Below are 72089 nucleotides of genomic sequence, written 5' to 3'. Positions count from 1 at the left end.
GACAATACATGAATATGAAATCAAAACCAATATTGGCCCATTTTTACACTGTTTTACAGTGTTTTATCTAATTTGCTTTTCAAATCTGGTAACTCATTGTTCACATAGTTGCGGTTGACCAATCGAACTTAAAATTTGCACACTTTTTAGATTTGGATGACAATACATGAATATGAAATCAAAACCAATATTGGTCCATTCTTACAGTGTTTTTACGGTGTCTAACTTAACCCCCTTTTCAAATCTGGTAACTGATTTTTAAAACGGTTGCAATTGACCAATCGAAGTAAAACTTTGCACACATTTCAGATTTAGATGACAAAACGTGAATATGAAACCAAAATCAATATGGGTCCATTTTTTCCTATAGCCCCCATATAACGGTACCACCCGATTTCCGGTATTTTGCTTTTCAAATCTGGTAACTGATTTTTCACACAGTTGCAGTTGACTAATCGAACTAAAACTTTGCAAACTTTTCAGATTTGGATGACAATACATGAGTATAAAATCAAAACCAATATTGGTCCATTTTAACAGTTTTTTTATCTAATTTTATCTAATTTGTTCGGCGGTGGTTTTTCGGAGGTTCGGTGGAAGTGGTGTATCTATGTTCCAAGCTTTTCGAAGAAGGGCAAGCATATGTGGCATTGAATCGTGTAAGATCGCTGGATGGATTAAGAATAGAAGAACTGGGTTGCTCAAAACTATCAGGAAAGAAGCCATACTATAACGAAGCGTTAACTGAAATCAATAGGATGAGAAACTACCAACCTAAATAAATTTTTACTAACATTAAACATTTAATTAATAAATGTAAGCCCATCATTAAATATCATTTATCGTCATCTCAAGTATATACAAATAAAATTGAAAATCTTAAAAATGCATTTACAAAAAAATTAAAAATAATTATAAAATTAATAAGTTTCAGTGTTCTATGTTTAAATGCACTAAAAACTAGAAAATAAGTATATAATTAAAACAAGTGAGCCAAGGCTATAGTCGGGTCGGGGCCGACTATGTGATACCCTACACCACTACCCCTGTTCATAACCTTTTGACTAATAAAATTCAAAATATTAAAATTGGGATAGCTTAGCGCCTTTGCTCTGAATGTCTTCATTAACACAGGTCAATTTTTTTGAAACGCATAAAAAATGGAAAAGTGGGATGTATGCGAACCATCAATAGGCTTCTTTTTCTGTTAGACCCCCATCAACCCCCAAAATTTCATGAGGATCCGATCAAAACTTCGTAGTGTGATTGCACAAAAATGGAAAAAGGGATGTATTGCCGACTATTGCGATATCTCTGTTGTTTGACCACTTATGACAACCTACTTCACATCGTTGTAAAAGTGATATTTTCTACTTTCCTTGCCAGGTTTTGCTTTCGATATACTTCTTATAGAAGAGAGATATTCACTTAGAAATAAAACGTTGGCCTTTTCTCCAAATAAGTTTTTTTTGTCACATTCCGACCCCTGAATAATATCCGACCATTATCAAAAATCAAAAGGTTTTTTTCATCTGTGGGACCCCCAATAACACCCAAAATTTCGTGACGATCTTAAAAATGGGATGTATTACCGACTATTGTGATATCTCCGTTATTTGGATACCTACGCCAACCTGCTTTACATCATTGTAATGATGGGATTTTTTACTTTCATTATCAGACTTTGCTTTTGGAAGGTCCCGAATCAAAGCTTTGATATTCGTCATTATTATTAAAATCGCAAAAATGAAAAGTTGTGTTCTATGTGGCTTTTGCGATATCTTCGTTGTTTGACCACCTACGACAACCTAAAAGGTGATATTTTCTACTTTCATTAGCAGGTTTTGCTTTTGATATACCCCTTTTAGAAGCGGAGATATTAGCTTTGAAATAAAACGTTGACTTTTTCTCCAAATAAGTTTTTTGCCCATTCCGACCCCTGAATATTATCCGACCATCACCAAAATCAATAGGCTTCTTTCTCTGTAGGATCCCCATTAGCCCCCACAATTTCGTGACGATCCGATCAAAATTGCGACCTGTAGCGTGATTAAAAAAATGAAAAAATGGGATATATTGCCGACTATTGTGATATCTCCGTTATGTGGCCACCTACGCCAACCTACTTTGCATCACTGTAAAGATGGGATTTTCTACTTTCATAGTCAGACGTTGTTTTTGGAAGATCCCCAACCGAAGCTGTGATATTCGTCATTATTATTAAAATCGCAATAATTAAAAGTTGGGTTCTATTAGTGGCTATTGCGATATATTCGTTGTTTGATCACCTACGAGAACCCACTTTACATCATTAGAAAGGCGATATTTTCTACTTTCATGGCCAGGTTCTGCTTTTGGTATACCCCATACTGAAGCTGAGATATTCGCTTTGGAAAAAAACGTTGACTTTTTCTCCAAATAAATTTTTTGCCCATTCCGACCACTAAATATTATCCGACCATCACCAAAATCAATAGGCTTCTTCATCTGTGTGACCCCCATTAACCCTCAAAATTTCGTGACGATCCGATCAAAACTGAGACCTGTAGCGTAATTTCCAAAAAAGTGGGAAAATGGGATGTATTACCGACTATTGCGATATCTCCGTTATTTGGTCACCTACGCCGACCTAGTTTACATCATTGTAAAGATGGGATCTTCTACTTTCATAGCCAGGGATCTTCTACTTTCATTGCTTTTGGAAAGTCCCTAACCAAAGCTGTGATATTCGTCATTATAATTAAAATCGCAAAAATGAAAATTTGGGTTTTATTTGCGACTATTGTGATATCTTCGTTGTTTGATCACCTACGAGAACCTACTTTACATCATTAGAAAGGTGATATTTTCTACTTTTATTGTCAGGTTTTGCTTTTGGTATACCCCGTATAGAAGCTGAGACATTCGCTTTGGAAAAATACGTTGTCTTTTTATCCACATAAGTTTTTTGCCCATTCCGACCCCTAAATATTATCCGACCATCACCAAAATTAATAGGCTTCTTCCCCTCCGGGACCCCCATCAACATCCAAAATTTCGTGACGATCCGATCAAAATTGCGACCTGTAGCGTGATTACAAGGTTTAGATGGACAGACGGACAGACGGACGGACGGACGGACTGACGGACGGACACACATAGCCAGATCGACTCAGCTCGTCGAGACATTCATTTTGGTATATATAAGTATGGGTCTACGACCATTATTTCGATGCGTTACAAAATTTTTGGCCAAAACCAACTTATAATACCCTCCCCACTTAGTGGTGTAGGGTATAAAAATTAAGTAACAGTGTTTTATTTATAAATGCACTTAAAAGTAGAAAATAATTTTTCATGATGGAATCTCTCAAATAAAACGCTTGCATTTGAATTAACAATTGTGACAATATTGAACGGCAAGCGTTTTATTTGAGAGATTCCATCATGAAAAATTATTTTCTACTTTTAAGTGCATTTATAAATAAAACACTGGTACTAAATTTTTTTTAATTATATACTTATTTATATAAAAAAAACTTATTTCATTAACGGAGAAAAACTATACCAAATCATTAACATATACCAAACATTTTTATTTATTTATTTACAATTATACTTATAGTTAATATAAGGATAATTACAAGGAGTACAGGAGCATTAGCTACAAAGGCCATCAGCTCACTAAAAAACATTTTTAGTAACCAAACTTCTTCATAAAGGACTCGAAATATTAAATTACGTTAAACTACGTTTGAAAGAAATTTTTTAAATAGTTTTAGAGTTATCTTGCACAATAGCCATTTAGTATGTGCCGGGAGGGTTTTGGAGCTTGGACCATTATCTCAGGAAATATTGACTTACTCCGGAAAAAGATTGTACCGTTGAAAATGAGGCCGCTAGAACAACCTACTGAAAAAAGAATCAAAACGATGCAAGAGGAACTCCTTAACTTCACTTTTTTCGAATTTTGTGTGGGAGGTACCCGAAGGAGTGGACCGATATAGCCCATATTCCAACCTGAAACATGACTGGATAAAACAATATGATGTGCAAAGCCTGCACCAATCAGAAACTGCTGCGAGAAGTATCTTGCGGATTTGCCATTTTGGTTGGTGCCGTCAGGGTTTCTTGGAACATTAAGGCCAATAACTAAGGAAGTATGGACTTGCACAAGAAAAAAATTGTACCGTCATAAAGGGAGTCGCAAGGATAACCTGCTGAAAAAATTCAAGACGATCCGAGAGGAGCTCTTAAACTTCACTTTATCGGAATTTTGTGTGGGAGGTACCCGAAAAAGGCTATACCGTTGAAAATGAGGCCGCTAGAACAACATACTGAAAAAGGAATCAAAACGATGCGAGAGGAGCTCTTAAACTTCACTTTATCCGAATTTTGTGTGGGAAGTACCCGAAGAACTGGACCGATATAGTCCATATTCCAACCTGATACGTCTGAACCAATCAGAAACTCCCTGCGAGAATTACTTGCGGATTTGCCATTTTGGTTGGTGCCGTCAGGGTTTCTTGGAACTTTTAAGGCAATATTTCAGGAAGTATGGACTTCCACAAGAAGATAATTGTACCGTCGTAAAGGGAACCGCGAGGACAACTTACTGAAACAAATTTCAAAACGACCCGAGAGCTTTTAAACTTCACTTTAACCGAATTTTGTGTGAGAGGTACCCGAAGGAGTGGACCAATATATTCCGTATTCGAACCCGATCTATGTCTAGACGGAATAATACGATGTGCAAAGCAAATCGACTGCTCCCTTCGAGAGTTATCGTTCACACCATTTTACAGACAAATTTTGAACTTTTGTTGTTGTTGTTGTAGCAGCATTTAAACCTACGTAGAAATATAGGTTTAAGGTTGGCAGCCGCTGGCCGAAACACTATGGTTCCGGGTCAATCCAGTACGAAAGAACCCGCGGCCGTGGGACTGTGTGGAAAGTACCTAAAGGAGTGGACCGATATGGCCCATCTTCGAACTTAAACTAAGTTTGGACAAAATATTACGATACCCAAAATTTTATTCAAATCAGTTGATCCGTTCGAGAGTTATCGTGGGCACCAGCCAACCAGACGGACGGACATGGCTAAATCGACTTCAAATTGTCTGAAACGAATTTCTTCCAAACATACTTGGGGTCTATAACCGTTATTTCGATGAGGCGCATTTTTGGTCGTATCAAAGTGTATATGGTAAAAACCAAAAACGATTTACAATCGATGAATCCGAGTTTCACCCTTACAGAATTCGCGAACTATTAACATATTCTATATATGTTATATATTGTATGACTGTAATTCTTTAAAATTAAGTGTTTTAGGAGGGATCCCATAATGTCGACCTTTAAAATTCATTTTCGTGGAAGCTGTGTTGGTATCAGTGTAGAAAAATGGGTAAAAATGGGTTGAAGCCAATAAGTTTTTTTTTATTTTCACTTCCGATTTATGGCTTAACCTTACATTTCATAGATATATGTCCAAATAAAGACGCAAAGAATACTCCATGGGCAACATGATACTAGTGTATGATTTTTCGATATATCCACTGCATCCACCTAAAATTGATGCTGACATTTTGAAGCCGGAATTTCGGTTTTTTTTTTAATTTTTTTTTAATAATCCGGACGCGCAACAAGATAATATTCAAAACTCATAATAGGATTATAGAACTCGTGATTTTACATAATTTAATGTATAAATCATGAGTGTGCTCCATACAGCATCCTAGTAACTGGAGTCTAAAGACCAACATTTGATGCGTGAATTTTCTTAAAAAACCTATTTTTTGCGTGTAATTTACAAGTGTCATTAAATTTCCTTTGAACGCCGCGTGAATTTAGTTTTTTTTACGCGACGGATCTAATGAGCCCTTCCGCGATCGGATCCCTCCACTAAAACCACGGATATAGATACCTTGAAAATAGGAAAATCAGCAAAAATATATTTTGACAATTCCGTGTACTAAACCGCGATTTTCTTTAAAAATTTTTATGTAAATGGAATCCCTTATACGCCATTATACTATTTGCGAAAACGCGTGTCATAAACTACAGGGATATGCGAAATACGCAAAATAGAATGTCGAGGCACATCCGTGGTTCTTGAAGAATCTATTTGAAATATGTGTACATTGACGTATTTTTTGTGGGCGCTAATGAAACCAGATGCGCATCAAAATCGTATGCACATTGCCCGATTTTTATCCACTTTAAGGTTTTTTGCATTGTGTGATGCAACTGGCGGCACACTTTGGCCGCTGAGTGAAACATCGAAATATGCATAAATATTGAAAGAGATTGATTCGCTGTATCCAAAAACGGATGCGCATCAACTGATTTTAACTAATTAGCGAATTATAGGCTTTTTAATTTCCACATTTGTTTGAATGATTGTAATTTCAATATTACTCTTAATTTCCTATCCTTATAAGTTATCACAGTAAGCAAATAAGCTTTCACGATGGTAAACCATATTTCGTGATGAAGTTTTAGCACTACACATTGGTGGTTATCATGAATGAAATTTCCCCGTGAGTTTTGTTTTTCCGCCGTTGCAACTTAAGGGAGAAAGTGAAAAAATTCACGGGGAATTGCCGTTCATGATAACCCCCATTAATTATTGTATGGGATTTTAGCGAAATAGTTGGAGAACTCACAAATATTTTTTCTAATTTTTTTAATCAAACCAAAAAATATATTTGCAACAATATTTTCCAACAATCAGTTTTCTCTTTTGTTGTTGCTATAATATGCAACTTATGTACCCAATCTCTATAAATTTGGTATCATATTTTTCTACGCATTGTCTAGATTCCTCATATATTTTTTAATTTATTTTTTGAGGGTTTGTACGGACTCTGGGACAGGATAATTTGGATTTACTTCAATTTTTTTATTATTTGTTGATTTTCTGCGAAAATAATAATAATTTAATAATTATTTAAACATCTACGAATAGGTATGGAATTCTGTTAACAATTTATGCATAAATTTTCTCATAACAACAAATAAGATATTTTTAAATATTTTTTCTTTATATGAGAATCAAAACCGCTATAACTTTTGCGTGCATCGTCCAATTTTGTGAACGCGAACAGATTTGAAACCAATTTTTTTTTCCTTAACCTCTATGGCAAAAATTGTAGATGTACTTGCAAATTTTTTTTTTAATTTTTTCAAATGGAATTGCAAAGGAATTTTGGTTTTTACCATATACCCTTTCTAGCCTAAAGGTCTGGGTACATAAGCTGCCTCGGCTGCTTGCCTTGCTTCCTGCTTCATTTCTGACATAATAAAAATAAAAGAATAAAGAAGGCCGAGCAAATTTCGAACTGGGTTGCACTTTTCTCTTTTATCAGAAGCAAGCAAGGCAAGCATGCGAGGCAGCTTATGTAATTTGGCCTTAAAGGCTGAGGGTATAATAATTTATGACACTAAAAATATTTTATACTTCAATGTACAACTTCTTCGGCATTGAAGCACTTTGTTAACATTATTTTATTGACTTTTGATTTACTTCTTATTTTAATTGTAATATATTAAATAAATATATAATTAAAAAAATTAAGTAACAGTGTTTTATTTATAAATGCACTTAAAAGTAGAAAATAATTTTTCATGATGGAATCTCTCAAATAAAACGCTTGCTTTTGAATTAAAAATTGTAACAATATTGAACGGCAAGCGTTTTATTTTAGAGATTACATCATGAAAAATTATTTTCTACTTTTAAGTGCATTTATAAATAAAACACTGTTACTTAATTTTTTTAATTATATACTTATTTTCTAGTTTTTAGTGCATTTAAAAATAGAACACTGAAACTTATTAATTTTATAATTATTTTTTTTTTTTTTTGTAAATACATTTTTAAGACTTTAAATTTTATTTGTATATACTTGAGATTATAAATGATATTTAATGATGGGCTTACATTTATTAATTAAATGTATAATGATAGTAAAAATTTATTTAGGTTGGTAGTTTCCCATCCTGTTGATTTTAGTTAACCCTTCGTTATGGCATGGCCTCTTCCCTGTTAGTTTCGAACAATCCAGTTTTTCTATTCTTAATCCATCCAGCAATCTTACACGACTCAATGCCACATATGCTTGCTCTTCATCGAAAAGCTTGGATCCAAGATACACCACTGCGTAGTCCATAGTTGACCCTTGTAATTTATGAGCAGTTGGGGCCCATGATAGTATCAGTCGAACCATTCTTCTTTCAGCAGTTCCGTAACTGAACTTAGCAGAAAATTGTATTGTTTTTGGCTGAATCACTACTGAATCAATACTGACGGTATATCTGTTTCGTACATTTGTTCTCTGCGGTAGTTAGGCCAAATTACACTGTGATACAAAAGTGGACACAAATTTTTTGCAGGGGTGGACACAAATTTTTTAAAAATCCAATAAACCCAGTTTTTCACTACATTTACCGATATAAAATCAAAAAACGAAGTGACCCAAAGAAACCATAGGTATTTTCGTCTTCCATGGACTCCCACAATACCGAATTTATGCATCAGAACCCCTGCAAATTTTCACTGTAGCACAGTGTTATATTCGTTATAAATCCTATTGCTCCATTAACTAATCCCTTTGTTTGATCAATGTTAGATCGTAACATCACTTTAGCTCCAACAAAAATTTCCAAAGTTTTTGGTAATCCGGCGGTCTTATTGATGTCACTAGAGATAACTTCATCCAAATCTCTGTTTCCCAATTGGCGTGTTGCGTCCACTAACTGATCTTGTGCTTTGATAGTATATATTTTAACATTTCGATTTTGGAACCATTGCAGCACAGCTGTGTTGTGATCTTCTACTTGCTTATTCGTTGGATATACTCTTAACGCCTTTTCAATCGAAAATTCTAATTATAACCAATTTAGGCAGAAAATGTAGATACCAATTTTAAAATGCCTGAAATTGGGTGGTACCATCTATAGGGGCTATATCAAAACCTGGACCTACATATGTTCACAATTTTTGGTGGAGAAGTTGGGAACTCGTAATCAAAGTTACAGCTTTTTCGGCCCAAAAATTAAGACAAAAAACACTTGAAATCGAGTGGAGCCGTAATATGGGGGCTATACCAACACCTAGACCTATGTCACAATTTTTGGTGGATAAATTTCTGTACCACTGGGATCTCCAAATGCCAAGTTACACGCAATTCGGTATCAAAATGAAGATAAAATCCTTAAAATACTTGAAATCGGGCGGTACCGCTATATGGGGCCTATACCTAAACCAGGACCTACATATGTCCATAATTTTTAATGGGTACGTTTCTGTACCATTGGAAACCCTAGTTGTCAAAAAACAGCCAATACGGGCTTAAAATGACGATAAAATACCTTAAATCGAGTGGTACCGATGGATGGGAGCTACAGGAAAAAATGGACCCATATTCGTTTTGGTTTCATATTCATGTATTGTCATCCAAATCTGAAAAGTGTACAAAGTTTTAGTTCGATTGGTCAACTACAACTGTGTGAAAAATGAGTTACCAGATTTGAAAAGCAAATTAGATAAAAGACTGTAAAACAGTGTAAAAATGGACCAATATTGATTTTGATTTCATATTCATGTATTGTCGTCCATATCTGAAAAGTGTGCAAAGTTTTAGTTCGCTTGGTCAATTACAACTGTGTTAAAAATGAGTTACCAGATTTGAAAAGCATGTAAAATTGAACACTGTACAACACCGTAAAAATTGACCAATTTTGGTTTTGATTTCATATTCATGTATTGTCATCCAAATCTGAAAAGTTTGCAAGGTTTTAGTTCGATTGGTCAACTGCAACTGTGTGAAAAATGAGTTACCAGATTTGAAAAGCAAAATACCGGAAATCGTTTGGTACCCTTATATGGGGACTATAGGAACAAATTGACCCATATTGATTTTGGTTTCATATTCACGTATTTTTATCTAAATCTGAAAAGTGTGCAAAGTTTTACTTCGATTGGTCAAATGCAACCGTTTTAAAAATCAGTTACCAGATTTGAAAAGGGGGTTAAGTTAGACACCGTAAAACACTGTAAGAATGGACCAATATTGGTTTTGATTTCATATTCATGTATTGTCATCCAAATCTGAAATGTGTGCAAATTTTAAGTTCGATTGGTCAAATGCAACTGTATGAAAAATTAGTTACCAGATTTGAAAAGCAAATTAGATAAAACACTGTAAAACAGTGTAAAAATGGACCAATATTGGTTTTGATTTCATATTCGTGTATTGTCATCCAAATCTGAAAAGTGTGCAAAGTTTTAATTCGATTGGTCAACTGCAAACGTGTTAAAAATGAGTTACCAGATTTGAACTAAACACACACCAAAGCAAGTTAAATAAAACACTGTAAAAACGAACAATCTTTCGTCCGCTTCGAACAAAGGATCGAAAGCTACTAACACGTGTTTTTTAAGTTTTGTTGTTCTTTTGTTTGAATATTACACATTTTTTGTTGTGTAAAAATGATTTTGCTACTGTTTGTGTTCAATTGCAATTATTACGCACCACCTAAAGAGTGAATATCTTCACAATTTTCGTCAGCTTCCAACAAAGAACCGCGATCAACTAACACCTGTTTTTTATTTTTGTTGTTCTTCTCCTTGAGTATAACACATTTTTGTTGTGCGAAAATGAATTTACTACTGTTTGTGTTTAGTTTCAAGCATTTTCTGTTGCAAGTGTAGTTTTTGCAACACTCTATGTTTGAAATTTAGCAGTTTGGGTTTAATTTCAAATATATTCTGTTGAAACTACTGTTTTTGCAGTAATTTGTGCTTGAAATTACGCATATCCAGAAATCGCACTATAATGTGTTAATTATTAAGCACCTAAAAAACAACTAAAAATCACAGTGATTTTCATTGTAATTTTCAAAAAAATAATTAAGAGTGTAGACCAGACAGTTTTCGTGCAGCCGTCGCACAGTGTTGCCGCTTCCATACAAAAGTGGACAAAAATAGAAGGAGTTGACCTAGGTTGATGAATTTTTGCACAAATACTTGTAAGGGCATAGGAATGAAAAATTTCAACTTTGGTCCATATCGGTTCAGATTTGGATATAGCCCCCATATATATCTTTCTCCGATTTTGCTATAACTCGGTCAATTTTGATCGAGTAGCCTTCAAATTTAATATGTAATATTTTCTTAGGCCCCTGAGTAGCTCTCCCGATTTTCACAAAAATCGGTTCAGATTTGGATATACCACCCGTATATATCTTTCCCCGATTTTGCTATAACTCGGTAAATTTTGATAGAATAGCCAATTCTGAACCGATTTTTACGAAAATCGGTGAACCTATTCAGGGACCTAAGAAAATATCACATATCAAGTTTGAAGGCTATTCGATTAAAACTGACGGAGTTATAGCAAAATCGGGGAAAGATATATATGGGGGCTATATCCAAATCTGAACCGATTTCTTTGAAAATCGATAGAGCTACTCAGGGGCTTAAGAAAATATTACATATTAAATTTGAAGGCTATTCGATCAAAATTGACCGAGTTATAGTAAAATCGGGGAAAGATATATATGGGGGCTATATCCAAATCTGAACCGATTTTTGTGAAAATCGGTAGAGCTACTCAGTGGCCTAAGAAAATATTACATGTTAAATTTGAAGGCTATTCATCAAAAATTGAGCGAATTATAGCAAAATCGGGGAAAGATATATATAGGGGCTATATCCAAATCTGAACCGATTTTTGCTAAAATCGGTGAAACCACTCAGGAGCCTAAGAAAATAACACATACTAAATTTGAAGGCTATTCGATCAAAATTGAACGAGTTGTAGCAAAATTGGGAAAAGGTATATATGGGGGCTATATAAAATCTGAACCGATATATCTCAGAAGGTTTCAAGGATGGGCAGAATGTTTTTACACATTTTGATTTGGAAGATATGTCCAATTAACGGAAAACAGGAGCCAATGTGGCAAAAGGTGGCAATCAAAAGATCTGCTCTACTAAATATTAAGAATTTTGAATTTTTTTATCAAATTTAAATTTTTTTTTTATCAAATTTAAATTTTGATTTCTTGATAACGGTACATTGCCCATGTGCAGTTAATGTCAACTTTTTGTACTAAAACGTTATATTTATAGCCCACTCATCAAATCCCCTTCCAAAACTTTTAGTATTATCAACAAATTTGTCAGAAAATGTTATTTTAAATGTCGCCTTATTTTCATATGATTATCGCCTTAGATTACCTGGGAAATATTTTTCATATTTAAAGAGCTATAACTTCATTATGGAAGCACATATCGACAAAATTCTTTAAGATACCTTGTATCGGATGTTTTTACTGTAAGAAAAAAAAAACATAAACATATGTAAAAGTTAACGTCACATTTTTTGATTTTTGTCCACGCGGCAACGCTGTGCGTCGTAGCATTCGTAAGCTTTGGCCGACTTCCGTATTGTCAGTTGCTTTGTATTCGTGCATGAAACTAGGGGTTCTTAATTCGAGTTCCATACTAGAGTAATTTTATGAAATTGTAGTATTGGGAAAATCGATTTAAGAACCCCTAGTTTCATGCACGAATGCAAAGCAACTGACAATACGGAAGTCTGCCTTTATAACCAAATATATTCTCTTAACAAAATCTACATTTGTCTTAAAAGGCATATAATTATTGTCCGCATTCATAAAACGGGACATTAACAGTTTTGGGTACTTCTTTGACCTCTCAGCTAAATGAAAATTAATGGATCAATAAATTCAAGCTTAATTTGTGATTAGGTAAGCGAATGTTTAAAAAGGGAGGCAAAAGCAAAACGTCATAAGTATTTTGACACGTTATAATTGTGTTACTTTTGGTACTTAATCGTACCTTTTGGTACCAAAATTAATTGCTTTAGCTAAATTATTAACATTTAAGTAAAAATGTACTTGACAGTCATAGATTTTAAATTAAAATAGGGAATGTTGCTGTAAAAATTTTAACCATTTGATAAAAAAAATTCAAAAATCTGATTAACTTTTGTTTTTTTCCGATAAAGGTAATGTTCATATTGACAATCGTCGATAAACAAATTCGTTGTTTTCATTAGAAATTATTTTGATAAAGCAATTCTCATATTAACTAAGAATTTTGTTGATTTTTTTTCAAGCGCTAAAATATTTTTCATATTAACAAAAGGGTTTATCGATTTTTTTAATTTTTCTTTTGATAAAAAATTGTCACATATACAATAAGGTTTGTTAAATATCAAAGAAAATATCGATAAAAAATATGTTCATATTTACAATTATTTTGTAGATTTTTTTGTTAAATGCAAACCCATAAGCCACAAAATGATAGATACATACACACATTTATAAATGGTGGTGGTTGCTTTTTTATTGAAATGTATGGAATGTCAACTGCAAAACAACAACAGACGCCAGGTACATACACAATTATAAATCATACAAGAAATAAATGAAATAAAAACTAAATGAAACAATTTACAACAAAAACAATAATTTAGCGTCACACTTGAATTTAAATGGAAGAAAACAAATAAAACACTTTTAAATATAAAATACAGGAATCTCGTTGAATGCTTCTCGTTAGTTGTGAAATAAAACAAATTCTCCTGTTAAATTAAAAATCATCAGCGGCAAATCGACATCTGGAATAAAATGTAATAAATAGGTGCATCATATTTCAAATATGTACATCGGTATATAAAATAGTATTACCGTGCGATTGCTTCTTCGTCCAATAAAATATTTCGATTGTCATTTTTTCGATTTTTACGTTACATTACAAAATTTGGTTCCAATCAGAAAATTTATAAGCACCATTATTCACACATAAACACTGATTTATTTCCACACTTTTCGATCTGATCACAGTGAACGACTAAAACAAACTGTCACCAAACCGTTGCACTTTTTTGAACTTTTTAAATTATTTATATTTATGTGTAAAAGTTAGACAAAACAAAAATTTTTACAGATAAATTCGGATATAACGAACAACGGTTATAAGCAACTACGTATGTAACGAACAAAGCTATTTTTCATTAGTACATTAGTTTTCTTATACACAGCAAAGTGTTGAAAACGACCACGGTAGTAAGTAACAAGAATTTTGTCCCCGCGAGTAGATTTTCCAACGAATTGTTACTACAGTTTTGTATATTTTTTGAATATACGTTAATAAAGACGAGTTTAGTACTCCTTTAAACCGTATCAATGATTAATATGTAAAAGAGAGATAAAATAAAGCTTACTACTGCCGCACCGTTTATAGAAAACCATGGATATACCGAACATTTTGTCGCCATTACATATTTTACTTGCAATGAAATTGTAAACAACAATATTTTTTACATTTATTATTTATTTCCTCAAACCAAACTCCACAATTTTAAGACTTTTCGTAGGGAAGTAATCTAATAAAATCTCATAAATATCAAAAAACGGGCAAAATCGGGTTTTGAAAACTAGTAATACCAATGCAGAAGACTTTCAGTAATGCGTTCTAGGTGGCAAAATCACGGCCAACCACGGCCAATTTAGTAAAAGTCTATATGAAGTGTATTTCAGAAAAATAAAATATTTATTTCCGACTTTTTGTTTTTTTCTTTTTGTAGCTACCCAAAATGTTTAAGCTATATTATGTATTAAATAAATTCCTCTCGCAATTGCCAATCTATTCCATTTTACAAATATTTTTATTTGGTTTATTTTTCCGCGGTTTTAAATACATTGAAATATGACTTATAATATATATTTTTTAAGTTTTTGTTCGAAATTCTCACTTTGGCGGCAATTTAAACCGCGATAATGGCGCTGTTTTGAAAAATGCCATTCATATTAATAAATTTTGACATGTTCTTTTTTCAATGCCAACTAAAAAATTATTATTATTGCAAAATCGACTTTTTGCCTCAAAAACTGGGCAAATTACCTATAGTTGGTTGGTTGGTTGGTTAAAAAATAAACAATAAATGCTTCTTGCGAACAAAATATTTTTTCTTTCTCTCTTCTTTTGTTAGGTTCATAAAAACAACAAACCAAAGTTTTAGTATACATACAAGCATTCACGGTGGCAACAAGTAGATAAATAAATATCTCCATACCCAGCAAGCATTTTTTATCGCCCATTAACCGAAGCAGTCACTCCCAGGCGATAGAAATACACATCCGCGATCTCGCATTCTAATTGAAGTAGACACACCGTTCGGGAAGAAATGAACCACGTCCACGACACTACTTGTGAATGCCGCTTTGGAGACTTCCTAGAAGTACTTTTAGCGATAAAATTGGTTGTGACGAAAAAAAAACATTTTCGTTTTTTCATTTTTCTTTTTATCTGTTGTTATTTTTTAATTTTTATTTTTTTACTATTCTAATTAATGTTCCAAATTACATACGTTTTTAAAGAACTATCCTTAGATGAAATTGTCATCTTCATTGATTTTTGTACTTTTAAAAATGTTATGTTGCCTGGCCTGGGAATCAAACCCATGACCTTAAGAATGCAAAGCGAACATACTTACCACTGCACCACCGTACCTTATAAACACCAGATAGTCTTATATTAGTTTAGGGTTGTACATTAGGGTTATGACTTTTTTACAACCTCATATCCCTGTATCATAGCGTGATGAGTTTTGCCATAAGATTACATAAAATCTTAATTATAAGGTGATTCGGTGAAAAAACCTCACGCACAAAATGATTTTAAAATTTGAATTTATCAAAATTATGGACAATTTTTTGAAGTCACTGAAAACAGATATATAATTGAAAATAAACTTTAGAGCCACATGAGATAATTAAAATTACATAAAATTTATTTCTCACTATTTTTCTTCAATTCTAAGAATCGTAAAAATGTCGTAAACGCTTTTATTCAAAAATATAATTTTTTAACAAAAAACAAAAAATTTAAAATTTTTTCAAAGTGACTTTTTTCGCGACTTTTTTAATACTTGAATGAAATAAACGTTATTATAGTTGTAAGTAGGCTTATAATTATTCATTCGTGCAACAAAAAATATTTTTTTGAACAAATTTTTTTTTTTTCATTTCATATATTTTTTTCACAAAATTATTTTTTTTAAATCGATTTGTGCGTGAACTTTTTTATATGTCAATGGAATAAACGATAGCATAGTGATTAGTAGGCAAAAGTTCATTCATCCCTGCTACAGGAAATCATTTTTGAGGAAAAATGTCAAAAAGTCATAACCCTATTGTACACGCCTCAAATGAACGTAAACAATCGATGTGTCTTCATTGACCAGAGAAAATGTCTGCCCATGCGATAGTCGTGTAAACAATCAATAATAGAATTTCGTTCTCCTTTTCTGACACTAGGTAGTTATTCAAAAAGTTCAAAAAGCGACAGCAATGCATTTTTTATTGTAAAATGATAAAGGATCGCTATTTTATAGAAAGAAGTTCAGAATGCGATTACTTCTGATAGAGGAAGTGAAAAACTCACTCCCAAATGCTGGCTGGGTACCGCAAAAATGTCATACCCATGACATAACATCGACACACACAAACACAGCACATTGTTGTAGCGGAAAATCGCTCTATGCCATAACAAGTTATTTTCTCTCGCTCTCGAGAGCGAGAACATGTGACAAACGTTAAAAACCATTATAACAACAAATATTGGTTAAAAAACTTAAACAAATTTCAATTAATTATTTGTTTGAAATCGTTTATCGGCCGCTTTTTAGTAACATTTTCATGTTTGATAAATATTTTCCCAATATGTTTGAAGTATTTTATCGACATTCAACAAAAATATGGTGATGAAGCTTTTAATCAAAATTTTCGGGGTGTCTTTTTTCTGTGCAGTTTCGGTGATAAATGTAGCTAATGATTAGAAATTGGTGCAGTTATCTATATATTTTGTAACGAATAAATATCAAAATATGGAAAGCGCTGTAAATATGCACGATCTAGGCAAAAAATGTGAAATTACAGAAGTTGCTCTTAGGTAAATAGTGCAGAATTACAAATCCAATCTTACTAATGCACACAAATTCTCATCTTCTGAGCAATTTCGATGTCAAAACAAGTTCTCTATTAGGACTAGAATCTCTAGACATTAGAAAAAAAAAATAGCTTGAAGTCATATTTTGCTATTCCACTTGGTTGATAAGGCATAGCTACAAAAATTGTCAATTAGATTTTCAATAAAAATCATATACCAACCATAATCATTGTGGCAGAGCATATTGTGGACTGATAAAAATATATTTGAACATAATTTATCTTAAAATACACTTTTCAGTAAGCTTGAGTCAAAAAACCGCCAAAAAGTTGGGTATCTTTGTGAAATGAATGTCCTTCTGTAGTAAACTGGTCGAAGTGTTATCGTCGAAGTGTGGAGCACGTTTGGAGCGTATTTCGGGTTTAAACTTAAAGTTATTTCCTTCAAATATCACATTTGTAAGAGAAAATATTTTTATTCTCATAAAAAAATCGAAATCCGCAAAATATTCCGAGATATTGGGCGAAACCCATAGAAAATATTGTTTAATGATAAATCTCTTGAATACCCTATATCCTTGAAATATCGATCCGTAAATTGATCCATAATGATACAGATGTGTGTGAAATATATTATTTTTACCGTAACTGATAATAATTAAAAATATAAAAAAAGACATTTTTAAATGGTTTTATTTAGCTCACCCCGTTTGTTTTATTATTTATTCTTGGGTCAAATTTAGTAATTCAAATTTCACCCTCTTCCTGTCAACCGATTAATCTGAAATTTTGTATACACTTTGGATTTTGGTGACAATACAGTTATGTTTATTCATTATCATTATAAATTCAAGATGGCCGCCGCTACAAAATGGCGGATAATTTATGTTGTATTAATCCCATAAATATGGGTATCAAATGAAAGGGCTCAACAAGCAGAATACAATATACTATAAAAAAATTGAAATCCAAGATGGCGGCCGCTACAAAATTGGGGGGTAACGTAGGTTTTATCAATCCCATCAATATGGGTATCAAATGAAAGGGCTCAACAAGTAGAATACAATTTACTATGCAAAATTGAAATCTAAGATGACCGCCGCTACCAAATGGCTGATAACAATTTTTTTATCAATCCCACCAATATGGGTATCAAATACAGTGCACTATACAGTACATCTTATACACCCGAAAGCCATACAGTTTCCAGCTAAGTACAATTACACGACGGCTAAAAGAAGAATGTTGCCTTTAATACTATCATGGGCTTCAACAATACATAAAATGCAGGGCAGCACTGTGGATCACGCAGTCGTATACTTAGCTGCGAAACTGTTTGAAGAAGGTCAAGCCTACGTGACTCTTAGTAGAGTAAGATCTTTGCAGGGACTACGTATAGAGGAGTTGGACTGCAATAAACTAACGGGCAAGAAACCTTGGAATAATGAAGCACTAAATGAATTAAACAGAATGCGAAATAAAAACTAAAAACTAGAAAATAAAAATAGGTAAAAAAAAAATTGTAAGTTAAACGGTTTTATGTTAAACATACATTGCAATGTTAAAGATAAATGTACTAAAAACCAAAAAATAATAAAATAGATACAGTCGTGGGAATTATAAACATATGCATAGACTAGACTAACATAAAACCGTGGGGCACGTCAATTGTCTACAAATTATCGACTTAATGTGCGATAGAAGAATCGTTTAATTCGTCGTTAGGCAGTTGGCCCGCAGACGGTGAGGAAATTACTTACTATTTTCTTGCTCATGGAAATTCCAATAGTTATACACTCCATGTAAATAAAAGAGATGTTTCAACTAGTTTATCGTTGGACATTCACACTGCTGGCTGGCGAGGAATCGTTTTACTGCTCGTAGTTTGTCTTTAATCGACAAAGTACTACCTACCCTAAAACTCGCTTATAATCGAGCTTGCTAGCTTGTTTGCACATTCTATCCCTACTTATCACACGTCCATCGCTGTCGGTTGAACAACTGCCTTATTATAGTGTAACATTACAAAACGAACATTTTAATCAACGATTGTAGACAATTGACGTGCCCCACGGTTTTATTTTAGTCTAGTCTATGCATATGTTTATAATTCCCACGACTGTATCTATTTTATTATTTTTTGGTTTTTAGTACATTTATCTTTAACATTGCAATGTATGTTTAACATAAAACCGTTTAACTTAAAAAGTTTTTTTACCTATTTTTATTAATTATTGAGGTCTCAAAATCAATAGAACAATTTTGTCAAAATACTTATGCCACGCAGTGACAATTTATTTCCATTACAAAAATGCAAGCGTATATTTGAATTGATAAAATTTATTACTAATTTTAAGTACTCTAGTAAAGGATTAGCTAGAATATTTTTTCATGTTTTTGTAGAAGACTAATCCGGTAAAAAAACCAAACAAATCATTTTTTCAAACTTGTCAAAATAATTATAAAAAAAAAAATTATGCCAGGCACTGTATACGAATGTATGTAACATTACATGGGATCATCAAGCACACATACAAGTTAAATATTCAAGTTTTCGTTGTAGAGGATTATTCTAAGTAGGAGGTTGTCTGCGAATTGCGGCAGGAGTTGCTTCCGGCAATACTGATTGGAGATTCGTAGTTTTTTTCAGGGAATCCTCAATCATTTGAGAGCTTTTGGGTAGTCATTTAGAGACACAGATTGTTTTCGAATCTTTAGCACGGAAAAATTGACTACTGAACCAATGATCAGCGCATGAATATGAAATTATTTTCTGCAACCTCTTTCGGTTCGCAGGCTTGATAAAAACTCGAGACGATCTAGAATGTCACGAAAGTTCCAGCATGTGTTACATGTATTTGGTATCTGCTTAAACTTTTCCAAAAGGGAAGAGAAACGTTATATTATTTCTGCAGCTATCTTAATCTCACCTTAATCTCAGTTTTACGATTGGTGAACACGGCTACCAGATTTGACGATTTATAGTCATTTTGACGATTTTTTGGTCAAAAAATGATAAATGACGATTTAATTTTTACCAAAAAAATTAAGATTTTTGGATATTTCGCTAATGCAGTCATAATGATTTTAAAAATTAATTGTTAAACAATAATCACAATAATAATATTTTTGAACGTATAAGCTTGAAACTTTGCCAGAACATGTATTTTAGCTTTATGTATCAGATTTCAACAATGGTGACGATATGTTTGGGTGCATATGCAAAGGAATTTTTAACTAGAACCAAACTGAATTCAATGGAAACAAGCAAAATATATAATTGCACTGCCCCAGAACCTGCAACAATCTCCTATTTTTTCGTAAATTTATAAAGGAACAAAAAGTCAAAATTTTAACGATAGTAGATTCTGTTCTGGGCAATTAACTGCGTTATATTGAGCTTTGTGCAGAAATTTTAAAAGTTTAATAGATTTGATCTTGAAAATAGTTTAATTGATTTTTCGACATCCTTAACGAATTTTCACATTTTGTCAACAGGAAGGAAAAGCAAAAATTGGATTCAGAATTTAGTGAACTAAAGCTTTTGGATTTTGAGGAAATGTTTGAAAATAATGATATAATAACAATATATTTATTACACTGTGTGTAATTTTTTGAGTCATGTTTTATTAACCATATTCTGACTCCACAGCGTGATAGAGCACCAAAAATGAGAAGACACGTGTTTCGCCGTTTTTCCCTATCTCATCAACTTTCGCGATTATAGGCCTCCAAAGGTTTGAGGCTTTGATGTAAAAAAGTTCATTTAGTCAGGACTATATCTTCCAAACCGTTAGGAAATTTGAATTTATCCCAGAGGCAAAGTTGTAGCTCTTGTCTAAAAGAAAAAAATTGTGAACACATATAATCCATTAAACTTCATCTGCAAGGTCAAAGTCGCCATGGTCAAATTTCTTTTAAAATTTTTCTCAAGTTTTGTTATACAGCTATCAAACCGATCAAATTAGAAGCAAACAACTAACTACAAAAATGTACCTCAGATCTCAATAAACATCTTTCTAGAATATACAAACTCTGTAGAAACGGATCTTAATGGTCAAAATAGCAAAAAGATTGCGATTTTTATCCTCTTTTCTCGGCTTCTGCTTCATAGATATTAAACCGTTCAAAATTCCAGAAAACGGTCAATCACAATAGTGTAGCAAAGGCTTCAATAAACAACTTTCTGGAATATGCGAAATGTCTATGAACGGTTCTTAATGGTAAAAATAGCAAAAAATTTTTGAAAATATCCAATTTTTATACTATTTCTCCAACTCTTTTCAAAAGATACGCAACCGCCCAAAAATGAAGAACACAGTCAACTACAAAAATTTACCTTAGATTTCAACAAACAAGTTTCTAGAACAAATGAAGATTCTAGGAACGCTTCTTCAAGCTCAAAATTCGATTATTTTAGATCATTCTTTCCTATTCAGGTCCGTAAATAACAAACATTTCAAATTTCCTTGAGTTTTTAACAGCGTGTTATTTCCAAACCTGAGCAGGGGGAATGTTAAAAAATTTAATTGTTCGTGAATTTCAGCCCTAAGAATCATTCCTAGAATCTTCGTATGTTCTAAAAAGTTGTTTATTGAAATCTTAGGTACATTTTTGTGGTTGACGGTGTCCTCAATTTTTGAGCGGTTGTATATCTTTGAACCCGAGTCGGAGAAAAAAGTATAAAAATGAGATATTTTCAAAAGATTTTTGCTATTTTTACCATTAAGAACATTTTATAGACATTACGCATATTCGAAAATGTTGTTTATTGATGCCATTGCTACGCTATTTTGGTTGACTGTTCTCTTGAATTTTGAACGGTTTAATATCTACGGAACAGAATCCTAGAAAAGAGGATAAAAATCGCAATTCTTTAGCTATTTTGACCATTAATATCCGTTTCTAGAGAGTTAAAATATTCTAGAAAGATGTTTATTGAGATCTGAGGTACATTTTTGTAGTTGGCTGTTTGCTTCAAATTTGATCGGTTTAATTGCTGTACAACAAAACTTGAGAAAAAATGTAAAAGAAATTTGACCATGGCGATTTTGACCTTGCAGATGAAGTTTGATGGATTATATGTGTTCAAAATTTTTTTCTTTAAGACAAGAGCTACAACTTTGCCTCTGAGATAAATTCAAATTTCTTAACGGTTTGGAAGATATAGTCCTGACTAAATGACCCTTTTTACATCAAAGCCTCAAACCTTTAGAGGCCTATAACCACGAAAGTTGATGAGATACGGAAAAACGGCGAGACACGTGTCCTCTCTTTTTTGGTCTTCTATCCCGCTGCGGTGTCAGAATATGGTTAATAATTTTCGTGTTGCACAGTGTTATAATAACAAAATTTTTAAATAAAATAATGATAGGTATTACCACATTCGCCAGCAAATGTTAAACGAGTTTTCAGCCAAGTAAATCTTCACAAAACGAAATATGTATCGAAATTCTTTTCATAAGCATTCGATGTAGATTATACTTAATAAAATACATTGTTTCACAGATTAATTAAACACGACTTGTTAAGAATGTTAACTCAAATATTTATTTACAAAATCGTTTAATTAATCATTTAATTCAATACTGATTTGAAGTAAAAATATTTTTACTAAGTCGAATAGCCATTTAATGTTTATTTTAATTAAAAATATATTCAAATATAACTAAATATTAACATTTTAATTTTTGACTATTTTGTAAAATAGATTTGACGATTTTAATTTTAAAAATCGTCATTTTGACGATTTGCAATAAAAATAATCTGGCAGCCCTGTTGGTGAAGGCTGCTTTCAACTGAGTATAATTGCTTAAAAAAAAACAAATGTTTTATTTTTAGAACAATTGAGGTGAAGTTATGTTCAATTTCAAAATACTTCCCATTTTTATTTTACTCTCTGCTGGATTTGCACATGCAAACTTCTGATTTGCAGCCACACTTTGCCACGCGTACGAATAATAAGAGTTGTATAAACGCTTACATGTGCACCAACAGCTCTTCGTAATTTTGCTAACAAAAGATGTTTGGCGAAGACAAGCGTTGAACACACAACTCTCGGATTTGTAGTCGGATAGGAAATAAATATAGCTGAATAAATAAATAAAATGATAGACATAAACAAATTAGCAAAATAAATTTTTATTCTTTATAATTCCATTGTTATTTTCAAATTTCTTGATCGATAATGACTTATTTTCATATTCAAATCATGCAGTGTATCGTCCCATGCATTTTTAAGATCCTCAATATCTACAATGAAAAAAAAAGAAAAAAATTAAAACACAAAAAATGGTTTGTTTGAAATGCAGAAATTCTTAGAATTAAAGTAAAAGTTTAAAGAAATTATAGAGCCACTGTAATATACGGCATGAAACTATAAATGTGTTGTCATTAGAAATTATAAACTCTCCTATTTCTGTTGCTAACCTTCACATGCACATTGGATAGTAATAATAATAATTGTTCCACAAAAATCCTCGAAGGGACAAGGGAGACTTCTCGATATCAATGAGTGCACGTCGATTCATATTAATCTCAATGATATGGGACCTACAGTTTATCGCCGAGACCGAACGGCGTGTCCTAAGACACCACTTGTACAGAAGTTTTACATGGCTGAAATACTCAGAAAATGGCCGGAGAATCCAACCTAGCCGGAGAATCGAACTCACCGCCTTCAACGTGAAAGGCTGGTGTACATACCATTGCAATACGGTGGCACCCACATTGCATGAGATGATTCGGTACACGCAAAATAATAAAATCATGCAATTAACTCTATCCGATTATAGATTTTGAGGCAGTTTTAAGTATGAATACATTTTCTCTTAAGAACACTCTAAGGGCTGTTCGAGGATAGTTTGAAAATGTTTACATGAGGTGGTCCTGTTTAGAACGACCTATTGTGACCTATTCATACTTCATGACATAACCGAACGTTAACAAGTAAAAAAGTGGGCCGAAGTTTTATACCCTACACCATGAAATTTTCTGAACTAATATGGAATAATTAGTTTTGTTTCTGCTACGAAAGTAGCAATTCCCACAATTTAGGTGAAGAAGTTCTTTGGCCACTGAGAACCCTAAATAGCCAATTTTAGCTAATTCGGTCAGTTAAAAGCTTGAAAATAACCGTTACATGGAGGAATTTTGTAACTATTAGGAACAATTAATCTTATACGGGGTCAACATTTTCCCGAAAATTTAGAAAAAAAAATTTATGTCAGTCAAAAAATATAGCAAATCCTTCAAAATACCTTAAATCGGGAGATATCGTTATATGGATCCTATACCAAAATATGGACTTATGTAGAAAGTTTTGGTTGGAAAAGTTTTCTGAACTCTGGGAATTTCAAAGCGCTCTCAAACTCCGGAGTCGACTCCGAAAATAAATTCCACCATCTAAAATGTATTAAATACATTCCGGTTCATCTGAATAGAGCCAACCAATCTTTGCCTACAAATACAGTTATATCTGACGGTAGGAGAGGAATTGTAAATTATATTTTTGTGGACATGTAGAGTATATAGTAGCCGATATTTTCAATACCTAACATGTTTCACATATGTGTTAGAATGGTACTTTTTACTCGCTTTATGAAAATATGTCAAAATATTAGCATGTTTTAATGGTTCACCAGGATAGAACCACCCTTAGAATTTACTCAAATCCTTTGTCAGTCCTTTCCTTTCCAAAAAACTATTTATAATTACAAGCTTCGTTCCCGTACTTTTTAATGGTAAAACTCGTAAAAGAGAGAACTGCAAAAAATTTTTTCTCACACACAAGTTTTTTGAAATAGTTCGGGAACGGAAAAATGGAAAATACGTCAAAAAAACTGGAACAAATTTCAAAGTCGGCGTATCAGCCAATCAGACGCCGGCAACCATGTTACTATTTTTTTACTCGCCCAAATTTGTAGTGTAAAAAGTTTTTTTTTTAAAGAGAACGTCATTCAGCGCCATTTTTGTTTAAAGAGAAGTGAACATTTTACAACTTTTTTGTGTACGGGAACGCTTTTTCTATTAAAATGTGTAAAAGTCGTAAAAATTGTAAAAACTTTTTAGTTCTGGAACACAGCTATAAATAAAGGCCGTGAGTGTTGATTGCCAACAAATATTGTGCAAAAAATTTGTATTAGGGTCTTGGAATTTGAATCGAATGAATCGATGCTTAGCGCTCCAAAAATATTCATATGAAGATATCGATAGCAACAATTTACAAAGTCAAAATTTTATACTGAATTATGTTCCAAATTTTCAAGACTACTATAAAATTACAAACAAGTCACATTTGATAGGTTTATGTATCCGAAACAGAAGAAATATGGTAAAGATAACTCAATCCTTTCCAATCCAAAAATTGATATTTTATCTCAGGAAAGTGAATGCAAATCGATGGGTTCCACACAGTTTCGTTGGCTGTGGACATCTATAGGTCCAAAAAATAAAGAAAATCCCGCCGCCGAACGATCCATGTCACCATCAAGTCCTTGGAATTTCAAAAGGTTCTAAGACATTTGATGTGGAGAAAAATTTAGCGATAGGGGACGGCAGACGTTAATTTTTACAAAAGGAAAGGGTTTAATTTTGATGGTTATGGTGTTCCTACATCTTTTTCTCATGGTATAAGTACCGAAAAGTATTTCTGATCCGTTATTACACAATAAACAGCGCCTATGTTTCTGTGCTTTTCATACAATACGATATCTTCTTAATCAAAGTCCTTGATGTTGACATGAAGGGTTCGGCGATGGGATTTTCTTTATTTTTTGGGCCTGTAGATGTCCACAGCTAACGAAACTGGGTGGAACCCATCGATTTGCAATCACTTTCTTGAGATAAAATATCATTTTTTGGATTGGAAAGGTAGAAATTTGAGTTATCTTTACCAAATTTCCTTTGTTTCGGACTCATAAACCTATCAAATGTGACTTTTTTGTAATTTTATTATTGTCTAGAAAATTTTGAAGATAATTCATTATAAAATGTTGACTTTATAAATTGTTTCTACCAATTTCTTTACAAGAATATTTTTTGGAGCTCTAAGCATCTATTTTCATCAAATTCCAAGACCCTAATGTAAATTTTTTGCACAATATGTGTTGGCAATCAACACTCACGGTATTTATTTATAATTATAAATAGTTTTTTGTTAAAGTTTACCACATCTGATAAAGGATTTGTGTAAATTCTTAGGGTGGTTCTATCCTGGTGAACCATTAAAACATGCTAATATAATTTCGCATTTTTCCATAAAGGGTGTAAAAGGTACCGTTATAACGCATATGTGAAACATGTTCGGTATTTAAAATATCGGCTACTATATACTCTACATGTCCACAAAAATATAATTTACAATACCTTTCCCATCGTCAGATATAACTGTATTTGTAAGGAAAATATTGGTTGGTTCTATTCAGATGAACCGGAGTGTATATGTATACCAATCACTTAGGTTTACCTCGCTGTTATCTACTTAGTGATAATACAAAAAACAAATTACAAAAACCAATTCCAGTGTGAAACCTTAGTACATGGACAGAAAATGACTTACACCCTAATATATACAGAGATCACACAGCTTTAATTGTGGGAAAAGTAAACTTAATCAAGTTATAGTTCAATACTGACCATTTTTTGCACGAGGTAAGAGGTTTTGTCAAGGAAAATGCCAATAACTTTGGACAATGATATTTAGCTGGTGAATTTGTAATTGACCATAATTTGTTGTCTGAAAAATATCTAAATATATTTTGGTGCATATTTTAAATTCTGTGGGGCATATTTCTAAAAATTAGGAACGTTAAACTTGAAAAGCAACTCTTGACCTTTCCATTGATGAAAATTATATCAATACAACGGTTAGATAAAAGAACTACTGTCAAACATAAAAGATTCCATTATCGTTTTGGTTTACCTTCCATGCTATAAAATGTCTCTATCATGATAGACAAGTTTTTCAATCATGATTGAGAAATTCCCATTTGTTATTTAATATTGTGCAAATTACAATGCTGTACGCAGTTTTGAAATTTTTGAGAATTTTCACTGCTACAACATTTTCTTTAGTCCCATTTCCATAGGACTTGTGGTTTCCAAGTAAACTCGTGAACCCCTAAAAAACCCAACCGCAATTTATTTGAAAAGCCCTCCGGCGCTTTTTATACCCTCCACCAAAGTATGGAGGGTATATTAAGATTGTTTTTCTGTTTGTAACACATGGAACTAATCATTTGCGACCATAAAATTCTAAGACGATTTAGCCATGTCCGTCCGTCTGTCTGTCCGTCTGTTGTAAGCACTCTAACGTTCGCAATAATTGATCTAGGGTGCTATATTTATGCACTCGAGCGTCTTTTTCCATAGTCAGGTCAAGTTCGAAGATGGGCTATATCGGACCACTTTTTGATATAACGGTACCTCCCGATTTTCGGTATTTTGTGAATTTTAACTACATTTTTTGACCGAACTACCTGTAATTTCACGTTTGGGGTTCCCAGTGGTCAGAAAACATCTCCACCAAAAACCGCCAACATAGGTCCATGTTTTGGTATAGCCCCCATATAATGGTACCTCCCGATTATCGGTATTTTAAGGAAATCAGCTAAAATTTTTGACCGAACTACCTGTAATTTGACAGTTGAGGTTCCTAGTAATCACAAAATATCTCCACCAAAAACTGTTAACATAGGTTCATGTTTTGGTAGAGCCCCTATATAACGGTACCTCCCGATTTTCGGTATTTTTTGGATTTTAACTACATTTTTTTACCGAAGTATCTGAAATTTCACGTTTGGGGTTTCCAGTGGTCACAAAATATCTCCACTAAAAAGCGGCAACATATGTGCATATTTAGGTATAGGCCACTATATAACTGTACGTACTGATTTTCACTTTCCTATAGCCCCATATAAGGTTCCCTACCGATTGAATATTATTATTATTATTATTATTATTATTATTATTATTATTATTATTATTATTATTATTATTATTATTATTATTATTATTATTATTATTATTATTATTATTATTATTATTATTATTATTATTATTATTATTATTATTATTATTATTATTATTTTTTTTCATCTATGAACACTGTAGTTTCAAAATCCGCAAATACTTCCTAGGTGTAAGCAACTTTCATTCAAAGTTAGTTCAGGAGCACCGTGTTCGACAAAAATCGCCGAAAGCAAGTTATAATGTCTTTGGTAATGATGTGTCGCAATCACATAAAATAAATTTCTGGGAAAAATAGTGCCCGGAGGAAGTGGTGTAGGGTATTACATGGTCGAGCCCGTTCGCCGGTAGCCGTCTCTTAATTGTTTCATTATTATTTTTTTATCAGATATAGATCATGTTCGAATATTGACTATATCGATCCAGTCCGGAAGTTACCCGAACTCCAATACAAATTTTCGGAAAAATGCATTTTAAGTCCTGTTCTCGTGTCGCTTTGATTTTTGTTACAACAACCTGTATTCGCTGCCCCCATTACGTCAGTAAAAGTTTTTTCAGGGGCAAGTACATACTTCCTGAAAAAATTATCTGAAAGCTAACAAAACTCCTTCCTACACCAAATGTAGAGGGTGGTCCGCACGACAATTATCGAACTGAATACTGTGTTGTTGCAAACTTTGCACATCGTTATATTTCTGCAAGGCTTAGAAAAAGTTCGAGGTACCCTACTAAGTTCAAAAATATTTGCTAACATGACACGCCTGATATATCACAAACGGAGCAACCGATAAGGTCTAAACTTTGAATCACGCAATATTTTGTCCAAACTTAGTATACGTTCGAAAAGTGCACCGATTTTGTCCAAACTTAGTATAAGTTCGAAAAGTGCACCGATTTTGTCCACTCCGTAGGGTACCTCACAAAAGTTAAACATTTTTGTTTAAGTGCAGTTTAAGGTTTGTTCGAGGATCCTTTGGAAATTTTTACCGAAGGTATTCTTTCTAGTCCTGTTTACAGCTATATTATGTTTGTGGACAAGTCCATGCTTGCTGAAATAATTGTCCAAAAGCTCTTAATTTTACGGAGACCAACTGAAATGACTGGTGGGATAGATATATATTGAAAGGAATGACTCTCAAAATAAGACCCACATCCAAAATTTACTATGTCGGTCCATTCCTTCAGATACCTCCTCCGCAACATTAATGAGCTTTAATCCTAATCTTTTTTTGTGTCGGCATGTTCATATGTCCAAAATTCCAAAAATCTCTTAAATACATAATTCTTTAGGGAAACAAGTAAGAACGGGCCGAACTTGTTATACCCTCCACCTCAAGTTGTATTGAAGTAAAATGGAGACTTAATACTAAATTTCAGAAATTTCGGTAAAACAATGTGAGGCACCATTCTATCTATGGGGGCTATTTCAAAACGTCGATCTATACCGACAAATTTCTGACGGAAAGTTTTTAGGCTCAAAGAAGACTAAATACCAAATTTCCTATATTTCGGTAAGACAATGTGGCTAAAACTAAAAAAATACCGAAAATCAAGAAGTAAGCGTCTATGGGGATATAGGAAGACGTGGACCTATACTGATAATACTCTTCTGGAATATTTTATAACTCTTGGAAGACGAAATAACGAATTTCTGCCATTTCGGTTGGATATTGACGTCACAATCCTCCGTATTACGAAAATCCGGAGGTACCGTTCTATGGGGGCTATATCGAAACGTGGACCTATACCGACGAATTTTAGTCAGAAATGGGGCAATATGAAAGCGTGGACCTGTACAGACATATTTCTGGCGAACAGTTTTATATGACATTGAAGACTAAATACCAAATTTCAGCCATTTTGGTGGAATATTGAAGACACAACCTTCAAAATACGAAATATCAGGAGGTACTTTTCCATGGGGGCTATATGAAGGCGTGGACCTATACCGACAAATTTAAAGGGGAAGTTTGAGTACCCCCAACGAAGTCTAAATACCAAATTTCAGCCATTTCGGTGGAATATTGAGGCCAAAACGTTCAAAATACCGAAAATCGGGAGGTAGCTTTCCATGGGGGCTATATGAAGCCATGGACCGATACCGACAAAGTTCGTTGGTCCGATACCACCAACGTAGACTAAGTACCAAATGTCAGCCATTTCGGTGTGATAATGAAGCTAAAACCTTCAAAATACCGAAAATCGGGAGGTACCTTTCTATGGGGGCTATATGAAGGTGTGGACCGATACCGACAGAATTCTGGGGGAAAGTTTTATACCCCTAAAGAAGACTACGTACCAAATTTCAGCCATTTTGGTAGGAAAATGAAGCTAAAACATTAAAAATACCGACAAAATTCTGGGGGAAGTTTTGTACCCCTAAAGAAGACTACGTACCAAATTTCAACCATTTTGGTAGGATAATGAAGCTAAAACTTTAAAAATACCGAAAATCGGGAGGTACCGTTCTATGGGGGCTATATCAAAACATGGACCGATATATCCCATTTTCAATACCAACCATCCTGCAAGTAATAAAAACTTCTGTACCAAATTTTGACTCTCTATCTTTAAAATTGTGAGCTGTATCTTGATTTCAACAGACAGACGGACGGACGGACAGACGGACATGGTCAAATCGACATAGAATTTTATGCTGATCAATAATATATATACTTTATAGGGTCTCCGACGAATATTTCGATGTGTTACAAACGGAATGACAAATTTAATTATATCCTCCATATGGTGGAGGGTATAAAAAGAGTATCAATTCAGACAGACTGACGGTATATCTCTGTCGGCAAAGCCGACTAATACTTTTTTATTTCTTACTTAAATAATTTCACTTACCCACAAGAAATCCACAAATACGAAATTGTTTCAACGAATTCTCCATCACAGGATACCTCAAAAGGCTTCGCAAAAACATGGGACTGAACATATCCCAATATTCTCCGTAAAAGATAATTCTCATTTGTCTATTTAACGCTAACAAATCCATCCAGAATTCTTGAGCCGTCTTAAAAATATGATGAGGTATAAAAATACTTTCCAATGTGCTGTGAATGCCGTATGCATGTGTTGGCACATCTGAGCCATCTTCTATAATATCAAATGTCCGCAGAGAGAAACTTTTCAATGTCAGGTTCCTTATCAACAGCAAAAAGAAACGCCAAGAAAATCCCTTGCACGAAGAAAATGACAATTCTCGCAAAGTAGACATTTTCAGAATTTTATGACGTATCATTTGATAATTCGGTATGTGAAGGACTCGTAAGTTTGGACATTTATCATTTATCCAATCATCATTCACATTGCCATTTAACCATTTAAGAATCAATAGATTTTCCATAGGGCCCACAGACATTTGTAGAATATCGGAAATTTCATTAAAATAAATGGTGTTTATTTCCAGCTCCTGTAGTGTGGCTGAAATTCGAATATCGATTACTGTTCCCAATATGCGTGTGTGATGTAAGGAGAATGATATCAACGAGAGTTCACCCAGCACCTGTTGTAGATTATCTGCTGTGAATCCGCCACAATTGAGAAGAGACAAATGCCTTAAGCTTTTCATAACGCTAAAATCTTCTACGAAAAAATCACAATTCTCCAAAGACAACCTTTGCAGTTTCTTGCAACGAAGGGCCACCAGTTCCAGCACCGATGAATTTACCACAGTATTGCAATTCAAAACATTGATGGTGAGATCGATTAGATTTGAAAAGTCTTTAAGGTGATGTTTAAAATCGGGCCAAAAGTCCAATGAAATAATCCCAACATTTAAGACCATGACACTGTCTCCGTGCGTAATGCGCACGGTATCGGCACCATTATCAATAATTTTAAAATTTTTTAAAATCAAAGTTCTCAAGCGGAGCTTCGAAAGCGTTCGGTGCAAAGTTGTACACTCAATTTCCGGTTGGACCGTATCTTCCTCGCATTGTACCACAAGCTCTCGCAAAAAGGGCAATTTTTCAAGGTGTTCAATAGCTAAATTTATACCAGGTATTAGAACAGACAACTGCCTACAGGTGCACTCAATAAACTCCAATTTTTGTAACTGCATACAGCTGGAAACCAACAGCTTTAACTGGCCATTCGATACAATCAGACGTTTATAACATATGTAACGGAGATTGCAAAATAATTGAACATTTTGAAACGATACACCGAGCTTCTGTTGATAGCTTAGATATTCAGAATATAAGCGTAAGTTCCGCACCACTGGGGCAACTTCTTCGAGAAAAATGTTGCACTCATCACCTTTCAAAGCCGTTTTATATTCAATTAACTTTTCTAATTTTCTATCGATAATTTCTGTATTCGATCGATCGGATCGTGTGTTCGTTATAATTGTAACGTACGGTGTTTTAAAGACATTCAAATAACGAAATTTTTTCATCCACAACGATTTGACGATAACTCGGCGCCATAATTTACATACATTTAAACACTTAATTTGCTCCTCTAAATGCAGGTATTGGAAAATATGTTCCACAATGTCTTTGTTTTTTAGTAGTTCCCGAAATGAGCTCATAGCTAGTTGTATCTAATCGCTTAGTTGAAGACAAGTTATTCTCATGTACTTGGGGACAATGATTAAATAAATCGATTGTTGTGGTTGATTACTCAATGTATTGTGTTCTGCTACATGACAATCAGAACACAAATAGCTTTGTGGTTTACATCTGAACGATGTCTAAGAGAAGAGAATACAAAAAGACACACTTACTCAAAGCAAAAATGTGGCACGCCTTTAAATAAACTTACAAATCTTAAAATAAACAAGTCAGACGGGCCGAACTTTTAATGCTCTCCTCCACGAGTTGTATTGAAGTAAAGTGGATAGTACTAAGTTCTTATCCCACGTCAAGGTTCTTTCCTAGTACAGGTGGAAAATGCTACCAGAAGAATATCACTTTCTTTTACACGAGATTTAATACGACTTGGAAAATTCGAAATACCATGTTACTGTTATTCTATTTGGACGATGTGTGTATAATTTTAAAATACGGAACCTCGGAAGGTACATTCATATGGGGGTATATACCAAAATATGAAAATGTATTGATGCGTGGAGGTTTTCTACCCATTTGGAATACGAAATACCAAGTTACAGTCACTTCGGTAAAAAGTTCCTTTGAAAGGCCTCACATCGATCGGTATCGTTCACAATCCAATCTGAGAACCCGCTATATAAAATTACAGTAGCATCGGCCAGCCTAAAATTTTTGGAGATACGTTTCTCAACCAGGAGGAACCTTAAATTTGCAAAGTAGAGCTATTTTAGTCGGAAATTTAGCTAAAGTTTTCAAAATAGCTAAAATCCTTCAAAAATGCCGAAAATTGCATAAATGGTGGAAAGTTTTATACCGTTGAGGGGTAAATGCCAAATTTAAGCCATTTCGGTTGGAAATGTAAGCTTCAACCTTCAAAATACCAAAAAATCGTGAGGTACGCTTCTATGGGGGCTATATGAAGACATGTAACTGGAAAATCTCTTCTGGAATATTCCATAGCACCTTGAAAGACTAAGTACCAAATTTCAGTCATTTTGGTGGGTTATTCAGGCCATATCCTTCAAAATACCGAAAATCGGGAGGTATCATTCTTTGCGGTGTTATGAACAATGTCAGCTTGAAGGGGCTATAAAAATGTTGACCTATATCAAAAACAATATGTGAAATTAAAACAATTAGGTTTGATAGGAATTCTGTGCGAATTTAAAATATATAACTTAAAACTCTGTATTGAATTAAACAGGCATACTGAAATCGACAAAATAAATTAATTATTGTGGAGCCCAAATGATAGTAAATATCCTCTGCATCATCCTCTAACGGTGCACCTTTACTACATTTTAATGAAAACCACTTACACGTGGGAAATTTTTGTGGATTCTGAAACAGCAATGTTCAAAAAGGAGAAAAATACGAAAACAAAAAATAAGTCGTCGGAGCGTTTTTTAAATAAATCGCGGTCAAATTTCACATTTTAGAGTTTTTTTTTTGGTTTTTACAATTTAGCTCGGAAACCGCTAAACCGCAGTGATAGGACCTGCCGTTTCCAAGCATAATCTTGAAAACCCAAAAAACCCAAAATATGTGAACTTTAACCGCGATTTATTTAAATATTGTTCCGTCGACTTTTTCTTGTTTTTGGATTTTTCTCATCTTTTGAACATTGCTGTTTCAAAATCCGCAAAAATTTCCCAGGTCTAAGCGATTTTCATTAAAATATAGTTAAGGCGCACCGTACATGACACTGTTATATAAGGGGATACAGTCAGTGCATTGACCATATTTGAACTTCTATATCCCAAAAATGGTAGAACCTACGAAAATATCATAAAGGTCAATCTTGTAGAGAATTTTCACTCCTTAAAAATTTTTCTTTAAACCCATTCCGATAAGACTGGTGGTTTCCAAGCCAAATCGTGAAAACCTAACCAAACCCCAAAAATATGAACTTTGACCGCGATTTTTTTAAAAATCCATCCTGCGATTTTTTTGTTTTTTGATTTTTCTCATTTATGAACATTGTAGTTTCAGAATCCGAAAAACTTCCCAAGTGTAAGCACTTATCATTTTAAATTAGTTAAGACGCATAATATGAATAAACTGATCAACAACATTTTTTGTTCATAAATTGTTCATATAAGAAATAAAATATACCGTGTATTAATAAACTTGGGAAAAAATTTGCCCGGAGTCGAGTTATTTTTTTCGACTCAGACTCGGACTCCGACTCCAACAAAATTGCACGACTCCGACTCCGAAACCCCGACCGAGACATTTCAGATAGAAAATTGTATACCCCCAAAGAAGACTAAATGCCAACTTTCAGTCATTTTGGTTGGATATTAAGGCTACCAGTGTTTCGGAGTCGGAGTCTACTAGTCGGAGTCGAGCAATTTTACTGGAGTCGGAGTCTGAGTCGAAAAAAGTATCTCGACTCCGATTGCCGGCAATTTTTTTCTACATTATAGAAATATTAATCCATATTTATATTAGGGAATTTTCCTTTCGGCAATTTGTAAGTATGAAGGAGAGAGAGGTGAGGCATGAGGTAACTCTTTACCTCTCAACACCCTCTCTCACCAACAAACTGACAATTGCCGCAAGGAAAATTGCCTAATGTAAATATGAACTAATATTAAATTCGGAGCACCAAATTTTTTCAAAAAATCGTTATTTATTTTAAAAGACAGATATAAGAAAACAATTAAGCAAACGGTATACTAGGTTAGAGGGCGATTCATAGGATATCTTCTACCCTTTGAAGTCAAATCTATTCATCTCTATTTTGATTACAAAATGCATGTTGAGAATAGTTTATGGTCCAATTGATGCTTTAATTGGATACAAGCAAAAGTAAAGTTCTATGATATTCGAATTATAATTGGCCATTTAACGTCTTCTGTACAAGTTCTACAAGTCTTCTGTCAGAAGACTTACTGGTCTTCCCACAAAGGTCTAGATTGAAGAGCTTTTACATAAAATTAAATAAAACCTTGATTATTAGATGATTCTATAAAAATCTAGAAAGGACATCAGTAGTGGGATTCTGTAACTTCTTAGCGACAAAATTAACGACAAATGTCGGTAGTTAACGATAATTTTCGGTAAGTGCTATTCTGTATACAAATTTAAACGATTTTTGTCGGTAAATTTTGTCGTTAATTACCGACAATCATTCTTAAGTTAACAACCAAAAAATGTAGTCGTTAAGTGTTAAAGACACTACATTATTGCAATATTTAGCTGATTTATTTTAACAACGGCGTTTTTATATGAACATGTTATGTTAATAAAGAGGGTACACAAGATAAATTCCGCCTTATTGAGAAATATTTTCTTAAGGCATTTACATAGGGGTTAACTATGTAGTATAACATAGGGCAGCTTTGCCACTGTTGTGCTTTCGTCAGCGCCGATTTTATAGAAGCTGCATAAAGATCACCAAGAGAAAGTTGTAGATCTTCGATTAACTCAAAACTTTCCCTTGGACGATCTTCATGTAGCATCAATTAAATCGGCGCTGGCGAAGGCGCAACAGTGGAGAATCTGCCCCATGCTACTCTATCCTTATTATTAAAGAGGAAAAACGTTAGCTAAAGCTTCAAAAGAACTCAAGTGTGGTACTGTTATATAAGACCTATACCAATACTCTTACCCCTACGAGACCAAAACGTTTATAGTATTCCTATAACCTACTTTGTTCTGTCGTAATATTATTGATTTAAACTTAGCATCACTAATAATCAGAATGCTAAAAATGGCGTATATGTTCAGATTTCCGAACTTTTCATACTCCCCTCTATGAGAAATTCCGTTTAATGTGGGCGTGAATTGAATATGTGAATACATAAACTCAAATGAGGGTAACGTGGATCCACGTACATCATTGCAGGGACTTAAGTCATGTCAAATTTCAAAGCTCAATATTTATATGGCAAAAGCAAAATTAACTTTTAACATGCAAAAAAATACATTTCACTTCAAAAATACATTAATAAATATCAAAATATAATATGTGACAATTTGCCTTCCCATCGATATTCGTCGGTATGTTCTAACTATTTCTACAATCGTTAACATAAAGTTACAGAATAGCACATTAGTTTATTCAACCGAATATTTTTGTTAACTATCGATGTCGGTTCGATATTTAAATAAGTAAGCAAAGGCTATAGTCGGACGGGGCCGACCATGTGATACCCTACACCACAACCTATAGGAATTAGCTATGTGCAACCGCCTTGCAGGCCATTAAGTTGTCTACGGTGGCAAAATACCCCTTTGTAATGTTGGCGATATCTCCTGAGTATTTCAGCCATGAAAAAACGTCTCTACAAGTGGCAACTTAGGACACGCCGTTCGGAGTCGGCGATAAAAACTAAGTCACATATCAATAATGTAATATGAATCCATTGATATAAGAGAAGCCTCCCTTGTCTTCACTAGGATGTTTGTGGAAAAATATATAAGTTATACATTTCTAAAAAATATTCGAAAATCCACATTGATTAGCCCTGTCTTTGAATATAAGGATCCTTTTTTGAATAACCAATAATAAATAAATATGTTTATATACCATCCAATTTGGTGTATTTTTGATAATTAGGAAAATTGCGCGTTTATTGAAGATCTATCGTACAAAAATTGTTCATATTCAATAACACACCAAAGAAGATAGTATAAGTCAGCTGCGGTGGTATATCCTCAGCCTCTGCCGTATAAAAATTTATTTATTTTGTAACACGAGTTTGCTTCAAAGTACGTGGAATCTGTAGGTATCGTAATATGGGGCTATACCAAATCAATTTTAGTAAGCTAACTTCTGAGTTTTGGAAAAGTTCGAGAATTATTTTTTCCGATTTTTAATTTTCTTCTTCTCAGGAAGTCTGACTTATCCCGGAAAAGGGACCAGAATAGGGACCGTGAAAAGAACCTTTTTAAAAAAAAAATTAAATCAATAATCAAATAGATCCGATACGGGTCCTCAAGCTGCACTGTTCCCAAATTTCGTGTGGGAGGTACTCGAAGGACGGACCGATATAGTCCATATTCCGAGAGGACACTTAAATTTCTCTTTTCCGAATTTTGTGTGGGAGATACCCTAAGGGGTGGACCCATCTAGTCTTATCCGATCTATATCTGGAAGGAATAATAGTAAATGGAAAGTTTGTAGCAAATCGGCTGCTCACTTCGCCAGTTATCGTTCACACAAATTTTCGAAAGCAATTTTGAACTTTTTTGGGGGAGGAGTGGACCGACATAACCTACGACTACATTCGAACATAAACAAAACTTGGGCAAAATATTACGAAGTACAAAATTTGGTTCGAATCGGTAGATCAGTTCGAGAGTTATCGAGCGCACCAGCCAGCTAGACAGTGAGAGAGACAGGTGAACGGACAGGGCTAAATCGACTCCAAATCGTCTGAAACGAATTTCGACCAAACATTCTTGGGGTCTAAAACCATTATTTCGATGAGACACATCTTTGGTCGTATTTTGTATGTATCCCCTTTACTCAAAATCCTGAGGTATAAAAAGTATTTGTATAAAAAATCCAATAGGACAATTGAACCGAAAATTTCTCTGTCATGATAGAGACAATGTGTAGCATGGGAGGAAATTGTGGTTATCTACACAAAACCCATTATATATTGGCCAGTAGGCCCATTATCTAGCAGACACGTTATTGCAATTTGCATCAGGAGGAAAGGACCACAAATAAAATTTGTATATGTTTCTTACAAAAGTAATGGTCTATTTCACCCGTTAAATAATATCAGATCATCATGCAAAATTATAGGCATTTTCTTCAACATAAACTATTACCTCGTGCAAAATTTCGTGACTATTGAGCTATAATTGCAACCAATTGAGCTATAATAGCGTGTTTATGATTACACTACAAACAAAAAAACTGGTTATATTAGGCTCTAACTCTGATATCCGATCACGTACATCAGCATAATTGACATCAATGGGAAGGTCAAAAGATCGTCTTCCAAATATAACTCACGAGGAATGAATGTGTCTTTCAGGAACAACGATATAAACTGTATATTAAAAATTTTCACAATTTTCACACAAAAGTTGTGGTCCATTTAACCCTCTAAATATTATCTGATTGCCATCTCAAATTGCAAGCTTCTTCTTTGTCATATACTCTTACCTTATATAAAATTTCGCGTTGATCGGACAATTATTGCAACCTACAGAGCCGCTAGAAAATTGAATAAATATTATGTTTTTGGTCCATTTCACCCTCTAAATATTTCTCGATCATCACCAATAAGAATAGGGATCTATTCTGGCCTGAACCCGACCTCCATACAAAATTTCGTGACGATCGGTCCATAATTACGGCCTGGAGCGTGTTTACAATTTATAATGGACAGACGGACGGACAGACACACATCTCAAAATCGCTTTATCTCGTCGAGATATGAAGATTGGTATACCACATTGGGGGTCTCCGACGAATATTTCGCGGTGTTACATGAATTTTTACCAAAACAAACTTATAATACCCTTTCCACATTGTGGTGTAGGGTATAAATACATTAATATATATCAAAATATAATATTTACAATTTGTCTTTCCATCGATATTCGTCGGTATGTGCTAACGATTTCTACAATCGTTAACATAAAGTTACAGAATAGGACAGTTGTTAATTCAACCGAATATTTTTGTTAACTATCGATGTCGGTTCGATATTAAAAAAGTCACAGAATCTAGAAATTTATCCATCGATTTTGTTTTTCATATTTTGTTGGCCCGTTTTATGACAAAAACGTCAGTTTTTTTAGCCAAACATTAACAGCCTGTTCATGTATGTCGATAAGAAAATGAATGCGCAAGAAAAACTACCAAATTTGAGTGTGTTTTTCAAATTTGTATTTTGTTTTGAAGTAAAAGCAAAGGCAATAATATTTCAAAAACTAAAGTTTGGGTGTGTTTCATGCGCACACATTTTCGTTTCGAAATACATAAACTGGGGGTAATATTTTGACCTTTTCTATCCACCATTTCCGTAAAATTTAATATTTTTTTACAAAGTCGATTAGATTTTGATGTTCTTGATATATGGCAATCGGTTTAGTTTCCGAGTTGGCACCGCAAAACGCTTTTATAAAAGGGTTTTCGTATACGGCCATTTGCCACAAAACTTCGTTGTATTTTTCAAATTAAAATTCAGAAAGCAGATTTTTGTTATGTTCTTCCAGATGAAGAAAATCTAAAAAAAGTTCCGTAATTTTCTTGGATAAAATCCATGAAAAATTGCTTTTTAAGGCTCTCGAAGCATTCTAAAATGTTGGCTTACATCCATTTTAAAACGTTTTAATAAATTGCTTATAATTTTTTCCGCATGCAGTTTTTATGATTTGTATTATCCCTTCATTTTCACATATTTTGAAAACATAAAGATTTTCCACGGGGAAGAGTCCCTTTACTAGTGCGAAGAAAAAAACGCCAAAACCGACAAAAGCTTCTAAATTGTATTTTGTTGCTCTTTTTGAATGTAAGATTCAGTAGAAATAATATAGATATGAATGTTACTTCCTTCCTATTTATGTTCCGTAGTTGAGTATTAATGCCCTTTCTAAAGAATATGTTAGGAAAAGCCAATAAATTAGCTTATATGGGCCAAATATAGGAAAAAGTTAAATATTTGTGCAAATTTTATTAATTTTAGTGGTATAGGAATTTACTCTCAGAGTCGTAAAAAACCCGGTCTGGAGTCGGGGTATTTTTGGAAACCCTGGAGGCTACAAACTTCAAAATACCGAAAATCGTGAGGTACGCTTCCATGGGGGCTATATGTGAACGTAGACATATACCGACAAATTTATGGTGGAAAGTTTTATACCGCCAAAGAAGAAGGCCACAACCTTCAAAATACCGAAAATCGGGAATCGTTCTATGGGGGCTATATCAAAACGTGCACTTTTATCTACAAATAACAACTTCAAAATATCGAAAATCGGGAGTTTCTGATCTATGGGACTATAGCAAAACGTGGGTGAAATAGCCCATTTTGTATATTGATACAACAGACGGACTGGTCAAAAATATATAAACTTTATGGGCACGAACAATGTCCGGCACTTTATTTGGCCACCATGGATTTTTCAGAGCTTTTGGACCATTATGTCAGAATGTATGGACTTGCCCAAAAGGAGCAAGACCACAAAAGGTACTCTCGGTAAGACTTTGTGCACGAACTTCGAACTACCCTTAAACTGCACCTTATTAAAAATGTTGATCGTTTGTGAGGGAGGTACCCGAAAATGTTTTCCAATATAGACCTTCTGTACGGTTGGAAGAAATTTTACGATGTGCTAAGTTTGGCCAAATCTATTACTGAATTAGTAAGTTTTCGTGCTCATAAGTCATGTGAGTTGTTGCCGCAGGGTTATTTTTGGGATATTATCTCAGGAAGTATGGACTTTAAACTGCACTTGTGCCAAAAATGTTGAGAATTTGTGTAGAAGGTACTCGAAAGAGTGGACCTATATAGTCCATATTCAAGCTGATCTATATCTGGAGGAAATGACATGACATGCAAAGTTTGGACCCAATGAATTGCTCCTTTCGAGAGTTATTATGCACACCATTTTACATAGACATTTTTTTATAGACAGTTACCCAAAGGATTGGACCAATATGGCCCATCTTCGAACTTGATCTAAGTTTGAGCCAAATATTACGACAACCAAATGTTGGAAATGTTGGATCGGTTGAACCGCGCGAAAGCTATCGTGCGCACCAGCCAGCCGGACAGACGCACAGACGGACGGACATGGCTAAATCGACTCCAAATCTATTACGCACATTTTTATCGTATCAAAGAGTATATACCATCTTTATCCTAAAGGCTGCAACTATTTAACAAAACCGGTTTAAACCGGTTAACCGGTTCTAAAAATTTTTGAAAACCGAAAACCGGTTTTTGGAAAGATTGAAAATTTCGGTTAACCGAAAACCGGTTTGTTTGGAAAAAACGGGTTTGTTGGACACCCTACACCAAAAAAAATATGTTCTTCCCTCTCTAGGACACCCCATTTGCCAATTTTTCCATTTTTTTGTATTCTATAGTAATCTAGTTTTCAGTGCATTTATAAATAAAACACAATAGCTTAATTTTTTTTAACTATTGATAAAAACTTTAAAATGTCTGAAATCGAGTGGTACCGTTATAAGGGGGCTATACGAAAACCTGGGCCTATGTCCGCAATTTTTTGTAGGGAAGTGTTTGAACCATAGGGAATTCCAAATGCCAAGATACATCCAATTCGGGCTAAGAATTAAGATAAAATCTTCACAATAATTGAAATCGGCTGGTATCGTTATATGAGGACTATAGGAAAACATTATTTACTTACTTTATTCCGTTACAGTTTTTTAATTGTGATATATGTAAGTATTTAACAGTTGTTCACATCAACACGACTCTCCTTTAAATTAGTTAATTCTCATTGGGTTAGCGAGTACGAATGCAATTTGATCTACAAATAAGTTATGTTAACTTACCAACTTTTAGTTACAGCCTGTCCACAAAATCCACATTTTAAGGCCCGCAACGTATTGCAACTATTTGCTATTATAAAATAAATACTTTTATTTAAACAATTTTGAAAAACATTACATATATTTCCATTATAATTCCAAAGTGAATAACGAGTTTCTGGTCCTATAATGACTGGTAGCGTTCTTGAGAAATTGAAACGTATCGGTGAACAATGTTTGCAATCTGACAATATCTGGAAATAAGGAAAAAATATGATAAATTAGAGAAATTTGTAGGCAAAAATAAGTAACAAATGAGCCAAGGCTATAGTCGGGTCGGGCCGACTATGTGATACCCTACACCACTACCACTGTACATAAGCTTTTGACTGGTAAAATTCAAAATACTAAAATTGGTATAGCTTAGCGCATTTGCTCTGAATGTCTTTATTAATACAGGTCAATTTTGTTGAAACGCATTTAAGTGCATCGCCAGTACAACTCAAATAAAAAAATGGAAAAGTGGGATGTACACCAACCATCAATAGGCTTCTTTCTCTCCATCAACCTCCAAACATTCGTGAGGATCCGATCAAACTTCCGACCTGTAGTGTGACTGCACAAAAAATTGAAAAAGGGATGCCTTATCGACTATTGCGATATCTCTATTGTTTGGCCACATATGACAACCTACTTTACATCGTTGTAAAGGTGTTATTTTCTACTTTCATTAGCAGGTATTGATTTTGATATACCCCATATAGAAGGGGAGATATTGGCTTTGAAATAAAATGTTAATTTTTCTCCAAATAAGTTTTTTGCCCATTCCGACCCCTGAAAATTCTCCGACCATCACAAAAATCTATAGGCTTCTTCCCCTCCGGGACCTTCATCAGCATCCAAAATTTGGTGACGATTGGATTAAAATTGCGACCTGTAGCGTTATTACAAGGTTTAGACTCAGCTCGTCGAGACATTCAGTATACCCTATACCACAATATGGAAAAGGGTATTATAAGTTTGTTTTGGTAAAAATTCATGTAACACCGCGAAATATTCGTCGGAGACCCCCAATGTGGTATACCAATCTTCATTTCTCGACGATATAAAGCGATTTTGAAATGTGTGTCCGTCCGTCCGTCTGTCCATTATAAATTGTAAACACGCTCCAGGCCGCAATTATGGACCGATCGTCAGGAAATGTTGTATGGAGGTCGAGTTCAGATCAGAATAGATCCCTAATCTTATTGGTGATGATCGTGAAATATTTAGAGGGTGAAATGGACCAAAAACATAATATTTATCCAATTTTCTAGCGGCTCTGTAGATCTCAATAATAGTCCGATCAACGAGTAATTTTAAATAAGGTAAGAGTATATCACAAAGGAGAAGCTTGCAATTTGAGATGGCGATCAGATAATATTTAGAGGGTTAAATGGACCAAAACTTTTTTGTGAAAATTGTGAAAATTTTTAATATACAGCTTATATATTAATTCCTGGAAGTGACATTCCGGACAAGTGAGATATACTTGAAAGTGGAACGCTTGACCTTTCAATTGATGCCAATTATGTTGGTGTGCAAGATCAGATAACAGAGTTACAGCCTAATATATTCCTTTATTTGTTTGTTGTGTAATAATAAACTCGCTAGAAGTCGCAATTATACCTCAATAGTCACGAAATTTTGCACCGGGTAAGAGTATAGGCCGAACAAGATGCCTACAATTTTGAATGATGATCTGATATTCTTTAGCGGGTGAAATGGGCCATTACTTTTGTATGAAAAATATAAAAATTTTATTTTTGGTCGATATTTTAATTCCTTGAGGACATATTTATTTCGCGAAGTAGCCTACATATGGAAAAAAAAACTACTGACCTTTCCTCTGATGTAAATTGCAATAAAGTGTTTGCTAGATAACGGGCCTACTCCCTAATATATAATGGGTTCTGTGTAGAGAACCACATTTTTATCCCATGCTACATATTGTCTCTCCAAAAGTTTATGTAACACCACGAAATATTCGTCCATGCCAAAATGCATATCTCGACGAGATAAAGCGATCTAGCGATGTGTGTCCGTCCATTAAAAATTGTAAACAAGCTTAAGGCCGCAATTATGGACCGATTGTAACGAATTTTTTAAGGAGGTTGGGTTCGGGTCAGAATAGAAATGATTAGTGTTTGGTGATGATCGTGATATGTTCAGATGATGAAATGGACCAAAAACAAAATTTTAACCAATTTTGTAGAGGCTCTGTTGGTCAAAATAATAACCCACAAAATTTTAAACAAAGTTTGAGTTTATGATGAAGAAGAAGCGTACAAATCAACGTGAAGATCAGATAATACTTGGCGGGTTAAATGGACTGAAACTTTTGTGTGAAATTGGTAAAAATTTCTATAACGTAGCGGAAGTAGTAGTACTACATAAGTGGGTTTCATTACATTTTAGTTTGTGTGAACTAAATTTTCCTTTACTGCTACAAAAATGTCTTTGTCATGCTAGATAACTTTTTGGTTTTGGTCATAAGTATTATACATTACATCTCTGATATTTGATAATTAAATTTTCACAATCATTGAAAAGAAGTTCCGTGGAGAGCGATTTTCCAGGGATAGTGGTCCGTCCGACTATAGACTTTTCTTACATGTTTTTAAATTATTTCCTGTTGCACGAATGGATGGTCTTTTACCTATTAATGTCAAAAATAACTTTTACTTTTATACCACTTAAATTTTAAAAAAGGCCCCGCACAAATCTCTTTTTATTTTTATGATATATGAAAAAAAGGTATATATAATATAAACTGATATACAGTTAGGCAAGAAATGTATTGCAAAAACCAAAGTTGTAGAAAATTGCATATCAATTGTTCGTTTATGGCAATAAATTATGTAAAAACTATACGGTTTTTTGTGCTATAGGTCCTTACAACAATATTCCGTCAAAATATGCAAAGGTTATTTGCGATTTATAACAAATACGGTCAAAAATAAGAATTAACTACTACTTGGGGGTGACAATAAAAGTATTGCAACGGGAAAATCAGTACTATAAAACTATAAAATTTTTGCAATTTTTTGCGGTCATTATGCATTTTTATGACTTTTGCGGCTAATAATAGACTAACAGTATTGAATGTAATAAAGTTCAGTGATAAAAAATGCGGTCATGGAGGGTCTTCAGACAGCTAAAAAACGCATGGGACCATATTAACAATAAACTATGACGAATCGGCCACAGGCAAGTATGCCAAGAATGAATATTTGACTCAATATGTATTCTAGGATAATGGAACAATGCAAAACAGTCCGATTTTGGCTTTGAGAACATCGATTCCGTAACTCCTTAACGACAGAATTAACGACGAATGTCGGTAGTTAATGATAGCTGTCGGTAAGTGTTATTCTGTATACCAATTTTAACGATTTTTGTCGGTAAAATGTGTCGTTAATTACCGAAAATTTTTGTTAACAACCAAAAAAATGTAATCGTTAAGACTTAACGACAGTCCCTTATGGCAATATTTAGCAGATTTCATAGCTGATTTATGTTAATAGGGCGGGTATAGAAGGTAATCTCCGCTTATTCAGGACAATTTTTCCTAAGGCATATAGATGAGGGTTAACTTATACATATGACGGCTACTCAAAAAAGTACACCATTTTTTTAAAGAAGAAAAAATAAAAAATAATTAAAAAAAATAACTTTCAGTGTTTTATTTAGAAATTCACTTAAAACTAAAAAATAATTTGTCGCTTAGCCTCAATAAATATATTGTTTCTCATGATGGAATCTCTCAAATAAAGCGCTTGCATTTAAATTATAAATGGTGGCTAAATTAAACGGCAAGCGTTTTATTTGAGAGATTCCATCATGAGAAACAATATATTTATTGAGGCTAAGCGACAAATTATTTTTTAGTTTTAAGTGAATTTCTAAATAAAACACTGAAAGTTATTTTTTTAATTATTTTTTATTTTTAACTTTTTAGTAAATACATTTTTTGACCACTGAGATCCCCAAATGCCGAATTACAGTCCATTTGAGCAGAAAATGTAGATTAAAATGCTTGAAATTGGGTGGTACAGTTATATGGATGCTATATTAAACCTTGACCTACGTCCAAAATTTTTAGTGGGGAAGTTCCTGGACTATTGAGAACTCCAAATGCCAAGTTACAGCAAATTCGGGCTAAAAATGAAGACAAAATCCTCAAAATACCAGAAGTCGGGTGTTACCGTTATATGGAGGCTATAGGAAAAAATGGACCCATATTGGTTTTGGTTTCATATTCATGTATTGTCATCTAAATCTGAAAAATGTGCAAAGTGTTAGTTCGATTGGTCCACTGCAACCGTGTTAAAAATCAGTTACCAGATTTGAAAAGGGGGTCAAGTTAGACACTTTAAAAACACTGTAAGAATGGACCAATGGTAGTTTTGATTTCATATTCATGTATTGTCATCCAAATCTAAAAAGTGTGCAAATTTTAAGTTCGATTGGTAAACTGCAACTATGTGAAAAATGAGTTACCAGATTTGAAAAGCAAATTAGATAAAACACTGTAAAACAGTGTAAAAATGGACCAATATTGGTTTTGATTTCATATTCGTGTATTGTCATCCAAATCTGAGAAGTGTGCAAAGTTTTAGTTCGATTGGTCAACTGCAACCGTGTTAAAAATGAGTTACCAGATTTGAACTAAACACACACCAAGGCAAGTTAAATAAAACACTGTAAAAACACTAGCTAAAGCTTCAAAAGGACTCAAGGGTGGGACTGTTATAAAGGACATACTCAAAGAATTGCATACTGCTTTCTAGAATACTTCCTTTGACATTAATGCCGTATTGAGGACAAAACGTGTATAGTATTGTTTTAACTATCTTTAAATATTTAAAGTCAAATGACGATAACGCGGATCCACGAACATCACTGAAGGAGCTTAAGTCATGTAAAATTTCAAAGCTCAATCTTCATATGATGAAACTAGCCCTTCTCTTTTCGCTGTTCCAATTTCCTGACACACCCCAAAATATGACCTTAACTTTGTAATTAGAAAAAACTGCGTTTAATACCAATAATATTTCACCATTTATATTATATTTCTGACCAATGATACGGAATGATTATTTTTACTTTTCATCCTAGAATATTCGCTTTTATTGCTTAAAAATAATGAAAACATCTTAGCAAACTTCGCGGCACCATGCCCTCGTAAAAATTATTACATCTTTCACGTAGTCTCGTATCTCTTGCACTCACGATTCAACTACTGTTCTGGCTACAAACATGTTGCTGAGTATTTTGCGTTGCAGCGATATTACGTGGAATGTAATATCATATGCACATACATAGATTTAAGGCCTTTCGGGCCAAATAGCCGGCGAACCAGATCCACCGCTTTTGAAAATTATACATTTCCGTAATCAGCGCAACAAACCCTACCTTTTGACAAAATTTCAGAAAAATCTCTTTCGTTGGGGTCGTTCCCGTTGGGCTTTCGATTACACATGTGCGTTAAACGGGCTATTTTTGCATGAAATGGCTTTAACATAGAATAACTCTACTAAACACGCTCCTATTTTGTTGAACATTTTTTAAAAGATAGGTATAATTTCGGTCTTCAAAGAAACATATATTTTTGTTGGGACAGACCCAGTTACTCCGGTTATTTTAGCCGTTTCACCTGTATATGTGCGTTTTCCCTTATAAGGGCGTATAAATGATGTGTTTTTTAGAACCGCTATATCTGAAGAATGGTTCCTTCTAGGAAACACTTAACCTTAGTCAATTTTTGATTAGACACACCGTTTTTAAGAAAAAGTCCGAAAGCCTAAAAATCCATAAACTTTGACCTATGACCTCGAATAACTGTTTTTGCACACATGGTATTGATTGTGACTTTTAGGACATCGCTTCTAATGACAAACCCTAGCTCTCCACCAAAATTCAGCTTTGTGAGAATTTTTATACCCTCAGCATTTATGCTAACGAGAGTACTCTCGACACATTCATAATGTGCCTCATCGAAATAATAGTTGTAGACCCCAAGTATGTTTGGACGAAATCCGTTTTAGACAATTTGGAATTGATTTAGCCATGTCCGCGCGTCTTTCTGGCTGGCTGGAGCGCACGATAAATCTCGAACCGATTAACCGATTCGGACCAAAATTTGGCTGTCGTAATATTTTGTCCAAACTTAGTTTTAGTTCGAAGCTGGGTTATATCGGTCCATTCCTTCCGGAACCTCCTCCACAAAAGTTCAAAAATGTTCGGAAAATTTGTGCGTACGATAACTCTTGGTCCATACTTTACACATCGTAATATATATACCATATGTACATATATTAGATTTGAATATGAACTATATTTGTCCACTTCTTCGGGTACCTCCCACACACAATTTCGGATAAGTTCACTTTAAGACCTGCTCTCGAATCACTTTGATTTCTGTTGAAGCAACTTGCATCCGCTGCCTTAATTACGACGGTAAAAGTTTTTTTCAAGGGCAAGTCCATACTTCTTGAGAAAACAGCCCAAAAGGTGTCCAAATTTAGTTTCAGTTCGAAGATTGGCAACAACTTCCTGTACTTCCCTCCAACATTTGACAAATGTCACTAAAATGGTATGCACGATATCCCTTGAACGGGGCAATAAAATTGGACCAAACGTTGGACGAAATTTCTAAAATGGCCGATATCGATCTTCTCCTTATGGTACCTCTCCCACAAAAGTTGAACAATTGTGTCGATTTGTCCGTAGATTAAAGTTTCAATTCACATAGGCTGAGGGTATATCTCTGTCGGCACAGCCGACTGATACATTTTACTTGTTGCTATTTCATTGACTGTTCTGACTGGTATTTTGAACATATTAGCTTCATTTTTTAACCGAAATACCTATTTTTTGAGGTTCCCAGTGGTCAAAAAACTTCTCCATTTAAAATTGTGGGCATTGATGCTTTTTTTGATATGTTCGTCATATTCCAACATAGGTTTTTACGAAATTTACCAAAAGCTTTTAAAGTTTTTAATTTTCAGAACTTTTGACAATTTTTTGAAGTCACTGTAAGCAGATATTTAACTGAAAACAAGGTATAGGAGCACACGACATAAATAAAATGATATAACCGTTGGTTTCTCACTAATTTTATCATCTCATTATACCATATATATATATATATCAGTTTATATTATATATACCTTTTTTCATATATCATAATAATAAAAAGAGATTTGTGCGGGACCTTTTTTAAAATTTAAGTGGTATAAAAGTTATTTTTGACATTAATAGGTAAAAGACCACCCATTCGTGCAACAGGAAATAATTTAAAAACAAGTAAGAAAAGTCTATAGTCGGACGGAGCCGACCATGGGATACCCTATACCACTATCCCTGGAAAATCGCTCTCCACGGAACTTCTTTTCAATGATTGTGAAAATTTAATTATCAATGTAATGTATAATACTTATGACCAAAAAGTTATCTAGCATGACAAAGACATTTTTGTAGCAGTAAAGGAAAATTTAGTTCACACAAACTAAAATGTAATGAAACCCACTTATGTAGTACTACTACTTCCGTTGTTTAACCGCTACGTTATTGAAATTTTTACCAATTTCACACAGAAGTTTCAGTCCATTTAACCCGCTAAGTATAATCTGATCTTCACGTTGGTTTGTACGCTTCTTCTTCATCATAAACTCAAACTTTGTTTAAAATTTTGCGGGTTATTATTTTGACCTACAGAGCCGCTACAAAATTGGTTAAAATTTTGTTTTCATCCTCTGAACATTTCACGATCATCACCAAAAACTAATCATTCCCATCCTGGCCCGAACCCAACCTCCTTAAAAAATTCGTTACAATCGGTCCATAATTGCGGCCTTAAGCTTGTTTACAATTTTTAATGGACGGGCACACATCGCTAAATCGCTTTATCTCGATAAGATATGAATTTCGGCACACCAAATAAGGGGTCTAGGACGAATATTTCGTGTTACATAAACTTTTGGAGAGACAATAAGTAGCATGGGATAAAAATGTGATTCTCTACACAGAACCCATTATATATTAGGCAGTAGACCCGTTATCTAGCAAACACTTTATTGCAATTTACATCAGAGGAAACGTCATTAGTTTTTTTTCCATATGTAGGCTACTTTGCGAATTATATATGTCCTCAAGTAATTAAAATATCGACCAAAAATAAAATGTTTATATTTTTCATACAAACGTAATAGTCAATTTCACCCGCTTAAGAATATCAAATCATCATTCAAAATTGTAGGCATTTTTTTCGACCTATACTCTTACCCGGTGCAAAATTTCGTGACTATTGATGTATAATTGCGACTTCTAGCGAGTTTATTATTACACTACAAACAAATAACGGGATATATTAGGCTGTAACTCTGTTATCTGATCATGCACACCAACATAATTGGCATCAATTGAAAGGTCAAGCGTTCCACTTTCAAGTATATCTCACTTGTCCGGAATGTCACTTCCAGGAATTAAGATATAAGCTGTATATTAAAAATGTTCACAATTTTCACACAAAAGTTTTGGTCCATTTAACCCTCTAAATATTATCCGATCGCCATCTCAAGCTTCTCCTTTGTGATATACTCTTACCTTATTTAAAATTACGCGTTGATCGGACTATTATTGAGACCTACAGAGCCGCTAGAAAATTGGATAAATATTATGTTTTTGGTCCATTTCACCCACTAAATATTGCACGATCATCACCACTGATTGCACTGATCTGAACCCGACCTCCATACAAAATTTCGTGACGATCGGTCCATAATTGCGGCCTGGAGCGTGTTTACAATTTATAATGGACAGACGGACGGACGGACGGACGGACGGACACACATCTCAAAATCGCTTTATCTCGTCGAGATATGAAGATTGGTATACCACATTGGGGGTCTCCGACGAATATTTCGCGGTGTTACATGAATTTTTACCAAAACAAACTTATACAGCCTGTTCATGTATGTCGCAAGGAAACCTGTACGAAAGGAAAGCAGTCACTCACTTCCGTTTAAAAATTCGTTCATGTATTTCGCAAACTATCGTGCGACTGCCGTTACGTATCCTATGCGAAATACTACTAATTTGAATATACATTTGTACAATAGGGTTATAACTTTTTGCACTTTTTTGCAAATATCAAAAATACCACCACATAGCCGTGTAGAGCATGAAAAACTATTATGAAATAAGGTGTAATTTTTTCTCTATCGCGAAAAAGTTTCCGCACCAAATGCATTGAATCTCAGTAATGCATTTTTTAATTTTAGTCGTTATAATGACATATAAGCTTTTTATTAAAATTTGTATTTTTTTAAAATCTAATTTAAAATCAGTATCAAACCATTCTAGACCAATTTGTTATCAAATCGCGGCATTTCAGAGCATATTAGGAACTTTTGACAATATTGTAATTTTTGTTGTTTTTTTAAAAACTCGCGAATTTTATGTTTATATTTATTGTACCTATCGGACAAGAGAATATGGTGTCATTTGCAACAAACTCGCGAAAGTTACAGACCGTTTTTAATGACTTTGCCTGTGAGAATTGTATTTATTTTCTACAAATATTTATTCAAACGAAGCAAATTTAAAATTTTAAGAAGAAAATATATCAAAAGGGTTTTAGTAATCGCAGTCGGTGCGGAAACTTTTTTCACCGAATCGATCTTAGAAACGCGTTTTCGTTATCAGGACAAAATTCCCCACACGGTACTGGTGTGGTATTTTTTTGGTTATATCCCTATTGTACAACTATGTTCCATAAATGAGAGACAAATGAGAAATGAAAACAAAATCCACATTTGTTTTGTTTGAAAAATAAAATGTGTCGGTATTTTGAATTATTTTATTGATTTCTTCAAAATAAGGAATGAAACAGCCTTTAAAATGTGTCTACAAAATTTTTATTTTGTTTCAAGAATGTGTTGCATAAATTTGTTTCAAGATTTTCGGTGTTATTCGCGAATTTACGTTCTACTCGGCAGCTACAAAGCAAGTGAGTGATTTTGACATTCTCTTTCTATAAGAGACAGTCGTTTCGAAATACATAAACTCAAATTTAATGGAAAAATGTACGTTTACGTGTTATTTCGTATGACAAGCCATACGTCGCATAGATTTTCGTTTCGAAGGCATTTACATGAACAGAAAATGATTTTTTTCCACTTCCGAAACGCAAAAAACCTTTCGGTCGACATACATGAACAGGCTGATAATACCCTTTTCCACATTGTGGTATAGGGTATAAAAAATCATTTCATAGAATTGTTTAAAAAAAAAAGAATTTAAAGTCGTTTGTGCCGAACCTTTTTTATAATAAAGTGGAATGAATGTTAATTTAGGCATTAATAGGCAAAAGTTCATTCATTCTCACTACAGGAAATCATTTTTGAGAAAAAATGTCAAAAAGTCATAGCCCTAGTTCACATCCTTCAATGAAATTGGTTAAAATTTGGCAATTGCAGTGTTAGAAAACCTTCTTGCAAAAAATTGCAGACTGGGTCCACGTTTTAATAGGGTCCCCATAGAACGGTGCCGCCTGATTTTCGAAATTTTTAAGGTTTTATATATAGCATTTCCAAATTAAATGAAACTTTTTCCAAATTAAATGAAACCTTTTCCAAATCAAAATGAAACCTTTTCCAAATCAAAATGAAACATTTTCCAAATCAAATGAAACCTTTTCCAAATTGAATGAAACCTTTATATTATTGAAAGAAAAAAGCCAGAATATTTTGAAAAGAGAAAGAAATTATATGGGGTTTCAACAATTGTTTACTTAAATTCTAATCATAACTAATGACATAAAAGTGCAACTCCCAGCATGTTTTGCTTCCTTGAACATAAACATTTCATAATTTTTGGTCATCAATTAAGGTTATAGCGAAATAATGCTAAAGAGAGAATTTAGGTCAAAAAAATTCCTAATAACACTGTGACACAAAATGGAGGTGAAAATCTGGGGCAGAGATAATTCTTTTTGGGGATGAAAGCCCTTGGTGAGTATATTAAGAATCCCGAAGGACAGATCCGCCGTGAGTCGAATCTCTGAGTTATGGCGTGATTAAGTTTCTGCTGAAGAGCCTGTCAGGCATGTGAAATTAGCGTTATATCTTTGTTAAATGTTGTTCTAGCTTATTTATTTTCGTAGAGCATTTCGACCTTCTAACTCGCTTCCTTCAATGTCCTTTTCCTCCCTTATTTTAAGAACCGTTTTAAAAGTACCACATGATGACGTTTTTCAGCTTCGAAATGTTCTTCAAAAATGTCGCTCAGAAAATGTTAGGTACGACCCTGATTAACAACTAATCGATTTTGTTGCGTTTTCATGGTCTGTTGTTTGAGCTGTTCGATACAATGCTCAATCACGTCAACGGTATTACGATCTATTGTCCGATCGCGTAGTACGGCTCTGGCACACAATTTTATTTTTGAAATTTTTTTTCAGGATAAATTATGCAATAACTTAATAAGTAAACGAATACACATAATGATAGAATTAAACCGGTGTAATTTTAAATTTTTAATGCCATATTATGCAATGTTGAACCCAACAGTAAAGGCATTTTCAAAAATAAAATTGTGTACCAGTAGTGCGATTCTGTAACTCATTTTTTGAGTTACCGACAAAAATCGGTAAAATTAAAACGCAAAATTATGAATGAAAAGTTCAAATAAAAGTTGACAACACTCTTGTTATCGGTAGAACTTTACGACTACTTTTTATTCGTCGCTAACTTACCGAAAAACATCGGTAATTACCGAAATTATAAGCATATTAATTTTACCGACAATTGTCGGTAACTCAAAAAATGAGTTAGAGAATCGCACTACAGATCAAACAATAGATCGTAATATCGTTGACGTGATTGAGCATAGCAACCAACAGCTCAATAAACACGACTGCTCCAATTATGTAATGAGTATGTCCATTGAAAATTCCACAAGCAGCAAATCGTGAACTACTTCATTAGGTAATACAATTAGCCCCTGTTATTATTATTTTTATTATTATTTTTAAACCTTAATTGTCTCTTTAGCATTATTTCGCTATAACATTAATTGATGCCCAAAAATTATAAAATGTTTAAGTTCAAGGAAGCAAAACATGCAGCGAGTTGCACTTTTATGTCATTACTTATGATTAGAATTTAAGTAAAAAATTGTTGTAACCCCATATAATTTTTTACTTCTTTCTCTTTTCAAAATATTCTGGCTTTTTCCTTTCAATAAAAAAGGTTTCATTCAATTTGGAAAATGTTTCATTTGATTTGGAAAAGGTTTCATTTGATTTGGAAAAGGTTTCATTTAATTTGGAAAAAGTTTTATTTAATTTGGAAAAGGTTTCATTCAATTTGGAAAAGGTTTCATTCCATTTGGAAAAAGTTTCATTCAATTTGGAAAAGATTTCATTTAATTTGGAAATGCTATACATTATTTATTCGAAATGGCACTTGATCTTTCCTGGAGGTAGGCAACCTCCAGAAATTTGTCGAAATATGTGGGTCCACACTTTGATCTCTCAGTTCAGGTCGCATGTCCGATTCACATGAAAATTGGGGAAGGTCATTTTCTGTACAATGGACGAACGCTATTTACTTTGGTAAGAATCGGTTAAGATTCGGATATAGCTCCCATATATTTTTTTGGCAAATTTGACAGAATTGGTCTAGACAAAACTTCGCCATATTATATTGAAATCGTGGTGGTGTAGGATATCATATAGTCGGTGGGTTATCGGTTTGAGCATTAATTTTGAGAGACAATGGTGTTGTATATCCGACCGTAGGTAAATATTTGGGGCCAAAACACCCGACCACGCCAACTTTTTTAAATATGTTATATCTTGAAAACTTATGACCACGCCCAATCTTTTTAGTCCATAATATTTCCAAAACTACTACATATAATTTTATGAAAATTTCTGAAAATATTCAGGAATGTTCCTTGATGAAAAAGGCTATATATTTGTTGATGAATTTCGTAAGGTCTATTCTTTAAAAATTGCTATATTTGCTAACAACGGTGGTTGCGCCCCCATTAAATATTTTTAGTTGTGGCGCGAAGTCCCGACCATGTCCACTTTTCAAATATGTTATATCTCGGAAGCTAACGAACCGATTTTCATGAAATTTTCAGGAATGCGCCGTGACTCAATATGGAAAAATTGTGTATTTAAAAAATACCCTAAATGGTAAGATTTAAGGGTACAAAAAGGGTAGATTTTTCCATTAGCAATTGAAAACTGAAAATACATGCGTCTCAATAAGAGGAAGAATTGAACCATAACAATATTTTTAAAACATTCATAAGTAGGTCGCGTTAGGGTAAAGATAAGGAACAGCGACGATTATCAATCCCAAACAGCATCATTGTACGGAAAATCCGACAAAGTCCGTTAGAGTAAGGAAAGATTACAAATAAAATCGGATTATAAATTTAAAATCCGCAATGCATACCTCGGTTGGCAAAGAAATAAGGTAGAAAGTACTTATTTTAGAATTGTAAAGTATTAAAGGCATAACAAAATTGTCGGGTCTGTGTTGCTGCCCGGTCGTTTAGTTTTTCTTATGCTTTACAATTCTAAACAAGTAAGAAAGGCGTTAAGTTCGGCCAGGCCGAACTTGTTATACCGTCCACCACAAGTTGTATTGAAGTAAAATGGAACAATTAATTTTCTTTCGCTTGTGAAGAAGACTAAATACCAAATTTCAAGAAGTTCGGTAAAACAAGGTGGCTAACCATCAAAATACCGAAATTCGGGAGGTGCCGTTCCATGGAGGCTATATCCTATACGCCGATCTATACCTACAAATTTCTGGCAGAAAGTTTTTAGGCTCAAAGAAGACTAAATACCAAATTTAAGATATTGCTATAAAACCTTGAAAATACCGAAAACCAAGAGGTACTCGTACACTTCTATGGGGGATATAGGAACCCGTCACAACCTTCAGAATTACGAAAATCGGCAGGTACCGTTCTATGGGAGCTATATCGAAACGTGGACCTATACCGACGAATTTCAGTCAGAAAGGCTTTTACCTTCAACAAAGACTAAATTCAAAATTGCAGCCATTTCGGTGGGTCGCTGTGGCCACAACCTTCAAAATACCGAAAATCCGGAGGCACCGTTCTATTCGGGCTATATGAAGACATGGAACTATACCGAAAAACTTCTGGGAGAAAGTTTTATACCCCCAACGAAGACTAAGTACCAAATTTCTGCTATTTCGTTGTGATAATGAGGCTAATAAATTCAAAATAACTAAAATCGGGTGGCGCCGTTCCATGGGGACTATATCAAAACGTGGGCCGATATAGTGTATCATTTGCAATACCAATCATCCTAGGAGTAATAGAAACTTCTGTACAAATTACAAAGCTCTATCAAATTTAATTATACCCTCCATATGAAGGGTACGTCCAAAATTTTTCCAAAAATAACGTTGTAAAAAAGTAAAGAAAGGATCATAGTCGATCGGGGCCGACTTTATGATACCCTACACAAACACGATTTCTATATAATTTGGCGAAGTCTTTTATGTACCAAATTCCGTAAAATTTGCCAAATTCGTTAAATGTCGGTCATATTTTACTATATACAAATCTGCACCGATTCAATATAAATTGGGCAATTTATTTCTGAACCAAATTCTCTCACACTTTCCCAATTTCATTGTAATTAAATAAAAAGGGCCGTTGCATCAAATAGATGAAATCGGCCGAATAAATATATGGGAGTATCCGAATCTGAGCCGATTGTTATCAAAATAAATAGCGTTCGTCCTTTGGCCAGAAAATGAACTTTCCTAATATATTTGAATAGACAGTTAGACTTGTGCTGTAGGGTATAAATAGGAAAGAGGGACAGCCACGTCAGAAATTCATCAAAATATATTTTATATTTTCACCGTTAGACAACTTTGAACCTTGTAATAACTAATACGTTTGATACACTTTAAATACATACCTATTTGCATTCCACATATTTTTATGTATCTTAACACATCTTTAATGGGCGAGCATTCCAACAGATCTTTCAATAATTGTTTATTCATTATTTCTTCTTCTTTGCCATAGACAACAGCTCTCAGGTGATCATTAAATGTCAGCAAATCTAACCAGAAACTGTAATGTTCTTTGAATATATGAAATGGTAGGAGTATTCTTCGGAGTTTTGTCAATACATATGGAATGGCTTCGGTTTTACAGTAGTCAATACTCTCGTTTGTGCAAATATTCAATGATTTCAATGGTAAATTCTTTAGGAGAATCAAAAAGAATGGCCATGTCATACCTTTGAAGGAGGTAAATGTCAAATGTTGTAAGGCGTCCAGCTTCAAAATAAAACGTCGCATTGTATAGGGATTGACGATGTGAAGACGTTTCAAATTCGGACATTTAGTTAAAATCCAGTCATCCTTAATGTCATCGCTGAGCCATTTTATCGAGCTGACATTTTCCATGTTGTGTATTGAGTCACGAAATACTTCTTCTATATTACCAATATGAAAGGCATCGATGGTAATCGTTTCAAGGGCGGAGGAGTTTACACTCAGATCTTCAATTACACCCACAATTCGAGTTTCAATCAGTTTCAAAGATTTCAAGTGTAGACCGCCAAGAACCTGTTGGAGATTGGCAGCAGTAAACCCATTGCAAGAGAATAGATGTAAATGTTGAAGGGTTCGAATTGTGCTAAAATCATCCACATGCAGGTGACAATACTCCAGACACAGTTTTTCTAGCTTTTCACAACTGAATGATAAAATTTGAAATACCACCGAACTTAATAGAATGTTATTGTCCAATATGTTAATTCTGAGATCGACAAGATTTCGATATCTTTTCAATTGATGTTTGAAATCGGGCCAATATTCGTGCGAGATATTCCCCACATTTAATGTTCTTACGCGACAACCATTGTTGAGGGGAACCAGACCGCCACATTTATTCACTATTTTGATATTTCGCAGAATTAAACAACTCAAGTTTAGATTGTTGATCATTTCGTGCAGCACATCCCCCTCCAATTCCGGTTGACCACTAGGTGTCATCAAATCACACAGTATTACTAATTCTCGAAGTTGGTACATTTTGGCCAAGATTTTAATATCCAAATTATAGCCCGGAACCAAGGATTCCAATTCATCGCATTGGCATTCAATAAATTCCAATTTGCACAAATTCACACATCTCACAGCCAGCAATTCCAACTGTTCATCGGTTACGACAAGATTATTGAAGGACAAAGATCGTAGGTTGGTATAAATCTCCACATTAGAGAATGCCACACCCAAATTTTTTCGGAATGTCAGGTATTCCGAATACAAATTTAGGTGTTCAACATAAGTCGCGACTTTCGCCAGAAACCCCTTACTTTTGTCATACGGCAGTGGTGATTTAATTTGTAGCAATTTTTCCAGTCGTTCTTCATTGGTTTCTTCGACGTCATCGTCGGCTCTTCCAGGTCTTGGTGAATTGTTAATGATACATACAAAAGGAGTTTTGTGTATGGATAAATGTCGATATGATTTCTTCCACATTGAATTTGTAATGACGTCACATAATTTTTTGCTTATTTCTGTACATTGTATTTGTTCTTCTAGTGTTAGATATTGGAATATATGTTCCACTATGACACTGTTTTGCAAAAGTTCCTCACAGGCATCCATATTGAAAACCTCAACTACGTTTTGTTATTCCGTTCCGCACATTACTTTCTGTTTGAAGAGAAATTCACAACTAGATTTAGTGGATAAAATGTAAGTATGTACACATGAATCTCAGTAAACCTCTGACGAACGATGACGATAAGCCCACTTAACCGCAAAGGCTGAATTCATGTATTAAACAAGTTGAATAATGATGACTGAATCTTTTTTTCTGTATTCTTTTGTTCTAGGGCATTTCCATGCAAACAACCACAGTAGATCAGTACTGGGGAATTAGAGGTCTTCATCAAGGAGCACATGGTATGACCATAGACAAGGGCTGGCCCTTGAAACAGTTTTATGTTACCATTTCTTAACTCAATTTTATTTTTCTTGCTGTAAATAAAAAATCTTCAGAAATTTTGAGCTATGCATTTATTTCATCTGCTGGAATAGTATATAAATCCTTCAAGAATCGATCTAAAGCTTCTAGGGAATTTTATGTGCCATCGTTCATTCGTTCCAAATGATAACTTCTATTTAATATTTCATGTGTGGCCTTCATTCAAATGAATGTCCAGTGGCAGCTTAAGCGTCGACTGTGTCGTCCTTCCACCTTCTTATAACGTATCTTATACATCTGATGAAGCTATAGCTATCGATATATTGCCTATTCTAAACACTGGCCTAACAATATGCATAACATCTGGCATTTCCATTGATTGGTAACATATTCAAGCAGAGCTCTGATTTGCTCGTTTTTACTGAAAAGCACCTCCTAGTGGGAGTACTCGAAGAGTACGAGTTTTAAAAGAAGTGTACTCTCAACCCTTTTGTTTTATTTGCGAGCACTCGCAAGTACTCGGGTTTTAAAAATAAGAGTGGGAGTGAAAATACTCGAAATAGAGTACAAGTTTACTCGAAGAGTATAATCGAATATAAAAAATTTATTTATATTTTAACCGTTTGTGTGTTCATGTGTGTGTGGTAGCGAACAGGTTTTGATGTTGCTGTGGACTGAAGGTGGAAAGGGCGAGTTGTTCGGAGGAGGGTGGTCCGAGGTTCGGGAGAGGTTCGGAGGAGGGTGGTCGGATGTTCGGAGGTGGGTGGTCGGAAGTTCAGAGGAGGGTGGTCGGAAGTTCGAAGGAGGGTGGTCGAAAGTACCTAGGGTCGGATACTCAACCACCGCTGCCTCGCAAATTTTCCTTCAAACCGATAGGTTCGTAAGTTTTGCAAAAATATGGCCATCCCGATACATTCTCTGAAATTTTTAGGAAAATTGGTTCAGTAGTTTCGGAGATATAACATATTTGAAAAAGTGGGCGCGCTCGGGTCTTTAGGCCCCAAATAGGTACTTTAATTAATTTTCTAACCAATACATTCGTAAGTTTTGCGCAAAAAACGTTTTTAAAAAACAAATATTTAACCTATTTTCACCACTGGTCATCCCTATACATTCTCTGATAACCCCGTGGCGTGGCCTATACCAAAAAAATTTTAAGGATAAAGTTGAATACCCCCAACGAAGACTGAATATCAAATTTCAGCCATTTCGGTGGGTTATTGTGAGACACAACCTTCAAAATACCGAAAATCGGAAGGTTCCGTTCTATGGGGGCTATATGAAGATGAGGACCTGTATCAACAAATTTAAAGGGGAAAGTTGAAAACCCCAAAGGTAGACTAAATACCAAATTTTAGCCATTTCGATGGGTTATTGTGACCACAACCGTAAAGAACCGAATTTCGGGAGGTACCGTTCTATGGGGGCTATATTAAGATATGAAGCTGTACCGAGAAATTTATGGGGAAAGTTGGATACCACCACCAAACACTAAATACTAAATTTCAGCCATTTCGATGGATTATTGTGGCCACAACCTTCAAAATAGGGAAAATCGGGAGGTACCGTTCTACAGGGGCTATATGAAGGCGTGTACCTATACCGTCAAATTTCTGGGATAAAGTTTTATACCCCCAACGATGACTTAGTACCCAAATTTCAGCCATTTCGCTGTAATAATGAGGCTAAAACCTTCAAAATATCGAAAGTCGGGTGGTACCGTTCTATGGGGGTTATATCAAGACGTGGACCGATATAGCTTATTGGCAATACCAAACATCCTGGAGTAGTATAAATTTCTATACCAAATTACAAAGCTCTATCTTCAGAATTGCGTTCTGTATCTTGATTTCAACGGACATGGTTATATCGACTTAGAATTTATCCCTGATCAAGAATATACATATATTCTTTATAGGGTCTCCAATAAATATTTCGATGTGTTACGTAATGACAAATTTAATTATACCCTCCATAATATGGTGCAGGGTATAAACAAATTAATAATTATGACTGAATGTTTTATTTTCTGTATTCGTTTTGTTACTAGCATTTATTATTTACAAGCAGAACCGTGTCCGCGTTGCTGGCCCGTCTTTTTGTTTTTTAATGACAACTTCTTATGTTTTTGCAATTCAAAAATAGGTATTTTTACCTCATTTCTTCGGGTTATTTATTGAGGATTTTTAATTTATCAAGGGATTTTATTTGTAATCTTTCCTTTCTCTAACGGGCTCTGTCGGATTTTTTCGCCCAATTTTAATCCGAACTAGCTGTAATTTGCCAATTGAGGTTCCCAGTGGTCACGAAAAATCTCCACCAATTATTGTGAACATAGGTTCATGTTTTGGTATTGCCCCCATACAACGGTACCATCATATTGTAGGCATTTCGAGAATGTTAACTACTTTTTGACGGAACTACCTGTTATTTGACATTTGAGGTTCCCAGTGGTGACAAATCTTCTCCACCAAAAATTGTCAACATAGGTCCACATTTTGATATAAAGGTGGCGCCCGATTGAAGAAATTTTTTTTTCGAAGAGGGTGATCGGATTTTCGGAGGAGGGTGGTCGAAAGGTCGAATAAAGGAAAATATGAAAAAAACCAAAAAGTTGAAACACAAAAAATGCCATAACGCATTCATTTTTCAACGGATTTTGTTGGTTTTTCCCATTTTGGAAAGCCATCTAAATTTCCTACTTGCTAACTGTAAATAATTGTACTGTTAGGTGTCATTTACGCAGCCTAGAGCACAAGGAAAAACATTTTACTGTTTTTAATGCGTTTTTGTCACACTTAAACCACTATTACTTAGCCATTTGTTAACCAATTTTAAAAATCTATGGCTTGTTCGAAAGGCATTACTCTCCCCTTTATAATGAAAAACAGTGTGTGCAAATCGGTTGTGGAAAAAAGAAGTAATATCCGTCTAAATTTGAAAATCCAAGAAAGCGCATTTTTCACTACATTTACCGTTATAAAATCAAAACCCGAAGTGACCCAAAGAAACCAAAGGTATTTTCGTTTTCTGTGGACTCCCACAAAACCGAATTTGTGCATTAGAACCCCTGCAAATTTTCACTGTAGCACAGTGTAATTAGTATTCTTTAGGTTCTACCATATGATGGGAGCACTTTGACATTAAATGACATCTTTTTTATTACTGCGTTGGCAACTCTAATGACAAAAAACACCCTCTCTGGCTAATTCGCTGCGACTAATGGTCGGCCGACTGCTAAATATGTAGCGTGGTTGTCGATTATGCATAACGAAAAAAAGATTAGGCGTAAAAACGAAATAAGCAAAAATGTACAAAAATAAATATGCGTTCGGTTGCTTATTTAGCCGTGTGTGTGAATATTGTGTAGCAGTTGAAGTGTACAGCTAATGCTAATGTTTTTAGATGCTGGCTTTTAAACCCTGTGAATACCCCCAACGAAGACTGAATATCGTTTCATTTCGGTGGGTTATTGTGAGACACAACCTTCAAAATACCGAAAATCGGAAGGTTCCGTTCTATGGGGGCTATATGAAGATGAGGACCTGTATCAACAAATTTAAAGGGGAAAGTTGAATACCCCAAAGGTAGACTAAATACCAAATTTTAGCCATTTCGATGGGTTATTGTGACCACAACCGTAAAAAACCGAATTTCGGGAGGTACCGTTCTATGGGGGCTATATTAAGATATGAAGCTGTACCGAGAAATTTATGGGGAAAGTTGTATACCCCCACCAAACACTAAATACAAAATTTCAACCATTTCGATGGATTATTGTGGCCACAACCTTCAAAATAGGGAAAATCGGGAGGTACCGTTCTACAGGGGCTATATGAAGGCGTGTACCTATACCGTCAAATTTCTGGGATAAAGTTTTATACCCCCAACGATGACTTAGTACCAAAATTTCAGTCATTTCGCTGTAATAATGAGGCTAAAACCTTCAAAATATCGAAAGTCGGGTGGTACCGTTCTATGGGGGTTATATCAAGACGTGGACCGATATAGCTTATTGGCAATACCAAACATCCTAGGAGTAGTATAAATTTCTATACCAAATTACAAAGCTCTATCTTCAGAATTGCGTTCTGTATATTGATTTCAACGGACATGGTTATATCGACTTAGAATTTATCCCTGATCAAGAATATAAATATATACTTTATAGGGTCTCCAATAAATATTTCTATGTGTTACAAACGTAATGACAAATTTAATTATACCCTCCATAATATGGTGCAGGGTATAAACAAATTAATAATTATGACTGAATGTTTTATTTTCTGTATTCGTTTTGTTACTAGCATTTTTTATTTACAAGCAGAACCGTGTCCGCGTTGCTAGCCCGTCTTTTTGTTTTTTAATGACAACTTCTTATGTTTTTGCAATTCAAAAATAGGTATTTTTACCTCATTTCTTCGGGTTATTTATTGAGGATTTTTAATTTATCAAGGGATTTTATTTGTAATCTTTCCTTTCTCTAACGGGCTCTGTCGGATTTTTTCGCCCAATTTTAATCCGAGCTAGCTGTAATTTGCCATTTGTGGTTCCCAGTGGTCACAAAAAATCTCCACCAATTATTGTGAACATAGGTTCAGGTTTGGTATTGCCCCCATACAACGGTACCATCATATTGTAGGCATTTCGAGAATGTTAACTACTTTTTGACGGAACTACCTGTTATTTGACATTTGAGGTTCCCAGTGGCGACAAATCTTCTCAAACAAAAATTGTCAACATAGGTCCATTTTTGTAGCCAAATAGACCCATATGACGGTTCCTTCTGATTTTCGTTAGTTTTAGGTGTTTATCTACAATTTTAATCCGAACTAGTGGTAATTTGCCATTTGAGGTTCACAGTGGTCACTAAACTTCTCCACCAAAAATTGCCAATTGTCAGGAGTTTAGATACATGTGTTGAACAAACTATCTGTAATTTGAGTTTCCCAGTGGTCACAAAATTTCTCTACTAAAAATTGTCAACATTTTGATATAAAGGTGGCGCCCGATTGAAGAAATTTTTTGATAAATTTTCAGACCTTATTTAGGTATTTGGGTTTCCGTGGTTTCAAAGTATCTCCACTTACAATTGTGGGCAGGAAAGAAAACAAACTTATACATATCACTGATATACTCAAAGAGTGACACATCTCAAAAAATATAGTTTCGAAAAAAAGCGCGTTTTATGTTCGCGATCGAAAATATGCCAAACTCGAGGTAAATGAGTTGTGACTCATTGGGTTTTAAAGATATATGGATGAAAATTTCACACAAGATAAAGTTGAAGTCGTAGGAAAAATAGAAATTGCTAATTCATAAAACGCGTTTTTTGAGTTATGCCACTCTTTGAGTAAATGAGCGATATATATCTTATGGTGGGGGATATAAAGAGTTCTTAACGCTTTTTTACTTGTTGATTGGGCAGATATACGCTTTTTGTACCGTTGAACCACATCATTTAATGCACAGTATAGCTTCAAAATTTTGAAAGTCCATGTTAGCGAAAAATTTTGATTTAGCAATTATGTTTATTTATTTATTATGGCATGTTTATTTACATCTTGTAATAAAACTTAGCCTATTCACAAAGATTATTTGTATATATTTTCCATTGATTTCTGTCTCGAGCTATTGTTCTAAGTTCGCTAAAAGATTTAGATGTTTCTTGAGTCACTGCTCTGCGCCAAGTAGATTTAGGGCGTCCTCTTTTTCTTTTTCCCTGTGGATTCCACTCCAGTTACAGTTACATCGTTAGTGTCCTTTCGTAACGTATGTCCAATCCACCTGTATTTTCTGCGTTTAATTTCACGTTCTATTTCAATTTGGTTCGTCACTTGCAATAATCGCTCGTTGCTTATAGTTCGTGGCCACCATATTCTTAGAATTCTACGTAGGCACCTGTTGACGAAGCACTGTAGTTTGTGAGCTATCGCCTTTGTTACATACCAGGTCTCGCTTCCATAGATAAGAACAGATTTCACACACGCGTTGAAAATTCTGACTTTGGTGGGCTGTTTAATATTTTTGCAGCTCCACACACGACTCAATCGAGCAAAGGAGATTTTTGCTTTCCGCAGACGGTTGTCAATATCCGCTAGCGTTCCTCCGACGTCGTCAACAACACTGCCTAGATATTCGAATTTGCGAACATCTTCCATCTCTACGTTACCTATAGTCAGCGTGTTATCGTTGTTAGCGTTAATGCGCATACTTTTTGTTTTGGTTGTGTTAATTTTTAGGCCAACTTTCTTAGCCTCGTTATCAAGCAAGGTAACTTGTGTTTGCATATCCTGGTATCTATTTGCTAGTAACACGATATCATCTGCGTATGCCAGTTCGCAAAGTTTTCCACTTAGTCTCCAATTAATTCCCATATTCGCTTGGTTAACTACTTGCAGTATAAGGTATAGTGTGGTAATAAACAACAGTGGGGATAAAGCGCATCCTTGTTTTACACAGCTGATCGTTGGGAATGGATCGCTGAGTTGTCCTTCGTGCACAACTCTGCATAGTCCTCCGTCATAGCTATTTTTAATAATGTTAATAATTTTTCTAGGGATGCCTTTGAATTCTAGCGCTTTCCATATACATTCTCTTTTAATTGCATCAAATGCTTTCTCAAATTCTACAAATGTTAGATACAAACTTGAGTTAAGTTCGACGGACTGCTCTATGAGAATTCGGATGCTGTTGATATGGTCTGTGCAACTCTTGTTTGGTCTAAATCCAGCTTGGGTGTGTAAGATACTGTCGTTAAGCGAATCTTTTATTCGGCATAGTAATATTTTATTAAACATTTTTGTTACGGACGGAATAATTGTTATACCGCGCCAATTGTTCCTGTTCTTTAAATCTCCCTTTTTAGGTATTTTTATTACTATAGATTCCTTCCATTCACTTGGTATATCTTCCTCATTCCAAATATTTTGAAAGAGGGGCAGAAACAGCTGTGCCACCTTTTGTGGATCGACCTTATAACATTCTGTAGGTATTGCATCTGCTCCGGCCGTTTTACCGGATTTTTGAGTCGATATTGCGTCCACAATTTCATCGAATGTTGGTGGTTCGGTAGAAATATCTAATCTTGGGCTTAGTGGATTGAATATTTGTAGTTCCTCCTCATTTTCATCGTGGATAACATTTAGTGTTCGTTCAAAATGTTGCTTCCACGCAATCATTTGCTCATTTTTATTTGTCAATAGAGTGCCGTTGTCGTCTACAATCATATTGGAACTTCTGGTCTTGGTTCCACTTAGCTGATTTATGATTTTAAAAACATCCTTAGTATTTCCCTTTGCAGCAGCCTTTTCCGCATCTTTCCCGAGGTCGTCCATATACTTATTTTTATCAGCTCTGGTTTGTTTCTTGATTAATTTGTTTAGCCTTTCGTAATCTCTTTTAAATATTTCATATAGTGTAACATTATTCTCTTCTGTGGCTAGCATTTTCCGCTTTACTTCCCGCCGATTTTCTATTAGTTTCCAACTCTCTTCTGTTATCCATTCTTTCCGCTAGGATTTGCTGTATCCAAGGGTCGATTCGCATGCATTCCTAAGTTCGTTTTTTAGCCTTTGCCATATCTCGTCGTTGGTGCTATCATCATAGTTGATATTTATTTCCTCCACTTTTCTTCGCAGTTCATTTTTCGTTGCATCATTTTGAAGCTTGTCGGTATCAAATTTTCTTCTTCCTATGGTGTTTGTGCGGGTTTTTCTTATCATGTTTAACTTAAGTTCACTGACCACAAGATAGTGATCACTTCCTATTTCGGCGCTTCTTCTGTTCCTCACATCAGAGCAAATATTAAACCATTCTCGGGAGATGCAGATATGGTCAATTTGAGATTCAAATATTCCCGTCGGTGATTTCCATGTTACTTTATGTATTTCCTTATGCGGGAAGACAGACCCAGCAATCTTTAGATCGTGATTGCTGCATGTCTCTAGTAACAGCTCGCCATTTTCGTTGCAGGATCCTAGCGCATGTTTCCCCATTATACTTTCATAATCATGATTGTCGCATCCTATTTGGGCGTTTGGTATCTCTGATAGGGTTTTGTCTAATAGGCTATACAGGGCTTCTTTGTGGGCGAATTCGCCGTCCTCTGTAGGCGCGTATACCTGTACTATAGTTATGTTTCTGCCTTTTGCTTCCAGTCTCGCAGTGATGATTCTTTCGGAAACTGGTTTCCATGTCAATAAGGCTTTTTTTGCTTTTATGGAGAGGTAAATTCCAACTCCTTTTATATGAGGATCCTTCTCGTTTGGCATTCCAGAGTGCAAAAGCAGTCCGCCGTTTTTGCTAGGAGTTTCCCCGCTTTCGTTCCATCTGACCTCGCTTAAGCCCACAATATCCATTTTTATACCCTCCACCATAGGATGGGGGTATATTAAGTTTGTCACTACGTTTGTAACTACTCGAAATAATCATTGTAGACCCCACAAAGTATATATATTCTTGATCAGCGTGCAATTCTACATCGATATAGCCATGTCCGTCCGTCTGTCCGTCTGTCCGTCTGTGGAAATCACTCTAGCGTCCGAACGGATTGACGTAGGTTGATGAAATTTTGGGAAAATATGTTATTTTTACGTAGGACTTTTGGTATTGAAAGCGGGCTATGTAGGTCCACGCTTTCGTATAGCCCCCATACAAAATGACGCGTGACGCGTCGCCGTTTTAAGGAATTTTTAAGATATTTGGCCCATTTTACCACCGAATTGGTTGTAATTTGGTACTTTGTGTCTCCAGAGGCCAAAAAATATTCCTACCAAAGTTGGGTTATATAGGTCCACGTTTTGGTATAGCCCCCATATAAGGCCCAATATAAAGTACGCGTCATTTTAATATATTTTGAATGTATTAGACCCATTTGACCACAGAATTGGTTGTAATTTGGTATTTTGTGTCTTCAGAGGCCAGAAAACATTCCTACCAAAGTTGGGTTATATAGGTCCACGTTTTGGTATAGCCCCCACATAATGCCCCTTATAAAGTACGCGTCATTTGAATATATTTTGAATGTGTTAGACCCATTTGACCGACGAATCGGTTGTAACTTTGTATTTTGTGTTTCCAGAGGCTAAGAAACATTTCTACCATAAAATGTTTATATAGGTCCACGTGTTGATATAGCCCCCCATAATACAATATCTCCCGATTTTCGATATTTTGAACGTTTTAGCCTCATTATCACACCGAGATGGCTGAAATTTGATATTTAGTCTTCTTTAGGCGTATAAAACTTTCCCCCAGAAATTTTTAGGTATAGGTCCACGCCATCATATAGCCCCCATAGAACGGTACCTTCCGCATTTCGGTATTTTTGAAGGTTGTGGCCACATTAATCCACCGAAATGGCTGAAATTTGTGGTGGAGGGTATAAAAAGTTCGGCACGACCGAACTTAACGCTTTTCTTACTTGTTAATCTTGCGCATTCAGCTGTAAGTTGATCAAATTTACCACTTTGGAACAATGTTCTGACATTCCAATGTCCACACCTTATCCTTTTTTACTTATATCTGATTACAGTTTTTTAATTATTACAGTTTTTTAAGTGACGTAAGACTTCTTGGTCAATTTCCCCTTGTTTCCAGAAATTTTGACAATATATCAGAGTTAATATACATATGTTCAAAACCATGGATATATTAATAATCGCATATACTTTTGGGTGTATCATTTATCAAATTCACTGATATCACTTCGGTAAGACCTAAAGAAAGATTATACAATCGGTAAACCTTAGAAATATCTTAACATTTAATTTTGTTGTTTACATGGAATATTGAGGACATTTCCTTTGTTTCCTACTTCACAAAAGTTCAAACTCACGGCTTCAATTTTCCACTCCAATTTTATTGAGTAATTTATGGAAGGAAAATGGGATTAGTAGAGAATTGATTTATGCAGAGGGAACGTTCGGATATCATGGCGTTATCCATCGTTTTTTATATTTACAGGTAGATCTAGGAGTTATATAAATATAGGAAAAAAAGCCGAGAAAATTGTCAATACCTCATTTTCGGAAATTCAGGTGTCCAATCGTTGTTATTGTCATAAAGAAACCAATTGTAGTTATTTCCCTGAATATATTTTTGTGCCCAGTCGTAGATCTTATCACAAAGAATTTCTGAAGGCGATAGTGGTTTTCTTGAGAGAACTAATGCAAGAATGGCGGGCAAGTAAATGACAAATTCTGTCGCCCAATCGTGCATCGGTCAATAGACTAATTTTGGCGTCCAATCGTCGGACTTCTCTTATAGAAAATCTGGTTTCCTATCGTGGATCTCATAAATTGATCAGGAACAAGGAAAACTCTGACAGCCAGTATTGAATTCTTTTAAAATGAATGACTGGCACCCAATCCAAGGTCTACATGTATGCATTCTTTTAGCAAAAATCTATAAACACAATTTTTCCCAATTTACCAAAATGTGCCTCATCGAAATAATAGTTTATTTATTTATTTAAAGTTGTATTCACACACCACAAGGTGTAAAAATCTTATATTAAGGTATGTGATATCATGATCGTAATTTACATTGGAATGTTAGACAACATATTAAAAATTTATATATTTATTATTTTAAATTTAGTAAATAAATCGAGCTCGAGGTCTTGGATGTTTGTTGTTTTTATTTATTCATTATTTTATTCGATATTTCGTCTTTCTTCGAAAGACATCATCAGGATCTGTAGAAAAACATTTACATTTTATTGTTTGCATATATGATCATATTGTTGTTGTTACACTTACAAATAGTGATTAAAACTATTACAACAATAACAATAATTTCGCCAAGCACAAACGTCGACCTGTTGCTGCTGCCATCTGTTTCGTCACTGCATTAATTTCTTCTTATTGTATTCTATTTATTTTTCTAATTAGATGTCTGTAGCTGTGCGCCAAATTCTCCGTATCTGTTTTGTAGTTCATTCTTTGTGATGTTGGAGTATTCATAATGTGTAGAGTTTCCAACATAAGCCTCTTTTGGTAATTGTTTTCGCACTGCAGCACTCTCACTCTCTCCAGTTCTGGATGGTGTTGTTCAGTGGCACAGTGGGTTGAAAGTGCGGTTTTGGTTATTGTGGTAGATGATCTATTTTTGATATCAGATTTGTGTCCTGATAATCGCGTTTTTAGTTTGTTTTTTGTAGTCCCGATATAATATTTTTTACAATTTTCTTTGTCATTGCCATTGCATTTAATTTTGTATATTATATTTGATTTGTCCATTATATCTACTTTTGATTTTAAACGTGTGAATAATTTTTGCAAGGTGTTAGAAGTTTTTGGTGCTATTGCATAGTTTATGTCTTCATAACATTTGGAGTTAGTGAAGCGTTCGGAAATGCCGGGAATATATGTCACCGATTTATAACATTTATTTTGTTTTTCTGTATTTTTTTGGTTTTTTGTTGTGGTGTTGTTTGATTAAAACATTTATAGTATTTGGAGGGAAGCTATTTTGTTTCAATATTGCTTTAATTTTCTTTATGTTTTCTGTGTGAAATTCTTTGTCGCTAATATTTAGAACTCGATTAATAAAGTTTGATGCGGTGTTCATTATTATTGTTTTTGGGTGTTTTGAGTGGAAATTAACTAGTCTCCCAGAAGCCGTGGGTTTCTGGTACCAGTTCGTCAGTATGTTATTGTTTTTTCTTGTGATTAATACATCCAAGTATGGAAGTCGGCCGTTATTTTCGTTCTCTAATGTAAATTTTATGCGGTGATCGTAGCTATTGAATGTTGTCAGTAAGTTGTTTATTGCACTTGATTTAATTATCCCAAAAAGGTCGTCAACGTATTTTGTCAGGAACTTAGGTCTAATATCACAGTTTTCAATGCATCGATCCAATAGCTCTTCCATCACAATATCGGCTACTATCGGAGATGCTGAAGATCCCATGGGCAGACATTTCTTCTGTTCGTAAAAGTTATTCTTATATCTAAAATAACGATTATCACAGATGCAAAATTTAATAATTTTTATAAATAAGCTCTTTGAGATTTTTGTGACTGGTTCTAGGTATTTCCATTTTCCTTCTATTATTTTCAAGGCTAAATCTACAGGAACACTTGGAAAGAGGGACACAACATCGAGTGAAAAGAATCTCTCGTCTTCCTGTATTTCCGTTCCTTTTAACCGCTCTTTGAATTCTGTGGAGTTTTTGACGTTGTATTTTGAGTTGATGGTAAGTTGTTTTAGTATGGACGTGATATATCTACATAGTTTTGTTGAAGGTGCGTTGATTGAAGAGCAGATGGGACGGAGTGGATTTCCTTCCTTATGAATTTTCGGTAAACCGTAAATTCTCGGGGCAATCGCCGTATCAGTTTTCATATATTTCTTTTCCATTTCGCTTATATAACCATTTTTAAACAATTCATCAACTAATTCATTGTTCTTCTTTTGTAGTTTGGATGTGGGGTCCGAGTTCACTCTTTTATAAGTCATTATATCATTCACTATTGTGTCCATCTTCTTTTCGTAATCTGATCTTTCCGAACGCTTCACTAACTCCAAATGTTATGAAGACATAAACTATGCAATAGCACCAAAAACTTCTAACACCTTGCAAAAATTATTCACACGTTTAAAATCAAAAGTAGATATAATGGACAAATCAAATATAATATACAAAATTAAATGCAATGGCAATGACAAAGAAAATTGTAAAAAATATTATATCGGGACTACAAAAAACAAACTAAAAACGCGATTATCAGGACACAAATCTGATATCAAAAATAGATCATCTACCACAATAACCAAAACCGCACTTTCAACCCACTGTGCCACTGAACAACACCATCCAGAACTGGAGAGAGTGAGAGTGCTGCAGTGCGAAAACAATTACCAAAAGAGGCTTATGTTGGAAACTCTACACATTATGAATACTCCAACATCACAAAGAATGAACTACAAAACAGATACGGAGAATTTGGCGCACAGCTACAGACATCTAATTAGAAAAATAAATAGAATACAATAAGAAGAAATTAATGCAGTGACGAAACAGATGGCAGCAGCAACAGGTCGACGTTTGTGCTTGG

General features: G+C 34.4%; 2 protein-coding genes across 2 annotated transcripts; both read right to left on the bottom strand.

The window, feature by feature from the left end:
* Positions 1-23093: 23093 nt before the first annotated feature.
* LOC141401801 (uncharacterized) lies at positions 23094-32536 on the bottom strand. Its single transcript, XM_073982304.1, has 2 exons — positions 30787-32536; positions 23094-23217 (listed from the first exon to the last, which is right to left on the bottom strand). The coding sequence occupies exons 1-2, from the start codon at positions 32474-32476 to the stop codon at positions 23114-23116; spliced, it is 1794 nt and encodes a 597-aa protein (XP_073838405.1). The 5' UTR covers positions 32477-32536; the 3' UTR covers positions 23094-23113.
* A 9526-nt stretch (positions 32537-42062) lies between these two features.
* On the bottom strand, positions 42063-58775 carry LOC141401357 (uncharacterized). Its single transcript, XM_073981516.1, has 2 exons — positions 56999-58775; positions 42063-42224 (listed from the first exon to the last, which is right to left on the bottom strand). The coding sequence occupies exons 1-2, from the start codon at positions 58701-58703 to the stop codon at positions 42121-42123; spliced, it is 1809 nt and encodes a 602-aa protein (XP_073837617.1). The 5' UTR covers positions 58704-58775; the 3' UTR covers positions 42063-42120.
* Positions 58776-72089: the final 13314 nt, after the last annotated feature.

This window comes from Musca autumnalis, unplaced genomic scaffold (assembly GCF_047663935.1).
Source record: "Musca autumnalis isolate F117 unplaced genomic scaffold, ASM4766393v1 scaffold_4, whole genome shotgun sequence".
In the NCBI taxonomy this organism is placed as follows: Eukaryota; Metazoa; Arthropoda; class Insecta; order Diptera; family Muscidae; genus Musca; species Musca autumnalis.
Note: the sequence above shows the minus strand (reverse complement) of the source record. Positions and strands in the feature narration are given on the sequence as shown.

Excerpts from the sequence above, each read along its gene's own strand:
- LOC141401801 (XM_073982304.1), bottom strand. The coding sequence starts at position 32,476 with ATGAGCTCATTTCGGGAACTACTAAAAAACAAAGACATTGTGGAACAT. Across the intron at positions 23,218-30,786 it reads TATTTGTGGATTTCTTGTGG|ATATTGAGGATCTTAAAAAT; the intron begins GTAAGTGAAATT and ends TTTTCATTGTAG.
- LOC141401357 (XM_073981516.1), bottom strand. The coding sequence starts at position 58,703 with ATGGATGCCTGTGAGGAACTTTTGCAAAACAGTGTCATAGTGGAACAT. Across the intron at positions 42,225-56,998 it reads AATATGTGGAATGCAAATAG|ATATTGTCAGATTGCAAACA; the intron begins GTATGTATTTAA and ends CCTTATTTCCAG.